Here is a 69,438-nt window from a genome sequence, read left to right on the forward strand (position 1 = left end):
TGCTGTTATTCTGAAGTGTTATTTCCATTAATTCCCTTTAATGCTGCTTTAAAATTACAAAGTGGAAGGGAATGCTGGCCAACAGATCTTTTGGTGGTTTCAAACCAACCACTGTGAATCAGCAAGGAAATGTATTAGCTGTAAGAGTGTCTAAACGGGAAGGTGGCTTCAACCAGGACACATATAACAGTGTGTAGTTGCAGTGACAGTTTAAAAATTAGCTATTGTGAGGCTCCACATAGGGACAGGGGCTTGGTATTAATGATTACCACGAATTAACTAACTGGAAAGGTGTTGAACAGCAAGTGGTAGAGTTCAGCTTGACCTACTGGTGAGCTGACCCTTTTCCCATTCATTTAATGGCCAAATCTCATTTCTGGCCAGAGCAGCTGTCCGACAGCTGAACACAATACTTGGGTGCAGCGGTGGGTGGCCGTGCCAGCCCAGCCAGGCTGCCCGTGGGCTGTGGAGGATGATAAGAGGTTCAGTCCCTGCTCCTTGGGCCGCATCCAGCAGCAAGAGCGGCTCCAGCAGCTGGCGGGGCTCCTGCTGCCGGTGCTGCTCCGTGAAGCCGGTTCACAAGACTTCCCTTCTTGGTTTCTCCCCTTGCTTTCTCCTTTTGTATCCTTCTGGCTGCTGGCTTCTACTGCCTGCTCCTGCCAGCAGCTCTGTGCCCACAGCTCCTGCAAAGTCACTCTTGGTCCACGCGAATCACCGGCATCCCTCTGCAGCACGCGCAGGCTGAGCAAGGCTGGTTGCATCTGCCAGGAGCTTTCTTCTGCCTGCTTCAGTGATGTCCCCCTGCTCCTTTGGCAGCCAAAGATGTAGGACCCAGCTGAGTGTCTCCTTGTGCTGGTGGGGTGGGGTGGCTGTGGCTCACCTCCAGGTGCACCTCGTGCTTCTCCGCTCTTGCTCCCCTCTCACCATGGGGTTTTCTTGACCAGTTCCACCACCGTCTTGCTTCTGTCCCCATCCTGGTGACCTGGGCTCTGTGACTGCAGGGGAACGTCCCCGCTCACACCCCTACTCCCTTCTCCCTGGATTTGTGCACGGGGGGCTCATGTGAGCCACAGCTCCCTCCTCCCCTGGAAATAAGCCACCCTTTCTGCTGTTGTCACCCAGCCACATCCTCTGGGATGGTCCAGCATCTCGTTGTGGGTACATGCCCCTGTGGAAAATCTCTGGCATGTCCCACGGAGCTGGACACAACCATTTTGTGGACAGAAGAGTTGTGCAACTACCTGGTGCGTGCCCTGGCGCAGGACCTGTGGGAGAGGAGCGTGGGTGCTGTGGCCATGCAGGGCAGCTGGCACTCCTGCCACTTCTTTCCCAGCTATCAGTATTTACTGGTTTGTTCCCACAGATCTTTGGAAAATAGACGAGAAGCGGGGGTGAATGTTTCCAGGCTCCAGCCACTGTATTTGCAAGTGTGTCTTCAGCAGGAATTATTAACCCACCGCGTTTTTCTGCCTTCCTTTCCAAAAGCCCTTCAAGAATATCACAACTCGCAAGGTTGCACAGGGTTGCTGGTAATCCTGTCAACCTTTGGGTTAATTAAGCAAACCAGAAACCTTCATTAGGAGGAATAGCACTGATTGCATAGCTGAGAGGGTGAGTTTTGCATGGACCGCTGTCCGGCAGAGCAGAAACCACTGGTGACTTCAGCAAGGGTGCTGGGGAGTTAGTGGTGTCTTGCTTGAGAGAGAAGGTGAAGAAAACCTGTTTCCTCATCGATGCTGGACCCGTTGGTGTTTGCTGGAGGGTGGGGGGATGTGCACGGAGAGGATGTGGGGCAGTGGCACTGTCCTGCAAAGCTGCTGTGCGAAGCAGAAAGAGTCGAACTGCTGGTACCTGGCTGTCGAGGTGACATTAGTTTCTGACCTAAAAATGCAAACCTGTAATGGCATGACATGGTAAGCAGTTCCAGACAAGATGCTGCTGGGCTTAGAGCTCTGAGCTGGGAAGAGCTGCTTAAAATTGACAGAGCGCTCTTTGTTTGCTGTGTGCGGTTTAGAAATTAAGCAATACTTAGAAGCAAATATTGGTTCAAACAACACCAGGTCCCGCTCTCCAGTGGCCAGTTCAGCTCATCCCAGGTAGAAAACAGCATATTGCAACACAGTCAGAACCTGACATCAAGTATTTCTCCTAACCAGCGGGGAAACTGGTTTGTGGCATTTCCTGAAAAACAAACTAACCATAATGACTCTGGAGTTGGAGCACAGCCTCAAAATTGACCCGTAGGTCCAAACAGGGGCTGAAAGAATGTTTCTGGAAAGACTGCCTCAGCTCTCCAGGTATCTGTCAGGCCTTGAGAGCCACAGGGAATGCTGAGCTGGTCCCACTCTGCCGTCGGCCACAGACACACTAGCAGAGCTGGCACTCGCACAGTGTGGCTTACAGCTGCTGCAAGCCCCATGCCGACCTGAGCTCCAGGGGACGAGTGACTCCCTCTTCCAGGAGAGACCCAGCATGGGGCAGGAGGGCTGGGATTTCCCCCAAATGCTTACACTGACCAGGTAAGCCAGCCCTGCAGAAGCCCCCTGATTTCTCCCTGCCCCTCCTGGCTACCTGAACATTGAATCACAGGATGGTTTGGGTCAGAAGGGACCTTTAAAGACCATCTAGGCCACCCTCCCTGCCATGGGCAGGGACGTCTTTCATTAGGTCAGGTTGCTCAAAGCCCCGTCCAACCTGACCTTGAACACTTCCAATGGTGGGGTGTCCACAACTTTTCTGGACAACGTGTTCCAGTGTCTCACCACCTTCATTGTAAATAATTTCTTCCTTATATCTAATCTAAATCTACCCTCTTTCATTTCAGAACCGTTGCCCCTTGTCCTGTCACCACAGGCCCCGGTAAAAGGTAGAGACCCCTGTGTGTATTGAAAGGCCACAGTATGGTCTTCTCGGACCCTTCTCTTCTCCAGGCTGAACAACCCCAACTCTCTCAGCCTCTTTCCATAGCAGAGTTGTTCCAGTCCTCTGACCATCTTTGTGGCCGTCCTTTGGACCGGCTGTAACAGGTCCATGTCTGTCTTCTACTGGGCACCCCAGAACTGGACGCAGTACTGCAGGTCTCACCAGAGCAAAGAGGCAGAATCACCCCCCTCGATCTGCTGGCCATGCTGCTTTGGATGCAGCCCAGGATACGCTTGGCTTTCTGGGCTGCAATTGCACAGTGCCGGCTCACGTCCAATTTGTCACCCACCGGTACCCCCAAGTCTTTCTCCGCAGGGCTGCTCTCCATCCATTCACCGCCCAGCACCATTGTCTCCCATCTCTTGATGGGCACCATTGCCAGTTCAGTGCCAGTCTCAGTCTCATGTCCTACCCTGGGCTATCGACAGAGGAGCAGGGAAGATGGTTCCCATCAGGGTGCTCTTCTTGCCTTCACCTGCTGCGGCATGACCTGTGGGGCCAGGATGGGACAAGTACTTGAGCCCAGCTTTCGTGGTTGACCGCACTGATGTCCTTGTCTGGGCAGGCTCCAGCCTTCTCCAAGCCACAAACTAGAAATTCCCTTTTCTAGAGGGAAACAAGCCAACTCTATAGACAAACCAAAAGTCCTGGTGGGTGTATATTGCCCTCTGCCCTCAGCCCATCCCACCTCAAGGTTCGATTGATTCCTTTTTTTTGTTCTTGCATTTTCAGTGCTTTTTCTCCTTAATATCTCAAGGTGAGCTGGGTCTTCATCACACAATTGCCATCCTGGTGACCCCTGGGAACAGCAGCATTAGCTCCAAAAGCCTCCACTGCTGGACAGGAGCTCCTCTATGGAAATAACTGCTCCAAAGAGTTGGGCGAGATGCCCGTGTTGGTGTGGTGCCTTGATCGCAGCTTTCCCTCTCCCCAGTTAATGTTTTCCCCACACGCACACACAACCAGTGCTCAGCTCCAGCCTCCGTTCACCTGTGTTGGCTCCAGGATGAGCTCTGCCGTGGGGAGCAGCCAGCACCGTGATAAAGCCGAGCCCTCTCCCAGACAGTCATGCCAGCTCTAACTTTATCCCAGCCCAATTACAACAAATGTCCTTTCCTTAGGACACAACCAAAACTCCAGTCCAGCCTTGTCTCAACCACAAACCACAGCGTGGTTTGTAGTAATAAGGGAGATGTAGAAATAAGCAGTATTATTTTACCTTCAATTTTACTGAGCGTGGGGCCAAGCCCTGTTCTTTCCTTGGGGTTCAGATGTGTTTATGCACCGCCAATGACCCGTGGTTGGTCAGAGGGTGTGTTAATTTGTATTTCTTCATCATTCGTGTAATTTTTAGCAGCATCCTTTTTCTGAAAACAGAACAGCCAGGGTCCGTAGTGTTGCAATACAACGAACTTGTGATGTGTAATAATAATTCAGCTCGTTTCATGAAGATGTACACTACAGAAAGCTTGATGCTTTCTGGATAAGAAGGACAAAGTCTGAGAGGCACTGGCTTAGCTCTGTCCTTTCTAGTAAAGCTGCTCCTGCTTGCATGAGCCAGAGCATTAACCTCTTACCTTGAAAGACAACAAGAATTTCCATCATTAGTAAGAATTGGCCCTCGCTGTTCAACCTCAGCTTTGTCAGCCAGATGATAGATGCATTTGGGCACGGGAGGAGCTCTCTTTTTGCACAAAGTTGTGCACCCAGGAAGTGAGGTATGGATCTAACTAGAACTTGTAGAAGCATGTGTGTGTATTTAGTGAGAGAGAGGACCTGCTGTGTGAATAAGCATGCGTTTTCTAAAACAAAATTTGGAAAAGCAGTTGTCTGATAGACATTCAGGGGAAGAATTTGGTTGCACCAAGAAGTTTATCCCTCCTGGACTCGAAAAGGAAGACATTTTGCAGCTGGAGGCCACCTAGAATACTTTGCCTTTTCCATCCAAGGCTTCCCTTGGTGAGATGTAATCCTCAGAAAGAAGCATCTTGGAGGCCTTTTGGGTCCTTTGGAAATCAAGGTCTGAGCCTTCAAGCCCAGGTGGCCTAGAGGACACATCACCAATCTGCTGTGCTTCTGCCATTGGGTACCTCCAAGGCAAGCTGTGTGTTGAAAGAGTTTCTTCTCGCCAGAGCTGCTCTGCGACAGGCTGGAGCAGCGGATCTTGGCCACAGGAGGCAAAGCTGCTGAAGCAGCAGCCACAAGATGGGCGCACACCAGGAGGTGAATGGAAATCCATCGTGGAGAAAGGTAGGATTTGACAGCATCAAAACGAGTTATAGAAGCTGTTCTGTATGGCTGGACATCCGAAAATCCAGGACGTTACTGGTAAGGGCTGGCGGACCAGAGGTAAGCAGCAAAATCTATTGCAGTCCAAGGCTCTTCCTTCACCCCTGGATTTGCCCTGATGCCATCTGGGAGGGCAAGGGAAAGAGGCGTAGAGTGAAAACCACCCATCACATCACAGCCATACCCTCAACACATACAGAGAGTGCATTGGGGATGCAGGTGCAATTTGAGAGGGGTGAGAGGAGCAGGGGGTGGTCCATGTAAAAAAGGCTGGGAACCATGTGCAGAAGGCAAGATAGTATGGTCTTTTCCAGCGACTGTTTCTTGAACAGATCCTTTATGTTTTCCAAACTTTCTTCGGCATCTTCCCCCTTCATTTGTCATGTGGCAAAAATACCTTTATCTGCTCTGGAGAGTGTTGTAACTACTTAGTTTGTGGAGTCAAGATGTCCAAATATTTTCACCATTATTTATGTGCTCAGAGATCTTTGATTTTTCAGTGGCACTGCAATTTCTACGCTCTCTTGGGCTATCGGTTAGAAGAGGCATTTTGGAACAAATCAACAAAAAGCTATGGAACAACTGTGTAGGACAGGTTCCTGTGAGCCCTTGTGCCTCTTCTTCCCATGGATGAGGCTACTCTGAGTGAGGCAAGGATTGGTGAGACCCACGGGGAGCTGGGGATGGATTTCAGTGGCATCTGCATGTCTCAGTGGAGGAAGACTTTGGAGGGCTACAGCTTGCTGGAGTAAATATGGATGGGAGATCTTTTAAAAGGGAAGGAAGGCTTGCGGTGGGAGCAAGTCAGTCCCCCCCCCAGCTGCAGTGTGTTTGGAGATGCTCTGGACACAAGAAGTGCTGCTCTTCTGGGAAAGCAGGGGATGAAGGGATGAGAAGTAGGAACTATCCATGCTGAAGAAACTGCTGAAGATGATGCTGAGATAACCAGCATGGCCATGAGTGCCTCTCACTCAGCCTGCAGGGACCTCCAGCAGCCAGAGTCACAGGTAGGGCAGGCTCACGGTCCCACAGTGGAGGTGGTCATTGCCTGAAGGTCTCCAGCAACCCCCTTCCCTGGGTCACTTCGTAGAGCCGTATCCTTGACCTGACACTGGGCTGCCACCTGCACTGAAACCACTCTGGCCACCACCACGCACCTGCAGGTCGCTGTGCCCTGAGCCTGCTGGGAAGAGGGACAAGAGCCAAGGCAGGGTGCATCCAGCCAACCTCAGCCAGGAGCTTGCTGTGGGCAAGCCCACGGCACTGCTACGTGGAGGGTGCAGGCTATGGGAGAGGAAGGACCTGTGCAGGGGACCTAGAAGATCACAAAGGGAGGCTGGTGCTCTTGAGAGCAAACCTAGGAGCTGGACCTCACCGCTGGGCTTCCTACGGCACTCTTGTAGCTTGTGTCGGGTGGAGACGGTGTGTGGACCAGCTCTAGCAGCTGCTGTCTAGGGATGCTGCCAGAGCTTGTGGGCTAGCTGATGTGGTCCAGGGACTCTCGTTTAGTGTGCATGTGCCAAAGTCAACCTGAAGCTGGTCTTGTAGCCTGCAGCAAGGATTAGGACATTGAGCCTGTCAGACCTTCATAAACCTGGCCATGCCCCACCGGTCCTGGCTGCAGGGAGATAAATCAGGAGTGATACAATTGGATGGAGAGGCTTTGCAGAGGAAGGGGGAGGAGGGTGACTGCTAATCTCAGCATTTTTTTCCCAGGTTCATCCCAAGAACTTAACAAAGGTGCAGCTGTCTGGTCGCTGCCATTGACTTTCTTTGCCTGTGGAAGGAGCTTGCCAGATCATGTGTAAGGAACATTTACTGCCTTTCAACCTCATTGCCATTGCCAAGAGAGCGCAAGGGAGCGGGCAGGCACTCAGCGTGCTGCAAGCCAAAGGGCGATGGGCATGACAGCAGCAGTTACTGGCAAACTTGCAAAACTCAGGGCTGGATCCAGCAGGGACTTGCTGAGATTAGGCTGGGCAAGGCAGGGGGTGGCTAGCACAAAGAAAATAGTCCCTCCTGTGGTGTTTCAACACGCAGGGGAATTCAAATGTCACAACTTGGGAATTTTCCATCTGAAGCCCCTTGTAAAATGAAAAGCACCTTGCCCTGCTCTGACTCCTGCCTGCGGAGGGGTTCAGTAATAAAGTGAAAGGCTTCCTAAAAATGGTCTGATCCAGGGAGGGGGGTGATTTAGGAGCTATTGAGAAACAAGGAAGGACAAACAGTGTTAGGTCATTGCTTCTGCAAACACAGCCAGGGCTGTTCCTCTATAAAAGGGGGAGAAAGCGGTTCCAGAGCCATCACAGACTTGGAGGGGACAGTCTGTGACCAAGGCTGCTGCACCCCCTCCTCGGCAACTGACTCCCAGCTCAAGGATGAAACTCGTACTCTCTGCTGTGCTGTCCGTTGGGATATTGGGTAAGTGTCTGCTGAAGGCAGTTTTGGGGGAAAAGAAGAGTCCAAACCTCCCAGGACCCCAGGCTTTCCCCCTAGACAAGGCTGTTTTAGAGCTGCAGCGTGCACCAGACCCAGGCAGCTGTTAAGTAAAAGCCAGGACGTAAAAGCAAAGGAGCGCCTGCCAGATGCTTGCTTTGGCAGCTGTGGATCTCTGTCAACAAGGATGGTGTTTTGAGCATTAATGACAGCAGCTTTTTCCCTTGGGCCAGCCCATGGAGGCTGGAGGGAGGTCTGCAGCTCCCCACAGCAAGCTGCCGAGCACCCAGCTGGCAAGGAGAAGGGATGCTCAGCACCCACCGCCGGGGAGGGGACTGCTCGGGAGAGGCTTCGCACTCCTGCTGCCGCAGGGCGAAGGGAAGAATCACCCTCCGGCCAACTGCTGTGCCAGGAGGGGAGCAGGGGTTCAGCCGAGGAGCGGGGAGAAACTAGAACAAGACCCCCCTGCCAAGCCTGCATGTGTGTTGGGTTACACCTGAAGGCAGTGACAATAAAATAGAGCTTAAATAATAAAGACTCCGCATGCTCCCTGCTCCACTCCTGCGCTGCTCTGTCCTGCTGCCGCCGCCGCACTTTGCTCGGGCTCCTGTGTATTTTATGCCTAAATTGTGCCACTGCAGAGCTGGCTCTGCTTGAAGCGATTATTTCTCTCCTCTCTCTCTCTCTGCTCACAATTTTGGCAGGCAACGGGCAGGTAGCCATGGCAAAGAGATTGCTGCCGTCCACACCTGACCTGGGGACCACTGCCTGGAAAGGGAAAGAGGGGTCCCCTTCTCGGACTAGGCAGTGGGTCTCTTCCAATCCCCCATAAAGTGTGGTGGTGATTAATGTCCTCTGATAGGAAGTGCTCCCTGTGCCGCTGGTATAGGAAAGTCCTCGAGCACCTTTGCTGAGTACTACCAGCATGTAATGATGTCTTATTAATGGTGAGGACTCCCTCCTCCTCCCCTGCATGGAAGGAGCCAAGCGGTTGCCCAAAAGCTCTGCGGCAGAGGCCATTAGGCTCCCGTTGCCTTCCCAGTGTTCACCAGTGCAGCTGGGCTGACTCCCTGAGGAGGTCCCCATCCAGCTTCTGCCGGGGGCAGGATGTCTGCCAGCACTAGATTAAGGTGACCATGGCTTTGTGCAGCCAAGACTTGAAAACCGTAGATGATGGCGGTAGGAATTAAGGCTAAGGATTCTCCCTGTGGCCAAATTCAGCATCTCCACCGGGAGGAGGGGAGGTGTTTGCTGGCAGGGTTATGGCTCAAACATCAAGTAAGAGAGAATATGTCAGAGGTAAAAGGGAAAATGGAAACAGCACAGGTTAATCTGGAGAAGTTTGAATGAAACGTGCCATCAAGGGTTTGGAGGGAGCAAGCTGTGCATACAGCCTCTCGGTCTGCGCAATCCCGCCAGGAAGGGGCAGAGTTAAGGTGAAGTGTGCAGCACGGGCTGGCCACATACTTCAACTGCAAGTTTCCAATGTTTCTGGTGTTTAGGTTGCTGAAGGAGGTGTGAGTCTGCGTCCACCTGAGGTCTTTGCTTTGCTCCGGTCTCTCAGAGCAGCCAGTCAGCTGCATTTACTGGTTGGGGGACTCTTAGGACAGAGGACGGTGGAGGTAGTATGACATCTCTGTTAGTGAGTGTAGTGAAGGAGGTGAGCTATAAAGAGACAGTTAAATACATCAGATCATCTAGCTGCAAAAGAGGTCATGTGTGGCAATGTATGGAACACAGTCTGGCCGGGTCAGAGCTGCTCTCCCTCTGGGGTTATTCGCAAAGACACTGCTTCAGTGGACCACTTTTTCTCTCTGTTTTTGCAAAGTCTTGACTTTGATTTCTATTGAAGTGTGTGGATTTGTTCTCCTACTCCTGTGGATGTTGCTGTGAGCTCAGGCTGCTTCAATCACGATGCTGTGCAGGACATCCATTAGCCGGGGACAGGAATGATCCTCCCAGATGTTTCTGAAGGTGCACACATCAGGCAAGAAAGAAACAGCCTTCCTGCATGACTTAGGAAATGTGCAAGGGAGATCCTGCACCCAGCCATCACCCCAGGCCAGGATTGCAGGGAACCAGAGATTGTGTATTCACAGAGATGCTTTTTTTCTCCACATTGTACCTTTCTACCTCTCTGAGACTATATATTTCTGGTTCTTTCTACAGCTCTGTGTTTTGCTGCTCCCCCCAAGGCAACCATCAGATGGTGCACAATATCCTCAGCAGAAGAGAACAAATGCAATAGCCTAAGGGACCACATGCAACAAGAAAATGTTGCATTGATTTGCTTGCAGAAAACAACACACTTTGACTGCATAAAAGCCATTTCGGTGAGTGGGCAGCAAATACCTGTGCTGGGCACTGAGGATATTTCAGCAGCTTGTTACAGCTGGAGAAGGTTGGGGTTTCCTTTGAGTCATTGGTTGTTACCTGTGATCCCCCTGTAGAGAAGGACTCACCCACAAGGATCCGGGAGAGACTCCAGGGAAGCGTTTTCCCTCATGCATCCCTGCTCTTTGTTTATTGACTGAAATCTTTTTGTTGCTTAGAATAACGAAGCAGATGCCATTAGCTTGGATGGTGGTCAAGTTTTTGAGGCAGGCCTTGCCCCCTACAAGCTGAAGCCCATTGCTGCTGAGGTCTACGAACAAAGTGGAGGTACATTTTCATGCAATATTTTTAAGCCAAGTGGTGGTAACAAACGGAGAGTGCAAAGGCCATCCTGTCCACGCAGAGTTTCCACAGTATTTCTGTTGGGTGTCTGAGATGTTGCCCCTGGCTTCCAGATCCCAGAGGGGAAGGGGTGGGGGGCAATTACACCAAAATGTGAATCATCACCCATGGCCATAGAGTCACTGGAATGGAAAGGGGCAGAGCCAGTTCCCCATTTCTGATGTTAGCTGTGATGGAAGTCACTGATCCCAAGATGATGCAGTGGCCGTGGAAGGAGAGCACCATAAGCAGAAATCATGGTCATCCCGAAGCATGGCATAAAAATTGTGCTGGTCCCAGAGATTTTCTGCTTTCGGTGACCTTGAACTACATGGGTAAAACACTGAACTAGATAGCACACATAACCTGTGCATCTTCCTGCACAGTCATCAAGACAAAAAAAAGATTGAAGAGGCAACAGCATTGCCATTAGTGGTTGTGGAGGAACACCCAGTTGAGACAACTGAGGCAAGAGGTGCAGCACCACATCCAAAGCTCCCAATCTCTTTTGACCTCTGCCCTGGAGTTCAGGCTATTTGTACACAATATTCAGGATCAAAGCAACATGGCAGTCATTCCCAACATGGTAGCTAAGAAAATACAGACATTAAATGGAATGCTGTGGTCTCTACCACCTCTAAAACTAAGTCACTTTATTAATATGTAGCATGTCGTGTACTAGTTACAATTTTAAAGATTAAATGTGGAATTTCATTCTCGTAAGGCTTACATGTATGCTTCAGTGGGCAACGGCATTTGAGAAAAGTCTTGCCAAAGAAGATTTCCCAAAAAGACTTGTTGAAGCATCCTTACAAAACTACAGGCACGTCTAACATCTGTCCAGCGGAAAAGCATTTTGCCTGTGATGATAGTATTTTCAGGTCACTTACCATTATAAGTTGTAATGCGCAGCCTTGGTTCGATATTGGCAGTGTAGTTCATCCCTAAGAAAATGGGAAAACCATGAGCGTTCAAGCAAAGTTGCTAATTATTTGGAAGTGCGGCACTTTATTCTCTGAAATTGGGGGTTTACAGGATTTGAAATGTTCCTAAGTCAGTCCTGCTTTTTCCTGCACTGCAGGCTCCTCAACCAGCTACTACGCCGTGGCTGTCGTGAAAAAAGGAACAGGCTTCACAATCAATGACTTGCAGGGCAAGACCTCCTGCCACACAGGCCTGGGCAGGTCTGCTGGCTGGAACATCCCCATTGGGACACTCCTCCACCGAGGAGACATCAAGTGGGATGGCAAAGACTCAGCCTCCATCGAGCAAGGTGAGGTGGGAAAAGGCGAGATAAGTGAGCCGATGTTAAGGCAGGGGTGGTGGTACCGTGAAAGCGATGTTGCCCAGTCTTCTGCAGAGGTCCAGAGGTGGCTCGCAGAGCAATTGAGTCACTGACATTCTTTATGCATCCCCTCCCTTCCAGGTCCTGTAAAAGTGAATTTTAGACTAACGATTCCTTCTTTCTCATCCATAGCGGTGGCCAATTTTTTCTCTGCCAGCTGTGTACCTGGTGCCACCACTGAACAAAAACTGTGCCGTCAGTGCAAGGGGGACTCCAAAACCAAATGCTCCCGCACAGGACCTTATTCTGGATATTCTGGAGCTTTTCAGTGAGTGAACGTTATTTTTCTTTTGGAGAAATATTCTAGCCCTGACACATGCAAGTTTTCATTATACCAGGGAGGGCTGTGTTGTAATTAGGGGTCCTGAGGAGACCAAATCTATAGAACAACTGGGAGTGCTGGTAATTAAAGATTCAGTTAGTAATAAGTGGCAGGCAGCTAGCAGGAGTTGAGAGGGGCAGCTGGGTTGTATGGTTTTGCATAGACTTAAGAATACACAGCGTTAGCATTGTGTTAAGCCTAACTGGGCTTCTTGAGCATTACTTCTCTGCCATTGCATTTTCTTCCCTGCCTGCATAGCTTTTTTTTTTTGGAAGACTACTGCTCTATGGTTGCAGTTTGTGCTGAAGTAATTTGCTGAAACAGGAGATGGGGACCCACAACGTCTACTTTTTTAACATGTCTTCTCTTCCTCCCACCTGCAGCTGTCTGAAAGACGGAAAAGGCGACGTGGCTTTTGTGAAACACACAACTGTTCAAGGTAGGCCTGCAAGATCACTTGTTCCTCTCCTTTCCGGTCCAACCTCTCGCTGCCACTCCATCCTGCAACGTCTACACTGTGCAGGCTTTCATTCCTCTTCAGGTTTGCCCCAAACCTCTTCTCCTTTCATCTCTAGAAACATGTTTTGCACACTGTGGACTGACTCATCCTTGTTACTGAAAAATATGATTGTGGTGGGGTCCACTTTTTCTTCTTTGGGCTTCTTCTTTGAAGAAGGAAAAACCTGCTTGATTTACGTTCAGTGGTATTATCGTTGGTGCCATATCTCAGAGCCAGCTGTAACGTTTATCACAGCAAACGCAGGGTGAGCAATTGTGTAGGTGATTACTCTCATCCATCCCTCTGGGAGGGATTTTGGAGGGAACTCAGCCCACAGCAAGAGTTCACTAACTCTGCACCTCTCGGAGATGGAAGATGGCCTGGCATGCCCAGCGAGCTCAGTGAAGGGCCACCAAGATGGTCATGGGTCAGGGACTCTTGTCCTGTGAGGAGATGCTCAGTGGAGGGGATGGTGGGCTTGATCAGCCTGGGGAAGATATGGCTTCGGGGGTTGCCTCAGAGCAGCCTGCCTGTGCCTACAAGGAGGTTAGCAAGAAGGTGGAGCCAAGATAGTTACAGAGGTGAACAGTTTAAAGATGAGAAAAAATAATCATAAACTGAAACAAGAGAGGTCTGGACCAGATCCAAGGAGAATTTTTTTCCCCTTGAGGACAGTCAAGTAGTGGGACAGGTTGCCCAGGACAGCTATGCACTCTCCATACTTGGAGATTTTCAAAATCCACCTGGAGCAATCTGGTCTGCCCCTGCTTTGCGTGGGGGCTTGGACCAGAGATCTTCAGAGGTCCCTTCCCACCTGAATTCTCCTGTATCCCTGTGATCTCTGACCTGGGCTCTGTTTTCAGCCTTGACAACACTGGTCTTCACAGACCATGTGCAGTTCCTGACCTGTTCAATCCATTTGTATGGTGTTTGTAAATCTACTTGTATTTGTATCTACTTGTACACGCCTGGATGTCTAGGCACTACTGGCACATAAATCCTCTCACTGCCAGGTTAGTTATGACAGAGGCAGAGATAATCTCTCTTTCACAGGCACATGCATTCTCCTTTCTGCATTGCCTTCATATAACCACGATGACCCCATTTCCATTGCAAAGGGGGTGTGTGCAACCTGTCTTCTGCAAACAATTCTCCCCTGAGCTTCCGCAGAAATAAATTCATTACAAAGCTGCCCCAGACTGGCTTTTTTGTCTGTTTTCATGGTGATACAACTCATGGTTCCTCCCTTCCTCCAGAAAACGCCCCGGAGGAGAAGGACCAGTACGAGCTGCTGTGTCTGGATGGCAGCCGTCAGCCCGTGGACAACTACAAAGCCTGTCACTGGGCCAGGGTGCCTGCTCATGCTGTTGTGGCTCGAGATGATAGCAAGATTGACGACATCTGGAGCTTTCTCGCAAAAGCACAGGTATCTTTGAGCTCTTCTTTCCTTCCCCTAATATCCCCTCTTCTGTCTCCTGGCTTTACTTGCTCTCTCCAGCTTTCCAAGCACTTTGGTATGGTCATTTTCTGACTATTTTTCCCTCGCGGCAGGAAAAATTTGGTGTGGGCACAAGCAGCACCTTCCAGCTCTTTGGGCCACCTGGCAAGAAGGACCCAAGCCTCAAAGACTTGCTTTTCAAAGACTCTGCTATACAGCTGAAGCGTATCCCACGACTGATGGATTCCCAGCTCTACCTGGGCTTTGAGTATTACAGTGCCATCCAGAGCCTTCAGAAAGGTAGGCAGGACATGAAATACTACTGTCATGTCAGTGTGAGCTGCACTGAAGAGATGGGACCAGCAAATATGTCTGGGGAAAGGAACAGGATATTTTAAACACAGACAGTATTCTCTGAAAAATATTTCCTGTGAAAGGTATTATCATCAAAATCACACAAAATTCACAAACTTCACTTACATCAACAAAAGGCATTTGTTGATGTCAAAGTCAAAATAACATCATCACCACACCGACAAAGGTGGAAAATTTACACACACTCCACCCCTCGTCCCTTCACCACAATTACAACAACAAATACTGCCCACAGTTATTCAGCTGGTGGCAGGGATTAGGCATGGTCAAAACTGCTGTTTAAAAAGGCCATTTTTGGGACGTAAGAGGAAGGAACATCCCAGGACACCAGGTCCAGTACTGGCCACTTGAGGGAAACAGTGTCCTTTATTTCCGTCTAGACTCATCAAGCATTTACTGATATCCTAGCTGGCTTTCTGAGAGTCAAACACCCCACAAATGACCCCCAAAATCCACTTAAAATGTATAGTTGCTCAGAGACCTCTGTGGTAGGCTCAGCCGCTATGGCATTTATGGGAGGGGGTGCATGGACTTCATGTAGCATCAAAACAGATTATTCAAATGCCACTTCACAGAAACATAACTAGGTTGTATTTTTCCAGCTCTTAGTCTCATAGTTGTCTGGGCTGTAAGGTCTGGAGAAATGTGGAATGTATTACAGGCAGCAATACCAAGTACTATTAACGCATGGTGGTTTAGCGGGTGTGATGTTTTACCGCATGAACGGCTTGTGTTATGCAGAAATTCTCCTTCCTGACCTGCAAGTTGATTTTTGAGCATCTTTCAGCTTAAGAATCATCCCTTCCATTCACACCAGCCCAGGGCTTTTTAAACAAGAACCTCTTGCACTGGGCAGCAAGAGGTTGGTGTGTACAGATGGTTTCATGGCTGAGTCCCACACACCCAGAAAGTAGCTTGTTTGTAGCCTTATTGTTCAGCAGGGCTCTAGGCTTACCTTTTTTTTTTTTTCCTCTGCCCGTTTTACAGATCAGTTGAACTCCAACCGCAGAGAAAACAAGACACGGTGGTGTGCGGTAGGCAAGAATGAGAAGAGCAAGTGTGACCTCTGGAGTGTGGTGAGCAATGGGGACGTGGAGTGCACCGTGGCAGACAACACCGAGAGCTGCATTATCAAGATCATGGTATGGCTTATTTTCCTTTTCTTCTCCCTGTGAACCTTTCAGATGGAGAGCAGCGCTGCTTCTTTCAGCCCGGGAATAGATGGGGCGGAGCGGGGGGAGTAGATTTTAAAATAAAATATTGGGAGCTTTGTGAGAAATACCAGTGGGCAGAAACCAATCTCATCCCAGGGAAAAGGCTCGACTAGTTTTTCACCGATTAACATTTTTCAAAAAAATTTATTGGACAGAGTTCTTTTTTGAGGTTTCCTAAACAAAAAGCAATTTTCTGGTGTGAAGTTTAACTTTTTATTTGGAACAGGAAGGCAAAATACAAATTTTGTAAAATGCAGAGAAAAACACTTAGAAGAGGAGTGGTTCCACAGAGTAGACGAGGATGCTGGTGGTAGCTCAGAGGGTTGGGTCAGTACTGTGAAGACAGGACAAAATGCAAATGTGAAAGGACAGATGAGATAAGGAAATCTGTTTGGTAGGGAAGCAGGCTAGGAGAGACACGCGCCTGAGCCTGCGAGTGCCTGGGGAGGAGAGCTGCTGCTGGAGGTGGTTACAAGCACACAGGAGGGATAATTTCAAAACTCCCTCCGTTTACATCAGCGAGACCTTGTCTGTCCGTATGCTAAGGGATGGCTTCTCAGGTCCCCTTAGCCCCAAGCCTTTCTGCCTCACATCGAGCGCTTCTTTTACAATCTGATTTCTGAAAAGCGCTGGTCTGGGGACATAAAACGTCATTTCATCGCTGCGCCATTTTCATTGCAGAAAGGCGAAGCAGATGCTATCAGCTTAGACGGAGGTTTTGTCTACACTGCTGGCGTGTGTGGCTTGGTGCCAGTGATGGGAGAAAGCTATGAGGGTAAGCACAGCCTGGGCTGCCCCTCTGGGTCCAGGTGGTGGGACATGGGCTGGTGCAAAAGCACTGTTTTTATTCTGAAATCTAGAAAGCAGCCTCAGTGCTGCATTCTGCAGAAAACACACAGTGCCCTGAGGCAGCTCTGCTCACCGCTGCACGCCTCGCCTTTCCACGAAGGTGGAACAGCCCTGGGAGAGTGGGCATCGGCAGTCAGGAACACAATGACCTCCAGCTTCTGTTTTCTTTGTTTTAATCATGACATCCCTGTCCCTTAGCACTGGCCTCAGTACAACTAGTTGTTTTAGCTCAGAGGGGCAGATGGAGGCTGTGCTTTGTTCTGTCGATGCACAAGGTGTTACCTGAAATAGTCACTTCTAGAATGAAGTTTCTCCAGAAATTAGTGAGCTCAGTCCTTTTTTGGATTTGCCATATCTTTTATCTAATAACATCTTCTTTTTCCCTCCCTCAGATTACAGTCAATGCAGCAAAGCAGAAGGAGAACCAGGTAATTACTGCCAACAGAGGGACAGAAAATGGTCCTGATGGATATAAGTAGAAAAATATATATGCAGTCAGGAGTGGAGAACAAATGGCCAGTCTCCACACAAAAAGCCACCCTGTCCAACATAGATATTAAAAATCTGGGGGACGAATTTAGCAGTCAGATGGGAAGTGTGGGTCTGCAAGCAGATATCAAGGCAAAGCATACGATAGCGGCAGAGATTTCTGCTTAGTTGCTGCTATCTGGAGCACGGTCACACCGTAACAGTGCCAGGGCTGCAAACACGGAAAGAGGGTCTGGGTTGTAGCATTAGGAAATTGCTCTTTATAGAAATGGGAAGAGGGGGAGGAGGGAAGGTTTTTGTCTTTTGCTAAAGAGGGGATCACATATGTGTTGCTATAGCCTTCTCGCGTACGCAAGTGTCAGAGTTTTGCGGGGCGCAGGAGGAATGTCAGGGATAATAATTTCCCAGGAGCGTGGTGGGAGTAGAGGCATCACATCTGCAAATTCTTCTGCTGTCGCTGAGTAGCAAAGTATTTCTGCTGCGCTGTTCATAGATGCCCTCTCCCAAGCGGAGTCAATGCTCTCCTAAGGGAGCACGCTGGGATCCTCGGGTCAGTCCTTAATTCTCCTTTATTTTATCTTCTGAAAGCATCCTACTTCGCTGTGGCTGTTGTGAAGAAATCCAACGGTGATATCACATGGAACAATCTGCAGGGCAAGAAGTCGTGCCACACCGCTGTCGGGAGAACAGCTGGCTGGAACATCCCCATGGGCTTGATTCACAACAGGACAGGGAACTGCAATTTTGGTGAGTCGAGTTTTGCATCCATTTCTTCGAGCTGGGAATCTGCTTGCAAAAATGTTTTCCCACCCTTCATCGGACCTTCAAAGTTTCTTGTGCCTCAAAGATTCCCATCTGGAGGTGGGAAATGGAGAAGACTCTGTTGTTTAAGGTTTCCCTGAGCAAAGTTTTAGGCTGTTGGAGTAAGATAGGGCACGTCAGCTGCTTTGGGGGGCTTTGCTTTCTTCTCACATTTCTCCCCTTCCCTTTGCAGCACCCCAAAAGGTATTCCCAAAAAGGGAATACAGGTTGCCCCAGGTATAGGGGGCCTGGTGCTTGTGCAGGGTGTGCAGGCTGGATATTAGGAACAATTTCTTTACTGAGAGAGTGGTGAGACACTGGAATAAGCTGCCCAGGGAAGTGGTGGAGTCACCATCACTGGAGGTGTTCAAGGAACGTGTGGACGTGGCACTGTGGGACATGGTTTAGTGGGCATGGTGGGGTTAGCTGATGGTTGGGCTTGATGATCTTACAGGTCTTTTCCAACCTTAGTGATTCTGTGACTCTGTGCGTGGGGGAAAAGGAGGGAGGAGAAGGGCTGAGAACAGGGGACAGAGGCTGGTCTTTTTTCAAGAAATTTAAAGGGCCCTATCTGACTGCCAAGAATAAGGGGGTAAAAGTCTGCGTTGACTCTAAGACTTTAGAGATTGTTCAGAAGATCAACTTCTACATCCAACTTGCAATCGGTGAGAATTACGGTCCAACAAAAATAATCTGGAACTATTATGGACCAAAGCAAATTAAGCATATAATTATTAAAAGGAAATCTCTAACCGCAAGAATATGCTAGTGTTTGTAAGTTTTAGAATCAGCCTCTCCAGCCTCCTGCCTGCCTTTCCCACTGTCCCTTCTTCCCCCAGAGCTCTGGCACTGCTGCCAAACGCAACTCTACTGACCTGTAAAGGCTGAGGAGGCTTGGGCTGGTTCTGTGTGAACTGGCAACGGTTTGCAGCAAAAACATTCTTCTTTTTATGCTAAGCACAACTGACCCTTAGGCTCTGCTTCATTATCAATAATAACAAGTTTCACAGTGAAAACTGGATGCTTGCGATTTGCTGTCCACTGAACCGTGCTCCTTGTCACAGCCTGTTTCCAGCTCCCAGTGACCACTAATACAAATTCAGCATGAGAATGTATTATTAAAAGAAAACCTAATTTTTCAGTGCAGGAAAAGTGAATTTTTCCTATTCTTGCCTTCAGATGAATACTTCAGCGAGGGCTGTGCTCCCGGGTCTCCTCCTAACTCCCGCCTCTGCCAGCTCTGCAAGGGCTCAGGGGGTGTCCCGCCGGAGAAGTGCGTTGCCAACAGCCACGAGAAATACTATGGATACACTGGAGCTTTCCGGTATGTGGTGGAAACACTCAGGCTGCTCTCAAGTACCCTGGGGCTTATCACAGAGGTTACGGGTGGGTCACATACGGAGTACAGCCTCACGTTGATGCTAATATGCTGACCTTCTCTTTTTCTCCATTACACTGCTGAAGGTATATATGTCTGTAATATTATACATATGCTATACGTTTTTTCTTTATGCAGCTTCCTGCAAAATGATGTAAAATGTTCCCGTTCTATAAAGCTAATCTCCTGGTGCCTCCAGGCAAACCTGGAGAGACACAAGCGTTTTGGCCAGACCTCCTACAATGGCAGCAGCGCTACGCTTTTAACACAAATAAGGAGCGTTAAAAGATGGGGACCCGCAAACAATGCTGCCACTAAACACTCCCTGCTAAAAATGCTGCTTGCCTTAGTTAAAATGAGCCGTCCTCTAAAAAGTGCAGAGACCAGAAGTCAGCCCCAGTGCCATCACCTCCGTACCCGCTCAGTATCAGTTCAAGTCTAAGTAATTCATATTGGGTATGAATTTAAGAAGAGAATGAATCTTGTTTTATTTACATGTAACAGCAAAGAGACCGTGCTTCACGGTTTGCACTCCTTTTGGTGCAAGTTAGTGTTTTTACAAAGCTATTTACACGTGCAGGCGGGCGTGGCAGAAAGCAAAGCGAATTCTGAACCTGGCCAAAATGCTTCTTTCTGACAATAAAATAAATTGGCAATTTATCATGTGAGAAGGATGCATGTTTTTTTCCAGAATGTGTTAAAAGACTGTGTTTCAGATATCCTTAAAATATTCATGGCCGGGGTCCTAGACCTGGCTGTCCTCGGAGATTAACTGTACAAAATAAGACATAGGTCAGAATCAAACCTGCGGGAAAAGGCCAGGATTCAAGCACCCACATCACTTGCCCTTCTTTGTACTTCACAGGTGCCTGGTTGAGCGGGGGGATGTGGCCTTTATTAAGCATTCAATCGTCGAGGAAAACACTGATGGTACGTGGTTATTCCGTTGCACGGGACTTGGCAGGGCTGCCTTCCCCGCTCTGCATTATTTTTGTTCCCAGTGCAGAAGGTAACAGCAAGCTTTACCTGCTCATCCTGTCATCTCACCCCTCCCGCAAGAGGAGCAGAATTCAAGCGTCAGCATGTGCTGTCTGCCCAGGGTGGCTCTTCCCAGGTGTTTCTGCAGAGACACTTTCCCACTAACTATAATTTAATTTCAGCTGCACAATTATTCAGGTGGTCCCTTAAGCGCAGACTCCTGCCCTGGCACCTTTGTGCAGCTCTCTAGCTCCCCGCTTGCCTGAAAATTAAAAGTTCAGTTCACATTTCTGAAAGCAGCGGCTGAAGTTTTCCAAGCATTTGGGAAAAAATGCAAGGAAAGAGATGTAACTAAACCTCCCAGCCTGCTCGGAGAGTCTGACTCATCCCATTGACTTTTCCTGAGTTTTCCTTACAGCCTCCTTTGTACATGTCAAGTCTCCAAATGCCAGTGCACATGCAGGCAGGGACAAATGCCTTGCTTAAGTGTTGTGAAGCTGACGTTCTTCTGCTCCACAAGATCTCTGAATCTCCAAACCAATTCTCTTTGAAGGCAAAAATAAAGAAGAATGGGCCAAAAACCTGAAAATGGACCAATTTGAGTTGCTGTGCACTGACGGGCAACGGGCAAATATCATGGCTTACAGGGACTGCCACCTGGCTAAAGTTCCTACCCATGCTGTGATCACGCGTCCTGAGAAAGCAAAAAAAGTCCGTGAGCTGCTGGAGAGACAAGAGGTTAGTAGTACTGACAGCAGAAGAAATGTTCTGGGGTTGTTTTTGTGCGGCATATTTGCATTTTTAGAGCAACGATGCTCTGAGTTCCCCCGAGTCAGCACAATGTAGATTTTAACTTAACCAATATGGGGTGACAGCCTTGTCCCTTAGCCTCCCCCTTCCTCCATCCCTTCCGAACTGCTCTTTCTCCTCTGCCACCTTAGCAAATAGATCTGTAGGTAACAGCTGGATTGTAGCGGTTGCTGTTGTCACGCTATACTTGTATGACATCAGATTACCAACTCCTTCTCAGGCTACGCCTGCTCTGGCAAGTTTCAGAAGCTCCTCTGAGGTGCCTGGTCTCTAACCCAGCTGGGTCAGGCATGAGGCAGGCACCAAGACATCCAGCCCTGGGAAGAGGGCAGCCTCCCTGCACACACACAGTCTTACCGCTACTGGTGTAAAGGTAACCAGGTTAAACCACCTCGGATTGATTTTATACTGAAAACGTTAATATTTGCTCCACCAGCTCAGCTGGGGACTCCCCAGGATGATGGTGAAGAACTAGGACTAAGAGCTAGGCTTGTACGAGCCAAATTTTGCCAGCTTTCTACTTTTTACGTACACTTACCTCTTCATGCCTTTATTTCAGAAACTGTTTGGAACAAAAGGAATCGAGAAAGACAGGTTCAAGATGTTTGAGTCTCAAACCAAGGACCTTCTGTTTAAAGACTTGACCAAGTGTCTGGTCAAACTCCGCGATGGAATAACGTACAAGGAATTCCTCGGAGATCAATACTATGCTTCAGTTGCTAGCCTCAATACCTGCAATCCATCAGGTAATGGTAACAGCCCCAGGGAGAAGTCCGTGAATTGCAGTTCTTAGCCTCGCAGGCACGGACAGTTTCCTCTGTAGCTGTCCATTTAATTTTTTAAAGCAAAATGAGGATAACTCATGAAGATGCCGGTATACTTTTCTCAAAGTTCCTTGGATGAACTGAAAACAGACTTGAAGTCTGCTGCTCTGGCATCAGCAGGAATCAAAGATTTTTACTCACCTTTAGAAAATATGCACTGTAAGAAACAGTGAAAAGAACCCACCCTGTCCCGCCAGTGTGCATTCAGCGCGATCTGCGGTTAACACACATTTTTTGTGGTATGCTGAATATATTTTCCATGTGGTGATGTTGTTGGCATGGCTGGGTGTGTGCTGGTGGGAAAGGAGTGTTTAAAGGCAGGATCTGAACTTCTCCCTGTCCTTTCCCTTTTCAGATCTCCTCCAGGTGTGCACCTTCCTCGAGGAGAAGTAAGGAAATGGAAAGGACCCTTGCTGGAGGAGAAGGAAACTTCAAGCTGTGACTGCTCTCGTGCCCTCAGCACCGAACACCGACCCGCAGAGGGCCCTCTGCCTTCACTACTTTCTCTGCCCTTCCTCATCACTCTGAAAGTGGCTCTTTGAGACTTTATCGTTCTCTGCTGCCATTACAGCAAGAAATAAAATCTCAAATCTAAATGGGTGTCCTGAGATTTTTGAAAACGTTCCTTAAGCCCATTCCTTCCTCAGTACCTCTCGCTGTAGGACAGTGCCAGATACCAACGTGGCTCTTGCCACTTAAGACTATTGCTGCCCATTAGAGAAATTCGTTTCAACATTTGCCAAAGCAAAATGGATTAAATATGCCCTAGAGCCTAATTAACAGTTGTTTTGTACTATCTGTGCTTTTGCTTCACCCAGATTATCCCATTATCTCCCCAGCAGTTGAGAGTTGTCCAGTGTGGTTGGGACACAGGAAGAGAGAGAGTGTTTATGTCAGGGAAGCTGAAGGGTAGAGAAGGAAAAATACCAAACAACCCCAAAAAAATACAGTGGTTGTACGATGGAAAGTGTGAATAGAAATCACTCCATCTCATGTCTCAGCTGGCTGGATCTGAGCCATTTCCACAAGGCAGAACTCTTAAAACACGTAAGTATTTTGATGGGGGAGAGTCCAGGCTTACACCTCCTTTCTGAAAAAAATCTAGGACTTACTTAGAAACATGAGTTTTGGTAGAGTTTTGGTAGTCTGTCTGATGTGCTGCTGACCTGCAAACAAACATGTAGGTTGGCAGCCTGACTCTGATCCACAGTGAAAATAAAAAAGCAAGACAAAAAGGTCTGCTGAGGCTCTCTGCTTCAAAGGAACAGAGACTGGGGTAATCCAGCAGGTCCCAACCCTGTTGGCAAGGCAGGCATGGAAAAGCTGCTGAGGGCAGAAACATTCTAAGAGCTTCTGGCGTTGAGGGAATGGATATTTTGATGGGCTCACAGTGATGATTTTTGGATGCATATGGTATGTGTTGTGAGAAGTCCGCTAGCCTGACTGAAGATCGCCTTGGAAGACAGAAATGTAGAGTGTGATGGGAAGCAATGAAATTTAGTTCCTCACATTGAGGTAGGATGAAGTATACTGGACAGATGGCTTGTTCTTAAAAACTAACAAAGAAAGAGATACAGTGCCTCTAAGAGCCTGCTGCTACAACTAGCTATGGCTACGGTTTGAAAACTTTCCCCAAGAAAAGCTGCATCATCTGTGCTCCGGATCAGGTGTAACCCCTCGTCCCGTAAGTAGAAGGCATGGAAAAAAGGAACCTCGCTAGAGGATCACAGACTAACTCAAGTGGGACGGGACCTCTGGGGGTCTCCAGCCCAACCTCCTGCTCAAAGAAAGGTGTCAACCAGGTTGCTCAGGGCTTGACCCAGTCAGGCACTGAAAACCTCTGGGGATGGAGACTCCATGACCACCCTGGGCAACCTGTCCCACTGCTTGACAGCCCTCAAGGGGAAGAAGTTCCTCTCCCACCCACTGTGAACCTCTCTTGTTTCAATGTATTCCCACCGCTCCTCATCCTGCACTACCGTGAAAAGCCTGGCTCTGTCTTCCTGAAGCCTGGTACAAATGTGGCCACCTCTCCTCCAGGCTCAGCAGGCCCTGGTCCCTCAGCCTCACCCCCCGGGGCGAGACTCCAGCCCCCCCGTCCATCGTGGTGGCTCTGTGCCGAGCGTGCCATCGTTCACGGATGTATGCTTGAACCGGGGACCCAAAACCAGGCGCGGTACCTAGATGTGACCAAACATCTCAAGATGTTTGAGTCTCAAACCAGGGACCTGCTGCTGGGCAGAGAGGGGGCAATCACCTCCCGGCCCTCCATGGCTCTCAGGCCATTGCAGCCGCCCCCAGCACCTTGCCGTGCGTTAACCCCCCCTCATGCGGTAAAGGCAGCGTGTTCCCCCACCTCCAGGGCCAGTCCGAGCCACGGAGCCCAGGGCTGGCCCCAGCCCGCCTCCCCTTTCCCGCCTCCCCCTTCCCTCCTCCTCAGCAGCCGCGGCCGCGGGGACTCCCCCTCCCCGGGAACTACAACTCCCGTCAGCCCCCGCGCCCCCGCCTGCCGGCACCCTTGCGCGCAACGCCCGTCCTTCCCGGCAGGCGGCGGGGCCGGAAGCGGAAGTGAGGGGGTACGGCGACGTGTGCGCGGGGGCAGCTATGGCGGGGAGGCTGGAGCCGCACCTGGAGGCGCTGCGGCGGGAGCTGCGGGCGCCCGACCCCACCGTGCTCTCCGTTCTCCTGGCGCTGCTCGCCGTAGCCATCACGCTCCGTGAGTTGCGGCCCGCGGGGAAACCCACCCCCGCCCGTCGCGCCCTGGGGGCCTGCCGGGGAGCGCCGGTCCCCAGGCCGCGCTCGCTGAGGGGGCGCCGGTGCCGCCAGCGGCGGGCTGAGGTGCTCCCTCCTCTCTCCCGCAGTGATCTGGAGGTTCGTGCAGGGCAGGAGGAGCAGCCGGAAGGCGGTGCTGCTGCTGGGCCTCTGCGACGCGGGGAAGACGCTGCTTTTCGCGCGGGTGAGCGGAGAACCGGGGGGGGGGGGGGGGGTGTCATAGCGGCCGCGAAAGGAGCCGCAGGCGGAGGAGCTGCCCGGCTGCAGCCACCCTGGCAGCCGTCTGGCGTCCTCTCCTACGGAGGTGAAGGTGCTCCGAAGGATTTGCAGGCACACTGTCTTCTTGTTTGAGCAACGTGGAGATTCCGTGTATAAATAGATTTTCTTAATGAGTGTTTTGTTAAAGTCTTTGGGGGAAAAATACCCCTTGAAATTGTTTCACGAGTGTAAGTTGAAATCAGGTGTCTGAAGTCTGTTACCCCTTACAGATCATTTTAGTTTCTGAGTGGATGAAATGTGATGCCAGCGTTCCTCCAGCCTCCTTTTTCTGAAAATGACTTTTTTCCACAGCTGTTAACAGGCAAATACCGCGATACCCAGACTTCGATAACGGACAGCTCCGCAGTTTACCGAGTCAGGAACGACAAGGTGAGCGGGCAGGTTTTCGGCTGTAACTTGTGCGTGGTTGCTGCAGCCAGCTGGTGCCTCTGTTTTTCTGCTCCCTGTGCTAAACCTGGCTTGATGCTTTTTGCGCTGCTCGGTCTTCCCAGCTTGAAATCAGTCCCCAGTTTGGTCTGAGTGTGGGATAGGATTTTTCTAGGCAATGCGTGCTGAGAAAGTAGGAAAATACTGGGAGGTATTAGGGACTCCTCGTCTCCGCAAGTTCTTTTTTCTTTGCTTGTCAAATTGTGAAACCTTTTTGAGTGAAAACCACGTCTGTGTATCGGGTTTTGAAAGCTGGGTAGCGTGTGGTAGTTTTTTTCTATAGAAGAGGAAAAGGAGCTGCTTTTACAAGTGGTGTAAAATACACAGCACCGTGGGGACAGTGGTGTGGTTCGGAGCAGAGCGAGATTTGTGAAGGAACATTGTTCTGTCGTGTTTGGTTTATTTGCTTGGCAGTAATTTCTATGTCTCCCAAGAAAACCTGAATTTAAAAGCTTTAGCAGGCTTAAAAAGAGTCTCCAGCTGAACTTCATATGGTCTCAAAAAGAGGTTTGGTTACTTTCAGTCCTGGGCTGCCACAGACCTACTTATTTTCCATTTATGGTGATCTCTTCAGTTTCAGAAGAGTTTCTTTCTCTTGCTGGGTGCACATGTGGCAGTGAAAGCAGCAAGTGGGCAGCACATTACGTGCTGGTGAATTGTAAAAGCAGAGGATGTTTTTGTGGCTTCTGTTTAGCAATCTTCACTAACAGTGGTGATAATAAGGGGTTAAAAACTTAGTAAAGGGACGTGCAGGGCTGTTTTTTTTTGTATTTGTTTTTCTAAAATTGAGTAGACAGGAGGTATTTGGAGGGGGAGAGGTGCTGGAATGCTGCGATGCAGACTGTTGCTTTTCTTTTTTTAAATTGTAGACGAGGTTTCCGTTAAAATCCAAGAGCAGTGAGTAGGTAGAGTCTTGTGTAGTCTTCTCTCCCCTCTTGAGAACAACGAGCGTTATCTTGAGAATGGTGACGTGGCCCTACTTGGCCACATCTCGATCAGGAGCGTGTGAGAGGCATTCATTCTCTTTAATGTCACTGCTCTCTCTGGACAGCAACCTGTGGAAAGGGAAACGTTTGCAGCGTTCAATTAAAAAAGTCTCTTGCAAGGGCATTTTTGTGTTATCCCCAGCAAAGTTATGCATATTTAGGTGGACCTGCAGTTGGGTAGATTCTGTGTGTGAATAGATACCTTGATTCAGAGACTGTGGGATTAGTATTCTGTATCAGGGACTTGCAGGACAGGAGTTCGTGGTTTTGCTGTGCAGAGATCTACTTGCTGTCAGGCACAGTGTAGATCTGCTGGTGTACCGAGAGAGGTGAGTGACGAAGCTTTGTCACTCGCATTGTGCGTGTGGTAGTTGTAGGGGGGGTACTGTGGATGAGAAACGGGTTGAACATTCTCTTTTCTCTGTGGTTCATGCGCTGTCCTCTCAGCTCTGGTGGGTGTTTTGCTGGTGTTGGCACCCTCCTTACTGAGTCCTGGCCGTGAATGTTGTTCCTCGGCATTTCTTTTGCCTGTCAGAATTGTTTGAGCTGGTGGAGAGGCTGCACCTCGCGGAGAGTTGCGTGCTTCTGCGTGGTATGGGGATTCACTCGCCCACTGCTGCCCCAGCACCAGGCTAGCTGGAATCCACCATCAGACTGGTTTTCCCTGGTCCATGATCACAGGTATCCCAAGATTAGGTGTTGCTAATACCATCTCGCTTCCGTTCCCAGAGCGCTAACGTGACCTTAATCGACCTTCCAGGCCATGAGAGTTTGCGGCTTCAGTTCTTGGAGAGGTTCAAGGCTGCAGCCAGGTAACTTGGAGAGGACTGGCAGGGGAGGAGGGGGCAAGTGATGTTTTGGACAGGGATAAACCAAATGATGGTGCTGGGGATGCTGTGAGCTGGGCTGGATTCAATCTGTGTGGTGGTGCCCTGAGAATCAGAGCTCTGCCATGGGATAGTGGGGGTTGGTTATTGTTCTGCTTTCCTGTGTTCATAGTGCATCAGGAGGCAAAGCAAATGTAGCGGGGAGAGTTTGGGGGACGTGATGTATCCATGGGGCAGAGAGGGAAAGATTTCCTGCTGCACCTGGACACGGGGCATATTTCAGCCAGCACACGCTAACCTGCTCTTGGGTTGGATGAGATCAGTTGTGGAAACAAATGTATTAGCCCAGGCTGGAATACTTGCAGGAGAAGGTGGTTGCAGAGCTTCACGCCCAGCACATGTTCTTTCCTCCAGAGCCATCGTGTTTGTTGTGGACAGTGTGGCCTTCCAGCGGGAGGTAAAAGATGTGGCAGAGTTCCTGTACCAGGTCCTGGTCGATAGCACTGTGCTCAAAAACGCACCTGCGCTGCTGGTCGCTTGCAATAAGCAAGGTATTGTGCACTGCGTTGCGGGCTGGACGTCTGATTCAATCCTTGAGTGATAAGGGTTCATGCCATGGGTGCTGAATTTCTTACGAGTTGGGATTTCAGCAAAATGAAGGCTGGAAATTAGTTGTAACCTGGGAGTACTCAGCAGGAACATTTCTAGCAGCCATTGGAAGAATTCTTAGGTCGGGCATGTCTAATAGCTTTGCAGAGAAGCTTGGGAGAGCTACAGGTTTTTAGAGAGACTTAAGTAAGGCAGGTAGCTTTCTGCTTGTGTAGAACTGTCTTCCTGAATCTGCAGGTGGCAGAAAATAGGGTCAACTTGAGCATAATGAACTATCTCTCCGCACTTGGTAGGTTCAATGTTAAAATCAGACAGCCATTCGGCTGCCAAGATTATATGTTTTCTCTTGATTGGACTAGCAGGAACATCCAGCTACTGGAAAGGGCTAGATTTTCAGATCCCTACAACTTTTACAGTGAAGGACTGGATCCTTGTAGAACAATCTGAAGCTTTTGGCTAGTATCAGGTTGGTTTTCTTATTTCGTGCAGTGCTTTAGGAGCTGCCTGAGGCCTTCATGGCTCCATGTGCCATAGGTTCAAAAGTGCTGTGCTGAGCTCTGTAAAGCTGGGACAGGTGAGAGTGTTGGGCCTTGTGGGTGGGATGTCAAACCCCATCCTCTGAAGCAACTTACTGCCCAGCAAGAAGAAATTTGTTCCCTGTATTATATCAGACTTCTGGGTTGCTTCCATTCATGCCTGCAAACCCAAAGCTCCAGCATCCCTTATCCAGTGCAGACACTGCCGTCTTTGTCCCGGTAGCTCTTACGACTGCGCAGTATGAGCAGGCCTTGCTGTACCTTTAGCAGGGGGAACCAGGTTCTGAATTCTGACATAAAACCAGAGAGCTGATTTCCTTTTCTTTTCTCTCCCTAGATGTCACAATGGCAAAATCAGCAAAACTTATTCAACAGCAGCTGGAGAAAGAGCTGTAAGTATGAAATTGTATCTGAAACCCTCTGTGCTTCTCTCTTCTCCTTTCTATCTCTTACCTCAGTGCGCTCCCTTAAGCCACGTTTGTAAGCTCATTGTAGAAAAAGAGCAGTCTGTTTTGTCTGTGTAGGTGTAACCAGGATGAGAGAAGATTGTTCCTTGCTGAAGCACGCAAAAAAGCAGTAGGCACGGACAGTGTATTGCCTCCTGGAACCTGTGTGTTGGAGAAAAAACATCCTAATCCTTTCTTAAAATCTCTCATCCCTAGGCTGAGCGGTACCTTCCATAGCCCAGGGTGCCATCCTCTCTGAGGTACAGGCAGGGTTGGCTTCCAAATGTCAGACTTTCTGTGAGTGGTGTGAAGATCTCGGTAGCTCTGCTTGGTTGTACTGGCGCGGGGTTTTTTTTGTGGGGCTGCTCTGATGCAAAAGGGCTTGGTGTGCAAAGCTTGAGAGCTGGCGAGAGAATGTCTGTTTGTCCTGGTCTTCTAAGAGGCATTATAGGATCTTGTTTGGGACCCTGTGTTGGCTCTGTATTCCCTCTAGGAAGGACATTCACCTGGAAAGACAAATGATGTATGATCTGTTGCTAATTTTAAATTGTAAGAGGAAGTGGAAGGAGGCGAAAGTGGCTTGTAGACTGTGCTACGTTGTAAGCTGCCAGCTGAATGAGCTGCAGTGTCAACGGCTGGCAAGTCCATCTGGGGAGGAGGCAAATAGAAGATGTTTTTTTTAAAGCTATATTTAATCGTTGTGCATGAAGAGTCTGCCTGTGAGTCCCGTAATTGTAGTTGAGTCAAATCTGCCTTGGGACAGATCTGTGCAGCTCTTGAGCTGTGGTGGACTTTTCCACCAGCATCTAGTAGAGATTTTCCTTCCCCATGCACGCTCAGAACTGGATATTTTGCCTTCCTGTTCCCTGTGGGTCCTGTTTGCTGGGTTGCAGTTAGCAGCAAGAGGGTCTTGGGGGCAGGAGGAGGAGTGTAGCTCTTTGGTCTCCAAACAAATGTATGTTTGTGGGATATGGCCATCTTGTTGCCAAGTGGCGGACTTGGCATTGTTAGGTTTACGGTTGGACTCGATGATCTTAAGGGTCTTTTCCAACTTAAATGGTTCTGTGATTCTATAATATCTTTGGCCAGTAGACGGCAGCAGGGTTATTTGTGCCGGTGCCTCTTCCAGGCTGAATACCTGACCTTCCTGTTTTTAAGGGAGGAATTAGTTGTCACATGTTCAAGCTCTCCAGGAAAATAAGCATTCCTTGGTTCTGATGTTGGGCATTTGCCAGTTATCTGTGTGTAGAAGTTGGATTTCTAGGTAGGTTATATGTGCCCTGTTAGGCTGTGTTATTCCTGCAGGCTGGCAGATTGCTGCCATCCTCTCCCTCCAGTGCTGTACTTGGATGTCCTTGTGTGGAGAACCTGAGGAAGTGTCTGCTCTCTTATTCCTGAACTCGCATCTCTGGGTGCTGTTGTTTTTTCCCTGTGCCCCATTAGTTTAGCTCCATTCTGTGAATAAGGAGTAGCTGGGGTTGACTGAGAGCAGGCACTGCCAGGCTGCTGTGTCTCTGGAAGGGATGCAGCAGTCCAGCCGTGAGGCTCTACTAAGGCAGTCAAAGACCTGGGGAGAGACTGCTGTTTGCGTCTGTCCCTGCTGCAGCCCCTTGACTTCCCTAGCCTCACTTTTTGGGACCTCAGAGGCAGTCAGACTTCAGTGCCTCTGCGTCTGCTGGGCTGTTCCATCTCCCTGTGCTGCCTCTGCCTTGGATACCTGGTGAGTGTGGACAAGGAGGTCCATCCTTCCCCCCTACACGTGGCAGGGAGTTGAGGTACTGCAGCAAGCTTGAAGGGCAGGAGCAGCAGTGACATTGCAGCCTGGTCCTTGGGCAGGCATTGCTCACGGGGGCAGTGGGGAGACTTTATCCCCCTCTCAGTCCCCAAAGGTATTTGGCACGCTCACATGGCAGTGGGGTGAGCCCCTGCATGATCCCATGTATCGCAGGTGCCTCTCTCTTCCCAGTTAACCTGTTAAAACTAGTGCAGATCTTGAGCACTATGGGCTAAACCATGTAGAATTCCTGGCGAGTGGTGTCTGCCAGGAGGATATTGGGGAAATCCAGATGAGGACATCATCACCTGACTCTTGCTGTTTATTACAGAACAAAACCTCTTTAAGCACCCTCTCCTTGAGTGGCCTCCTGTCCGTCTTGCTCTCTTGAGCCTTTCTGCAGTTGTGCTTTCCAGCGAATATTTAGGAGAAGTGGCCAAAGTGCCTGCCCCTGCCTGTGCAGAGCCATGGCACCTTCTATCCTTGGTGTAGCTGGCATCCTGCTGACAGAGCTGGGTCCAGAACATCTCAGCAGCTGTGGTGTAACGTTCCCCTGGTTCACAGTTCTTGACTCTTTCCCTTCTCTGTCTGCAGCAACACCTTGCGAGTGACCCGCTCTGCAGCCCCCACCAGTCTGGATGCCTCAGCCACTGGGGGCCCTGCCCAGCTGGGGAAGAAGGGCAAGGACTTTGACTTCTCCCAGCTACCCATGAAGGTGGAATTCGTGGAGTGCAGTGCTCGGGGCAGCAAGGGAGAGGAGGGAGATGCTGACTTCGAGGGCCTTGAGAAATGGCTGGCCAAGATCGCCTGAACGGAGAAGGGCAGGGCTGGAGGGAGAGACTTGGGGAGACGGGGGGCGGGGTGGGGGGCAGGACGCTTGGAGACTGAAAGGAAAAAGATGGTCTGAAACACTCAAATCTCATCTTGCTGTAGAAGAAACTTCAGCTGGAAACCAGCATTGTGGTGTCCTCCTCTGCTGCGCATGGGCTTTGGAGCAACATGACACAATTGCTAGTGAGATTTCCTCTGACTGTCTCTTCGCACTGCAACATTTTTTTTCCTCTCCCCTCTTCCTTTGTCTTCCTCTGGGATGCTGACCCTTTGAACTTCTGTGTTTCCTTAATCTCTAGGCTTTTCATTTGGTAGTTGCCAAGCAAATTAGGAAGGAGTGCACTGCCAGGTGAGTTTTAGAGATTGGAGTCTGCGTATTGTCTTCTGCCTTGGTTTAGCATTGCAACCCTGTTACCTCTCGGAGCTACTGATCACCTCCTGATTCGGACTTCTTTCCCCCCAGCCTCTCGCTGCTCGGGAGTGCTGTGCACATCACCTATGCTGCGCCGGCAAAGCGCACAGGCTCTCACAGTTGGGCAGTCATTGAGGAGAGTGTAAAAAGCTGTTTTCCTCTGTGTCTCCTACCTTCCTGTGCAGTCCCATTTCTGTGGGACTGGAGTGGTCTATTAAATGCCGAAACCAGGCTGGCTGCTCTGCCTTTGTCACTGTGCACTGCCTGTGTCCTTTGCTGTGGCTTTGGGTGATTTCCACTGTTGGACAGTTCTTGGGAGCTTTTCCTTTAATGCAGGGCTACGTCCTGAAAGCTTGTTTCACTCTGCTTCTCCTTCCCATACTTCAGGCTCTTCTCCCACAGACGTGTATGCACACTCTCGGAGTGGCAGAGTTATAGTAGGGTCTTAGCTTGAAACGGTGAGGCAGGCATGTTTTTAAAGTCATACCTACATCATGTGTGAGATCTGGCATGAGGGGTGTTTGCTGTGCGGTCCCCTGCCTGTGTGTGATCTCAGCTGTTCATTTTGCCGGGAAGATTCAGGGAATGCCTGTCGCTGTAGCTATCGCAGTGGCTCAGCAGGCTGCTGGGAGGCTTGGAGTGTTGGAGGGCTCTGATTCAGCATGCTTCTGAACTGTCCAAAGGACATTGCTCTCCTCCTTCCTGTGCTCTGGCCAGGAGCATTGGTTACCGAAGGGAGATATTCCAGCAGCATTGGTGTCCGTTAGGTGGGAAACAAGATCCTGATGCGTTCAGTTTCCCCTTCCTGAACAGCCTTAAAACAGTTCGCCTCCCAGCAGCTTCGTATAGCTTTGTGCTCTGATGGGGTACTGTTTCTTTGCAGCACCTACATGAGGGTGATTGCTCTGCAGGAGATGCTACGCTGTGAACTGTGAGGTTCTGTGGCATTGAAATGTTTCCTTTGTTGTTTCCCCTTTTCTTTTGGGGTAGGAGGGAGTGGCTAGCTCCTGGTAGACCTTTTCTGTCCTTTGCAAGATCCTCTCCTCTCTGCTCTGATGATTCCTTCATCACTCAACTGATCTGTTGTGGTCTTTTCCTTTCTGTCTGGGGCATCCTCTGCCTCCCTGTGGCATTGCCAAGCATTAGTAGCATTGGGAAGAGCAAGAGCAGTCTTCAGAAAAGAACTGGCTCGTCATGGAGCCGGACCTTGCATTTCTAGTCTTGTGAACCCGGTGGCTCTTCTACTATCCGTGCAGGAGGTGGGGAGGGTTATATTTACAAAGTTCTTCTATTTCCTGCAGCCAGAGCATTGTTGGAACATGTTTGTCATGCTTTGAACTCCCTTAGCTGGAGCTCCTTCCCAGGCTGCCTGCTTTGAATCCATAATGCTGAAGTGAGAATATTGCGATTTCTTTGGGTGGTTATTCTGCTTGCAAAGACATGTCGCCTTGGAAGGCAAAGGCCAGGCACCAGCCTCTGCTGGGGTAAGGTAGCATGAGGCCATAGTTGGGTTTAAGTTATTCTTATTAAAAGTATTCCATAAATAAAAATTTTTTGCTTAAATGTTTGTTCTCAAGTCTTGGTTCAGTCTGTCTGTATTGGCCTCTTCCCAGTGGTGTCAACTCTGCATGGACTGGGGCTTTGCTTCTGCTCAACATGATGCTGGAGATCAACCAACCTTCCTGCTTGGTGGCCAGGTCTGTCTTGTCAAAAACTAACACCTCCTCCACACACGGGGCTTTGGGGGTTTTTTTGGGGGGTGTATTTACTCCTAAGTCTCAATGTTAGAGGCTTGATAATCACGTAGCAAAAAAACCCAAACCACCAACCAAAAAACTTCACAAAAAAGGCGCTTTGCTCAAACGCACGGGAAAACTCAAGCTAGCTGCAGTGCGCCGTGCACAGCTGTTGTGGTTTAAGTCACGGAGCGCTTGCCCTGCTCTCCGTGGTGGAGGTGGCTATGGCACCCTGCAGCTTTACAGCTGGATGGAGAAACCTCAGCGTTCCCTGCCTGAGCAGGGCTGGGGGGTGACTGTACGGCAGCGGGGCTGAGCTGGGGCTGCGCCCACTGCCGCTCATGCCGGAGGAGGGAGCATGCATTGGGCTGTTGCAGCGCTGCGTGTGTTTTTTGGGCTGCGCTCCGTGACTTGCCTGTTAAATATTTGGGGCTGTTTTTCCCCAGTGGCTGAGGGAAAAGGGCAGAACTGGAAACTCTGAATGTTGTTTTTCTTTTCTTTTCTTTTTTTTTTTTTCCCCCCAGTCAGCTTTGTGCTTTGTGTTTTGCTCTTACGTATAAACCTTGCTCCCAGCCTGTGGCTTTGTGCCGGCTGGGCAAGTTGCTCCTCAGGCTGCAGCTTGGCAGCCAGTGTGTTTAGATGGCTTTGGCAAGACAGCAGCATGGGATAAAACTCAGTCCCTTCTGCTCCAGCTGCCTGACCCAGAGTCAGTCACCCCACTGCTTTTACACATCTGCAGGGATTCAGGCTTTTGCTGTACTTTAAAGCTCTTTTGATTGATGTTTTTCACTATGGGTTGTGCTTTGCCTGCAAATTGTTCCCCTGGAAGGGAAGGGTGCTTTTGGAGGAGATCGACAAGCATGGTGAGATCCAGCATAGCAGAAACCACATGAAAGTGGAGGAGAGATTGCTGAAAGGCAAAGAAAAGCAAAAATAGCATGATGTCTGAACATTGGCATCCCAGTGGTGGTGCTTTCCAAGGCTCCCAAAACCAGGTGTTGCAGCTGTGACCTTTCCTGTGCATGGAGCTGTTGGCCAGCCACCTTGGACACCTTTGGGGCCAGGAGCTTCCGTGCTCGCCCTGTTTGGGCCACTTCATATGCTTTCATAGAATCATAGAATCATTTAGGTTGGAAAAGACCTTTAAGATCATCAAGTCCAACCATAAACCTAGCGCTGCCACGTCCACCACTAAACCATGTCCCTAAGAGCGTCATCCACATGTCTTTTAAATACCTCCAGGGATGGTGACTCCACCATCTCCCTGGGCAGCCCGTTCCAGTGTCTGACAACCTTTTCGGTGAAGAAGTTTTTCCTAATATCCAGTCTAAACCTCCCCTGGCGCAACTTGAGGCCATTTCCTCTTGTCCTATCGGTTGTTACTTGGGAAATGAGACTGACACCCACCTCACCACAACCCCCTTTCAGGTAATTGTAGAGAGCAATGAGGTCTCCCCTCAGCCTCCTCTTCTCCAGACTGAACAACCCCAGTTCCCTCAGCCGCTCCTCATCAGACTTGTGCTCCAGACCCCTCACCAGCTCCGTCACCCTTCTCCGGACACGCTCCAGCACCTCAATGTCCTTCTTGTAGCGAGGGGCCCAAAACTGAACACAGGATTTTGCTGGCTGGCACCTCCTGGGGCTTGTCCAGCTTGATGTTACCACTGATGGGATGAAGGTGGAGAAAGCGGAGTTAAGGAATGTCATGTGGGTGTTAAGGGAACACCTGCCAGGTAGAGGGGGAAGGGGAATAGGAACAGCATGGACAGACCTCATTTTTGTAAAGACTTGCTGCCCCGTGGACCCTGCCGCCAGTCCCCCCTGCCCACGGCCCCATGCCTGTAGCCCCTGCTCCCTGCCTACACCCACTGCACCCTGTTTGCAACCTCCCTGCCCACTGCCTGCAGCCCCAAGCACCCTGCCTGCAGCCCTATTCCTGTAGCCCCATGCCTGCAGCTCTATTCCTGCAGCTCTTTGCACCCTGCCTGCAGACTCCGCATGCTGCCTGCAATCCTCTGCCTGCATCCCCATGCCTGATGACCACTCCATCCCACCCGCAGCCCCATGCCTTCAGCCACCTGCACCCTGCCTAGACCACCGTGCCTAAGCCCTTTGCCCACTGCCCCATGCCTGCAGTGCCCTACAGCCCTGCCTGCAGAACTCTGCCCACAAAACCTTCCTCTGCCTGCAGCCCCATGCCTGCAAGCCCCATGAAGCCTCCCTGCAGGCCCCTGCCCACAGACCCTGCCTGCTGCCCCGTGGACCCTGCCGCCAGCCCCCCCTGCCCACAGCCCCATGCCTGTAGCCCCTGCTCCCTGCCTACACCCACTGCACCCTGTTTGCACCCTCCCTGCCCACTGCCTGCAGCCCCAAGCACCCTGCCTGCAGCCCTATTCCTGCAGCCCCAAGCACCCTGCCTGCAGACCCCTGCCCACAGCCCCCCGCCTGCAGACCCCGCATGCTGCCTGCAGTCCTCTGCCTGCATCCTGATGACCACCCCACCCGCAGCCCGCTGCCATCAGCCCCATGCCTGCAGCAGCATGCCTGCAGCCCCCCGGGTCATGCTTCCAGCCCCATGCCTGCCACCCCATGAACCCTCCCTGCCTGAAACCCCCTGCCCACATCCCGACGCCTGCAGCCCCCCAGCCCCTGCCTGCAGGCTCCTGCTTGCTTTGCCTTCGCTCCTGGGTTTCATGGGGCCGCAGGCAGGCACCGTTGCCCCCCGGGCTGCCTGGCCAGCCAGCCGGCACAGCCTGCCCATTCTGCGCAGCCCCTCGCAGACCGTCATGGCTGGGGGAGCCGCAGGGAGAGCACGAGTCCTGTCTGCCACCTTTTCTTCACCTTTGCCAGCGAGGGATGCACTCAGCACCTGCCAGGATGTGACCTGCAGGCATCCCCACCGCCTTGTTGGTGGGGACAGCTCTCAGGGGGAGACCAGCAAAGCACCGCAGTTGGAAAAGTGACCTTTATTTTAAAAAAACAAACAAACAAAAAAAGAGCAACAAACCCCCAAAATATTCTGCAATAATCCCCTAGTGATAACTTTTCACAACACGTGTGTGGTGTCCATGCTGACCTCTGCAAGGGGTGTAGGCTGAGGGGGGACACAGGGCAGCCCCATGGGGTTGGCAGCTGTCTCCCCTGCTCCTGTCCCAGCCAGGAGGGCATTACCCGGCTGGAAATGTCACGCCGGAGAGGGGGACCATCACCGACAGCAGGCACTTCTCTGGCTATATGTGATGGGGCTGCACTCCAGCCCCCATCTGCCTCCTGCTCCAGCTGGAGGGGAGGCTGCCCGCTCCCCAAAGCGATGGGCAAGGTGCAGCTGGAGATCCTGGGAGAAGCCGGTCCCAGGATGGGGCTGGCATGAAGCATCCCTCGCCGGGAGCACGGTGGTGCCATGGGCTGCGGGAGAGGAGCTCAGAGCTGCTAAGGTGAAGTCGCTCCCTTAGAAGGAAAAACAAACCCAAAAAAGACAAAGTACTGGCAGTGGGTAATGGGGGGGTGCAGAGCCAGTCCTTGGGTGGGCTATACCAGCCCCGCTGCCTTCTCCTGCACGTTGTACTCCTTGCTCCTCTTCACCTTCCAGCCGATGATGGCAAGGAGAATGGTGCCCACCACCTTGTAGCCCACCTGCAGCCCCAGGTATCTGTCGGGAGACGAGCAGGGAGATGCCGTGTCCGGAGGTGGCACCTCCAGCTGGCACCAGGCTGAGCTGGGGACCATCCCCGTGGCCATCGCCGCCGGGGGGGAATGGAGGGAAACACACGGCAGAGGTACCTGTTGCGGAGGAAGTCGTTGTTGTAGTAGGCGCAGAACCGGCGCTGGGTGCAGTGCTTCTGCCAGTAGACGCAGGAGGAGTCGATGAGGGCACCGAACATGGCCGGAGCCGGCAGCCAGGCTTTGGAGAGGAGAGGATGGAGTCAGGCTGCCTGCCCTGCCGTGCCTGCATGCTTTGCCTGCCTCAAGGAGGTTCAACACCTCCCGGGGCTCAAGCAAGCCTCTGAGCACCCTGCTGCCTCCCCCCAGCCTCATTAGGAGATGCAAACTCACCCAGCAGCCTCATTAATAAGAACTGGACTCCGATGGCAAACGACTTCTCGTCCTGGTTCACCACCCTGCAGGGGAGAAGCCATGGGAGGTCAGAGCTGCCGTAGCAGCTCTGTATTTGGCCAAGCGTCTTGGCCTGGTTGCACGTTTAAGAGGCCCCGTTGATCTCAGCACGGGGAACCCATCATGTCACGCTTCCCCCTGGGCCTTGCAAACCCCCCCCACCGCCCATTGCTCACCGTAAAACCATCATGTAGAGGGGGTTGTGGGACAGGCAGGCTACCAGGGCAGCAAAGGAGATGAGGAATATGGCAGGAAGAAGCATGTGGGAGCAGCTGAGCGGACAGGAGCCCATCTTGGCGGAGGACAGCCCGTTCCCAGCAGGGATCAGGGAACAGTTCTTGTAGATCTGTTGAAAATATTTGGAAAAAAACCCAAACGTAAAACTCCCAAAGCCCAGAGCAGGGTTTTTAGCGACACACCAGACCACATCACTTTGCAGAAGACTGACAAGAGTGTCAGCTCCAATTTTAGGGCACGGCCATGGCATCCTGCAATGGGCTGTGCTGCCATCCCCATTTCTCCACCAGCCTCCCGGGGCGTTACAGCAATTCTCCATTGCACCTTCTCATGACTTCAGCTCCTCTGGTAGACCTCCCTGCTCCCGGTCTCGAAAAGGATCTACCACGTTATTGCATTTGTCAGGTTCCTACAGCATCGCTGCATCCTGCACCATCGCCAGCAAGCAAGGCGGACTCTGCTTTGCAAACCACTCGTTCTACTCACCACTTGTTTGGGAGAGGAAGAATTAGCGGTGCTGTTCGTGCAGCCAGCAAAGCAGGGGGAGATGTACTCCACGTTGTTTTCTCCACACACTGGGTGAAAGATGTGCTCAGAGCAGTGGCACCCACTCGGTGTCTTAACCTGCTGCTGGGAACTCAATGTACTGCCAAAAAGGAGTAAAAAAAATTTTTTAAAAAATTAAGAAATAGGACAGGAGGAAGAAAAATTCCTCTTACTAGTTAACCAGTTTCCCCATTCCTATTTGTGCTGGGACACTGCCAGCAGCAGGCTGGCCTTCTGCCAGACCCTGATCCCCTGCAGGTACCTCTGCAAGTGTACAGTGAACTTAGCAGTAATTATGTTATGTCTGCAAACAAGTACTCACACGCTTACTTTGCCCCCCCAGCTGAAAACTAATCAGCCAAATGCCTGGAGAAATGTATCTGGGCTTCATCCAGAACTGCACAAACAGATGTGTGAACAGCCCAAGCTGGAAACACCATTCAGACAGAAACTGGAAGCAGGCTCGCTTCCAAACAAGCCTGACAACAGCGTGAAAGTCAAGAGGACAAATCGAATTATCTGTCCTGTCTTGCCTTACTACCTAAGGGAGTTCATCTGCTGGAGCGGCACGGTCCGTCTCCTGCGGGAAGCCGGCAGCAGGGACCTGCCCTTGGGCATGGTGGGATGGGGCTGCTCCATCTCCTGCGGGAAGCTGGCACCAGGGACCTACCCTTGGGCATGGTGGGATGGGGCATTGCTCATGTTCACCCATCCATGTAGCCCACAACTACCTGGGGATCCAGGCAAAAGGCTCTTAGGCACTGCTGCCGTTGCAAGGGAGGAGGTTTCCAAAGCAATACAAGGCAACAGCCTCCTTTTCCATGCAAGTTCCTCCAGCAGCTCCCAGTTACATCGGCAAAGCCCATCAGGACTGGTGTGTCGCAGAAAACGGAGACAGGCAGGCAACCTGACGCCGGCAGCGAGAGGTGAACGTTGTGAGGCCAAGGTGCCCTCCAAAATTTACCCCTTGCAGCACCTGATCTCGAGCTGAGGGATCTCCTTACATTTGAAGCCTTGCTCTCACGCAGAAAGCTTGAGACGCCAGCGCCTCAGAGGACTTCCGTACGCTCCCGAATTCACGGCGCGTGCCGTGCAAATCTCAGAGCAAACAACAAACACGTTGCCCATACATGAGTTTGCAGAGTGCCATTGCTTTCCTTCATGGTTGTTTAAGTGGCTTTTGAGCAGGAGAAACGCACGGACTGCCCTGTCCCTCACGCCTCCGCCGTACCCCCGGGACAGGAGGCTTATTGCTGGCAAAGGGAAACATTTGTACAAAAGCCTGTTGCTGGGAAATGAGCACAACACACTTGCAAGCATGCCTTGGGGGGAGTCTAAATGTCATTTTTATCTTAAAAAGACACAGTAAGAGCCAGGTGAGGAGAAAGATGATGTGCAGCTGGAACGAAGAGAATGCGTGAGGTGCCCGTGTGTGGGGTTGATGTGGACACAGGCACCAATACTACTAATTTTCCCCTAGAAATCCATAATGAAAAGTGCATCCTGCTTGTTTGGTACGGAAGAGCAGGAATAAATGCGCTCCCAAGCTTTCTGTGCTGTGTAGCGCTTAGATCTCCTCCAGGCAGTGGGATCAAGGAGCAAACAGTAGCATGGTGATGTCTACTGCCTCTTCCCCTCCACCTGCATGTATCCCACCCCATGAATAATCCGGTCAAGAGCTGGAGGAATAAAGAACTGGAAACAACCCAAGCGCCTGTGTTACCTGGGGGGGTAGATCCCATCGATGCGCCCTGTGGAGCAGCCCATGAAGAAAATGGGCAGACAGATGAGGATGGAGAAAACGAGCACCACCACAGCAAACCGAGGGATGGCCCGGAGGGAGAAGGCAAAGCGTTTCATGATGATTCCTCCTAAGAGCATCCCGAGTGCTGCTGCCGGCAGGTTCACAGCTCCTGCAGAGAAACGAAGGCATTAGCTGGGGTTCTGGCCTGCCAAGGGGGTGGAGGTAGTGGCTTTGTGGACCTCGTGGTGGTTGGGAGAACCCACAGACCCCACCGTTACCCAAGAAGACCAATACCCAAGGCAGTCAGCACCTATGAGAAACCTCAGCCTCGGGAGCGTGGCTTAGAGGTGCAAGATCAAGCTTGGTGGGTAATTGCTTGCTCTTGCCAACTTCTTTTAAGCATCCAAGTGACCCAGCCCTGCTTCACCCATGTGGTGGGGCGGCACCTTTTCAACGAGAGTGGTTGCTGGCCCGCAAGAGCGAGCAAACAGATGTAGTCAACCTCCGAGAGGCTGCAAGACAGGTCAGGAAAGTCATCAACCATCTCGAGGTGATCCCTAGGTCTCATCTGAAAATGCGTTTCCAATTACTTCCTCCCATGGGATTAAAAAGCCTGGGGCATACAGGCAGGTGACTCCCTGCTGATGGATATTTTTCACCCTACGGCTGCTGTGCTCACCTATGAGAAAGTTGGCATATGAGGAGGAGGCACCGTACTGCTTCTCCAGGAACTTGTTGAGGAAGGTGGCGAGTCCCGCAATGACTGAGGAGAAGCTGCACTGAGCCAGCACCAGGAGGATGAAGAGGGGGTTGAGGAGCAGCCTGAGGAAGATCTTTGGGAATCCTACAGGGAAATGGCAGGAACAATGTGTTTTGGCCACGTCAGCAATTCATACTGTGAAAAAAACCCTCCCTTAGACTGTTCCCAGTGAGTTAATACAAGGGATGTTTAAGGCCATGGGAAAATGGGAGGGGAGACACCCTAATTTGGCCCAGCATCTGTCAGGACGGGGGCCAAAGTGCCCTGAGAAGCAAGGTGGAGGGCCAGCTCTGCCCACCACCCTCCCTCCCATGCCTTCCAAACTCACAAGCCTCCGGAGGACTTAGCAGCCACAACGCATTTGTTTTTCTGGAGCAGGGGCCATACCCTCAGGTGGTGCGAATGAACAAAGCCGCAGGGGTTTTGGCAGAGCCCCGCCGGCTGCGCGCGGCCAGGGTCTGCCTCCCGCAGCTGTTGAACACAGCGTTATTTTCCTGGTGGGACATCATGTCCCCCTGCCCAGCCAGGACAGCCTTTCAGCAGATGCAGACTGTCTCCAGGCTCCTCAGGAGCAGCTCTGTTTATTTGGTCTCTAATTAGCTTTTCCCTCCTAGCAGAGAGTGCCGCGGAGACCCAGTGTCGCTCATCAAAGCCCAATGAGATAGAGAAGAAAGGGCTGACAGCCGCAGGATATGACTGCGGTGGATGGAGAGGGAAGGTGGGGGGGCTTTAGCTGGAAAAAAGTCATCACGGAGCTAAAAAAAGCAATTGAACTGCTCTCTCTCATCAGTGACATCCCTACTCAAGCCCGTTTCAGCTACGCATAAACAAACTGGTGTAAGCTGCAGTACGGTGACCTTCTCAAAGCGGTGGCTGGTGGCGCCGGCAGCCCCATGCCCTCTCCCGGAGCCGTGGCGTAAACCACCCAGCTAGTGTTTTCCAGCGTGCTCATGTCATTTAAGATCCTCAAACCAATTTTGAGGGATGATTCAGGCTCCACAGACCTCAACACTGCCATTTTATAGCAAGAGGGGGGCTGTGTCCGTCTTCCCATGGTCCTTAGGAAAGGGTGCGCTACAGCCCTTGAGGTGCCTGAGTATCTCCACGCAACGTGGTGGAGAGACTCAAAGGCCCCCAACAAGCACCCTTGGCTTGAAAACGCCGGCGTGGTGGTCTCCACCCACCCAGCATGGCCCGGCACCCCCGATCACCCTCGCCTTTAAGTGTCAGCCTTTTACTTTTTATAAACTCCAGCAGGGAGGTTTCTTCAGCCACCCCCTTCTCCATCTTCCTGAGCATGCCAGCCTCCACGTTCGGGTCCTGGGGAGGGAGAGAAGAGCAGCCTGCGGTGAGAGGGGAGCACCCATGCGTGGCTGGCACCATCCCGGCGCGCAGCAAGGCTTGGGAGGAGCAGGATCTGCCCCAGATGCCTTTGCCCCCCTGCCAAGCCTGATGGGTTTTCCTGCCCGTCACAGCAAGAGGGTGAATTATCTCAAAAATCACTGCAGCCCTTGAGCAGAGCTGCATGACAAAAGCTTGTCCTGCTTGGAGAGGTTTTAAGAGCTTGGAAAGCTTTCCTCTCCTGAACCCTGACAAGGTACCTCTTTTTTAATTCTGCAAAAATTCTGAAAATGAAAGTTGGAGACAGGTCAGCTCAAGTCTGGTGAGTCCTCTAGCTATAATAATGAAATACTTTGGGTTTGATTTTGACCTTTAAAGAATCGATGACTAAAAAATTTCAAAAGAAAACAAAACTATTTTTGAAACTCAACCAGTGGGGCTTGGCTTTGAAAACACTGAAATGAAATATTTTGGTACTTTTGCATCTTTTAAAATTCATTTTAATGGGAAACCTGTCTCTTTTCTGCAATTTTTTCCCAAAGGAAAAGCCTATTTATCAAACCAGCTTTATCCCAGTGCTGCTCCCATGGATGCCACATTTGAGGATGCTCTGCTCCGAGCATGGGCTGTCACTGATGAAGACGCTGCTGGCGTCAGGGGAGCGTCACCTTGCAGAGGGTTAAGATACAGCCATCACCAGCAGGACCAGGTCAGACATCCCAAGAGGGTCGAGTCCCCACAGACAGACCCCTGCCAAGGAGGACTGCATGCGGGAACCCCAAGAAGCCACCCAGCCATTGCCCTGCCCCAGGGAAGGTGCAGGTCTGCCCCAAAACCTTCCCAACAGATGCTGTCGATGCAGCTAGCGGGGAGGGCACAAGGTCTGGTTTTGGTCTGCTGAGTGGGGTGGTTCTGGCTTTCCAGCTAATGGTGAGGAAGTGAAGGGTCTGGTCCTTCACGTGTTAGAGGCACAGAGCTTGTTTGGAAGACTTTTCACGCATGAGAAGTTGTAACCACATCTGAGAAGGGTTGCTGGGCTCCCTTCCTCCCTCCCACCTCTCTCCTCCGGGCACAGGTATTCCCTCCCTGAGCGCAGCCCTGGCACCAGGATGTTCTGGGCCTCCAGAGATGAGGTCTCACCTCTCCTTTCAGCATGTACCGAGGAAAAAAGAAATAAGGAATGGACGTGAGCACCAAGCAGCCTGAGGAAATCAGCAGTCCCAGCCACCAGGCTCCAACCCACTGCTGGTCCCTCGGCGTCAGGGCCACTGTAGCTGCAAGACACAAGGACCCATCGTAAGAGCTCTGCTCCTGCACGTCTAAGGGTGAAAGGGGCAAACGTCCATGCAAATATGGACCGGTGGAGCACGAAGGGTCCGTGGGGCGCAGTTCAAGGGTCTCTCCGCTGGCATGGAAGAGCAGATGGATGGAGATGGGAGCTTCCACCAGTGTTGGTAGCAAGACCAGCCCTGGTGGTGTTTGACCTCCTTTCCCCTGGCCAGGATCCTGCACCGCCGCTCCCCATCCAAACTGTGCTGAGCCTCCCAAATGACTGTAGGATGGATTTAGTCAGCATCGAAGTATGCTGATGGCATAGGTTCAACTCTTCCCTGCCGAGCCAGCCAGCGAGGCGGCGATTACGGGGGCCCGACTCCAACCTCCTCTGCCTGGGGCGTATGGTGGGTTTGGACCGCTCCACCTGCCAGGGATGCCGAGCCGAGACAGGGACCAGGAAAGGGCACAGCTGCTTTCCTGGAAAAAACTGCTCTCCCATTGTTCCAGGCTTGGTCACTCTCTGCTTCCAGAGACCAAGGGAAGGAACCGTGCCGGCAGAAGAGCGCTGTTAATGAGCCTGGTTTCCGAGTGGATGAAACTCTGGGCGCCTTCTCCGGAAAAAGGAGGAGAAGGTGAGAGCCGCTCCGTCTCCAGCGCAGACATCCTTCGGCTGGGCCAAGCGATGCTCACGGGAGGCTGACAGATTGCTTGGCTTGGCATGAGGACTGCATCTCCCCATCGCCGGGATGTTGCAGCTGGGAAAGGAACCAGCAGCAGCCTCCGGGTGGGAGCCCCGTGCCGGGGTGCGGCAGGAGAGGAGCCCACGCCCCACCGAAACAATCACCCCACTTCCCCAAACAGGACCACTCCACTCCGGAGCTTGGACGTCATCACGGAGCGACCGGGCAGAGGCTGCTAAATCCGTCTGCCACTGTGGGGAGCGAGCCAAGGCTTTTTGCCGTTTCCTGCCCCAGGTTCATTTATTATTCTTATCAGGCACCGGACAAAAATGTCAGGCGAGCTCTGATCTCTCTAAGGAAAGACAGGAAAAGCCACATTAATGATGGAGCTGGGGAGAATTCTTTAGTGATTAAGTTACCAGAAATAATAAGCACGCACCGCAGATAAAGAAAATAAGCCCTGCGGTGACGTTGGCTTGGACCCTCTCTCTGCAGATGCTGGTGAAGGGTGGTGGGGAGGAGGACGAGTAGACTCGAGCCTTCCCGTGCACCCACAGGGCAATGGCTGCCCTGTGGTTGTCTTCTCCACCCCTGGATGCTTCAGATGTCCCTGCTCCTCTCCACCACCGTGCTGGGGTAGTGTGGTACTTCCTCTGTGTGCTGGCAGTGGGCAGAACCCAGCAATGACCACCAGTTCTTCAGTGCAGCACCATGAGTAGGACATTGAAATGTCCCTACCACAGGGCTCTGCTTCAGTGATGGCTTCAGGACCATCTGTAGCCTTCCTCACGGGGAGATGGAGCGGAGAAGTGTGCTGGGGATGCTATTCCAGGTCAGGTATTTCCAGGGGAGCGGGTTTTGTGAGTCACAGGACTAGTGGCTTCCACCACCCGTCATCTCAGAGTAACCTTCTGACTCACAGAAGGCTTTTAGGAGGACCATGGCTACTTGAGAAGCACTCACCAATGTCAACTCTTCCGATATCCACGAAGAGCCGCAGCACCACGGATCCCAGCAAGTATCCAAAAGCAGGGCCGAACACGGCGATGGCAAAGAGGATGGCTGAAAAAAAGGGAGCAAAGAGAGCCAGTGTGAGCAGGGAACTGTAGCTTCAATGCAGATATGGCTTTTGTCTTCCCACACGAGGCAGGAATGGTGTTGCAACATGCAGAGGGGAGAAACCATCTTTTATCAAGCAGCAGATGATGAGAAGATCCCCATTGCTCAGATACTGAACATGGTGTTTATCTAACAGGATTAGGAGGAGGGCAGGCAGCTGCCTGCAGAAAAAGTCCCTCTGCTCTGCTGCAATCAAGGCTTTGCCGATGAGCTAAAAGCTGTCAGCTACACTGTGAATATCCGTGATTCACTGTGACAAAGTGGGGAACCCCAGAGAGCAGCAGGACGGTGTCATCCTGGGCTCCCGCAGGTGATGGAGACCTTTATCTCCTACAGGAGGCCAAGGAAACAAAGCCATCCCAGCCCTTAGATCCAAGCAAAAATATTTGGTGCAAACTTCAGGGGAGGTGAAAGATGCTGAGAGCAAAAAGGCCAGCAGATCACCCTCAGTTCAGCTGAACTATCCTGTTCAAAAAAATAGATAACTGGAACCTAACCCTTAAGGTCAAAATGTTTCCTCTTGATTTCTTTGGAATGAAAGGATTCAAGTTTCCTCCCTGAAAGAAATTCTTTGCACAACCTTCTTAAGACGTTCAAAAGGAGACAGTTTGCTTGAACTGCATTGACCATTTCTGTGCATTTTCCTGGTCTGGAGCCTTTGAGCATACTGGGTGTGAAAGCGCCTGATTCCACTGCTATGCTGTGCACCTATTTTAAAAGCTTTTTTTTCCCAATTAGGCATGGCAGTGCTTCTGTTTCCACGACATAAACCTAAGTATTGAAGGGCAGGGTCTTCAGAGAAGGAGTATTTAACCTCATACATAGACAGTAATGTTCCCTTTCATAGGAAGATGCTGAGATCTAAAACGAAACAAGACTCAAAGGGCAATGGTATTTACGTTGTACTGAGGCAATTCAGACTCACAGTAGCCATACCCACTGACACGGACATTGCCACGGCTCTAAAGTGACAGCCTCTATTATAAAGAGCAAGCCGGTCCCATTTTCCTTCATCCTCAGGACCTGCAGGTTTGGGAATCCAAAGGGTACTCAGAAGTCCCAGGAACAGTGACCTCTCGCCACAAGGGGAAGACAAGGATGCTCTGTCCCTCCTTTTGCCAGCCCAGACTACTACATTTGAGCTGAGAGGAGCAAGTACTACCTGCACGGGAGACTTTCTGCAGAGCTCTTAGGTGGTGCAGCAGCCCTTTCCAGCAGGAGCCTGGAGCAAATCTCACTTGGGTGGGTCCGGAGACCCTGCCAAGCATTCCAATGCTTGTCCAAAGCCTGTCCTTGGGATTCAGTTAGACTCAATTAGGCTTTTCTTCTCATTTAGTGCTTACCCTATTTTGGAACATCCGCTTTTGACTCCTAAATCACTCTGACACCCTTGGCTGCTTTAAAGACATTGTTCGGCACCAGGAGGAATGGGGTTTTTAAATAACTTGTGGACTGAGCCCAAAGCTCACGTAGGCAGGCCGGCACCAGATGGGTTTTGCCATTCACAGGGAAAAAAATGCAGTTTAACATGGAAGCCAGGACCTGTCTCTTTGCAATCAAGAAGTTCTCCCGAGCCTGGGAGCCCCCACTGAGCAGGGACCAATTCCACAGCCAAAATGTTGATTTTTGAACCCTTGATGCAAAAACCTGTGTAACTGGCTCCTGCAGACTGTCGTACCTCTGGTTAAACCATGATCAACCAATGCTCAATAACAGCAGGAGATGACCTCTGAGGTTTCCTTACTACTCTTTCCCCCTAAGTTCTCACAGACGCAAGGGAGAAGCCCCAGCTCATCCATCTCATCTCTTTGCCCTGATTCTTTGGCTTCCTAACACCCACACCACAAATATAACCCTACAGAGAACAGCTGACTGCCAAGGGGAGAGACAGCACAGCCTTTTAAAGGGAGAACATCTCATCTGAGTCCCACTGGCTGCTCAACCCACGTCCGCAGGTTCCTCTACAGATGAGCACCTCTACATCTCACCTCTAAGGTCTGGAGGAAACAAAACTACACACTGCAATGGTCCCACTTACCGACGTACAGCGGGGAATTGTTTGCTTCTGCAAAGTCGTCTACGTAGGATATGCCAAAGGGCTGGATGGGAACCGTCCCTATTCCGGCCAGCAGCTGGGCGATGACCATCATTGCCCATATGCTGCTGGCCTCCTTCTGGGGATCTTGGGTGGTGTTCGGGCACACAAACGTATTCTCTGCATAGCAGAGTTCAGCCTGGACCTGGCTTTTGTTACCTGAAAGGGAGAAGAATGAGCATTACAACACTGAGCACGTCCCCTGTCTCCTCCCACACTAAATCCCTAGATACTGGGAATCTCCCAGATTTTCTGAGTAGGCACACGCTGTTGGATTTCGGATGGATTGCTCAGTTTATTTAGCAGTTCTCATCCACTTTCCCTTCCTTTGGGGTATTATACCGAGGTCAGCGTAGCAAACAACCAGGCTGTGATTTTTATCAAACTTTTAAAGACAGGCTGATCAGAGAAGACGGAAGCAAATTAATTTCTCCCACGAAGGGTCAGCCCTGCAGCCCAGCTCCAGCGAGCTGCATTTGACCTGTCAGCAGAGGATAAAAATCTCCCCATCAAAGCTGCAGCAACGCCGGCCCCAGCCAACTGACAAAAGCCTTTGGACAGACGGTGTCAAAGCCAGTGGAAAAGCCTAAATACTCATGGCTGGAAAAACCTGTTTTTCATGCAAAATGAAGGCGTTACGGAGCAAACAGGGTAAGTCCTGGTCTTTTGATGCTAGCTCTTCCCACTCTGGCTTTTCTTTTTTCCTTTTTTTTTTTATATTTGTAATTAGTTCAACATTCCTATCACATCTTTCTCAATAATGTAATAACTGTGGATTTTCTACACTTCTGAGCAAACAGACACAAAACAAAACCAAATATTTGTCAGGTAATTAGGGGTTTTCACTGGCAGCACATTCCAAATAATAGGTCACCACAAAAATCCCTGTGTAAGTCCATTTGAAGCTGCACTGCCTAAAGTGTCCACGTTGCCAGACAGAAGGAGCCTCCCTTTCTAATAAAGATTTTACCGCAGCAAAAGCGAGAGCCACAGAAGCCTCTCATGCCCGATTGCATGCTGTGGAGCGGGGCCGCTCTCGGTTTAATGAGGGCAAACCTAACCCATGGCTGGCTTTTTGTTATCAATGGCCTTTGCTCCCTTGTGTTACCCGGGCAGGACCAGGGAGCAATGCTCTCTGGGACGACCTGGCTGCCCTGAGCAGGACACCCTGTCCCTGAATCTCCGTTGCCCTCATGGCTCAGGAGCAGCCCACCTCCTTCCAAAGCAAGGACCTTACTTCTGAGGTTGTTCAGTCTGGAGAAGAGGAGGCTGAGGGAAGACCTCATCGCTGTCTACAAATACCTGAAAGGGGGTTGCAGAGAGGTGGGTGTTGGTCTCTTCTCCCAAGTGACGAGTGACAGGACAAGAGGGAATGGCCTCAAGTTGCGCCAGGGGAGGTTCAGGCTGGATATTAGGAAAAACTGGATATTAGGAAAAATTTCTTTCCTGAGAGAGTGGTGACACACTGGAATAAACTGCCCAGGGAAGTGGTGGAGTCATCATCACTGGAGGTGTTCAAGGAATGTGTGGACGTGGCATCGTGGGACATGGTTTAATGGGCATGGTGGTGTTTTTTGTTTTTGGTTGATGGTTGGACTTGATGATCTTACAGGTCTTTTGCAACCTTAGTGATTCTGTGATTCTGTGATTCTTCATACTGTCTGGACACGAGCAGGTCTTCACTCTGTTCAGGACTGCCATGCAAACTCCAACTGGGACTGGAGCATCTTCATGGGCTGTAAATACCCGGCCAAGACACGTACGGCTCCGGCTGGGGAGCAGGATGATACCTGCTCCTTCGACTTGTTCCCTTCGCAGTAAGAGCAGCCCCTGTCCCGAATCCTGACCGGTTCATAGCCTGATGCATGAATGTAAGCTGTCAGAAAACTTGACGCCTGATGCCTGATCCACTCTCCAAACCGGCCGACTCGATAAAACACGGAGACATTCGAGGCTGCATAGCAGGGAGGCAGCTGTGAGCCAGCAGAATGCTGGTCTTCATATTTCTGCGTGAGCGCTGGCACACTCTCAGCCCCACACCAGGCCATCATTTCTAATAATGTTTCATAGGATTTGGGCTTGCAGATCAGCCATGGCAGCGCCAGATTTCCCAGAGCTGATGTGGGAGAGCAAAGCCAGAGGAACTCTAACCCTTTGGTGGGAGCAGAGATTGTCAGGCACGTGGGAGCAGCTCTGTCCTCACTGTGCTTTGCTCCGCATCTGGGGTTTGCGTCCTGTTGAGCTGCAGCAAAGTCAGGACCTAACTAAAGGGAGCAACTTGCCTAAGGCCACCCAGCAGCTCCCCGGCACAGCCAAAGCTCCCTGAGCCCAGAGGGTCGGGCTAGGATGCAAAGCACGAAGCTCAAAGCCTTTCCAGGAGAAAGCATCTTCTAATTAGAGGTGGAAGGCTTTCCCTGGCTGGCACTGCTGCGACCGCTGCCATCCCCCTCGGTGGCACAGGCGCGATGGGAGCAACTTGGCACAGAGCCGAGGTGACTTAGGGTTTTCGGATGTGGCAGTCCCCAAGGAGGCTAAGGCTCATTGGCATCCCAAGGATTTATGGGCCAAAGTCACTTTGGGAAGAAGACCAAAGCCAGCCTTGTGGCATGTGATGCAGGCTTTTCTGTGTATGGCATTCTGCACGGAAACTGGAGCTGTCGTCGTACTCGCTAGCTTGTTCCCACAGCCTGCCCAGTTAAACCAGTAGCCCTCCTTAGTATGGATCATAAGGCTTACTGGCGAGAGCAGAACAGGCCCTGGGGACAGGAGATCTTAACTTTGCTCTATCACCCACATGCTGCTCAGCAGCAGGGAGACAACCTCACTTCTCATGCTACAATACCTCTGTGACTCCAGTAAAGATAATGTTCCTTTCCTTTCCAAAATGCTTTGGGCTACAGGCGAAACTTCAGCTGCATTTGCCTTCAGCCTGGGCTCTCAGCAGGGCTGCAGGGAAGCCGGGCTGCAGCAGGAGCGTTTGCTCCTCTCCCTTGTGCTGCCACCGCTCTCAGCTGCCTGCGGCGAGACCACTGAGGGCACTGTCCTTTGTCAAGCACAAAACCCAGGAGAAATCATAGAATCACTAAGGTTGGAAAAGACCTGTAAGATCATCAAGTCCAACCATCAACCACCACCACGATGCCCATTAAACCATGTCCCGCAGTGCCACGTCCACATGTTCCTTGAACACCTCCAGCGATGGTGACTCCACCACCTCCCTGGGCAGCCTCTTCCAATGCTTCACCACTCTCTCAGGAAAGAAATTTTTCCTAATATCCAGCCTGAACCTCCCCTGGTGCAACTTGAGGCCATTCCCTCTTGTCCTGTCACTCGTCACTTGGGAGAAGAGACCAACACCCACCTCACCACAACCCCCTTTCAGGTAGTTGGAGAGAGCGATGAGGTCTCCCCTCAGCCTCCTCTTCTCCAGACTGAACAACCCCAGCTCCCTCAGCCACTCCTCATCAGACTTGTGCTCCAGACCCCTCACCAGCTCCGTCGCCCTCCTCTGGACACGCTCCAGCACCTCAATGTCCTTCTTGCAGTGAGGGGCCCAAAACTGAACACAGCATTCGAGGTGCGGCCTCACCAGCGCCGAGTACAGGGGCACAATCACCTCCCTACTCCTGATGGCCACACTGTTTCTGATACAGGCCAGGATGCCGTTGGCCTTCTTGGCCACCTGGGCACACTGCTGGCTCATCTTCAGCCGGCTGTCGACCAGCACCCGCAGGTCGGAGAAGAAGGTGAAAGCCTAGCTGGTGCCACAAGACATAGGCACACATCAAGATGGCACTTTCAAGCCTTCTTATCAGCTTTGCCCCCAGAGCATGTGGAGACTGACCTACAGTGCCACAGCTACTAACTTGAGCAGATAAGGGCCATCCAAATGAGACTGATATGGCATGAATTGTTCTGGGATGAATCCAGCTCAGCATTCAGAAAACCATGAAGCCGCAGTGGCAAGGTACTCCAGAGCCTTTGAGACCCCTCAGGAAATGCACCAGTGCCCCAAAAAAGCCAGAATTGAAGTGATTTGTCCACAGTCACACAGGACATCAGCAGCAGAACCAGCATCTCCTGCATCCCAGGGCTTCTGCCCCAAATCTGCAGCCCCCTCAGCAGCTCTCTCTGCTCACAGTTGGTTTCACACTCTCTCCCTGGCTGGCTTTTTGGATAGCTAAATGACATGTCATCGTTAATAACCAATGCTGTCATCACTAGGCAGAGACGCAGCTTTAGAGGTGCAGCTGGGGCTCTTCTGGTGCCACAGAAAGCAACCTTCTTTCCAGGATGCTCAGGAGCAGGTTGGAAGGACCCGCACCACCCATGCGGAAAGCAGGGACACGGTGGGTGGGCACAGCCAGGAGAGACGCGTATTAAAAATAACACATTAAGCTAGTTAAACAATGAATTTTCAAGCATATTTTATAGTATCCATGTGGAAGGATATGCTCTCTCACTGAATGTGGAACCTCCTTACAAATATTCCTGGGGTGGCACGTCTGTGTGGGATGACAGCTATCTCAAGGGTCTCAGCCCTACAGCAAGCTCCTTGGGCACTGATGGGAGGGAGAGGTGTCTTGGCAGCCTGGAGAGAGAGCTCCTGCCTGCTCAACTTGGAACACAGACTGCTCCGGAGGCCTTCAGGAGCATCTATGGGGAATTTAGGTACCTCACCACAACCACAGCACTCGGCACCCGAAACTGTGGCTCGAACGGCATGTGCGGAAGAGTCGGAAGGGATGCCATATGTAATTACTGCATTCGGAAGGTGTTGCAAAACTATCCTGAAGTCAGGCTTAAAATAGAAAATCTCTCCCTTAAGTCTTTCCCTCCAAACACTGTGTTTAAATCATATGCCCACTGGATACAACCCCTCTTTTTGGGCAGGCAGGGGTAACCCAGCCCAGAGCAACGGGAGATGGATTTGTGCTGGGACTGCTCACGGCGATAAGGGCGAAGGCACTTACCGGTGCTAAGCGTGGTGTATTCGTAAGGGTCTGATAGGAAGTGGGGCAGCGTAACCAGGAATGCTCCCAGCGCCAGCAGCAGCCCCCCCACGCCGATCACCCGCGGGCGGTGAACTCGGCTGCCGAAGTAGCTGACGAAGATGATGAGGACCACGTTGCCGATCTGGAAAGGGCACAGCGAAACGGGGAGAATGTTAGAAGATGTCACGGAGGAAGTCAAGACTCATAACTGGTCCCCCGTGACTGTGTCCGGGTGGGGGAAGAGCTCTCTTATCAGTTGGTGTTTGAGCCCCACATGAGCAGGAGGGGACAGCCCCTCACCCTGCACATTCACAGCAAGTCAGTGCTTCCTTCTCATCCAAAGCCAGTGGGCCAACTCCTTGGTTTCTGTCACCTGTGCGCATCCTTTGTTGTCATGGATGGCTTCACAACCTCCCTGTGGTCTGGCTGGGGCTTTTTTCAGCACCCACACATGCTCCCCACCCCATAGGATGGAGCATAAACTAATGATTCCCCCAAAACCAGCAAGAAATTAAGCATATTGCCTCCATTCCCATGACTCTAAGCAGGCACGAGCCCAGCTATGAAGTCCAGCTCATTGCAAATGTTTGTGACTCCGGCGGTTTGCAACTGCAGATATGATCAGCTAAAAAGATATGAAAACAGGCAGCTGACTCAGACAGGGGGGTGAAGACCATAAAATTACCATTACATGGGCTTTGTCAGCTTGGGACAAGCTAAACATTATTTTAACCTCCGTATGTATGGCTAGGAGTACTTTTTCTTTATGTTTACACGGGCTCCCTTGTTTGTCTCTTTGTGGTTTTTGTTCTCGGAATTGCTCCAGCCATCAATGTGAAAAGAACGTGGTCCTGGACAGGCAGGGGAGCTCACACAGAGCTGGAGTAAAGCACAGAAATCCCTCTCATAAAGCAGAGAAATAAAGATATATCAGTTGCCTGAAAGCTGTTATTCTTTAACAGCATGGCATGTGCCCTATTCCACTCCTTTTCCCTTTATATCCTGGCAGTAACCGACTGCCCTGCATGATGTTTGCTTTGGTATTACTTTTTCAGTCATTAAATCTCACATGTATAAGTAATTTTTCTAGTGGATGAGGTGCACATGGGTTACAGATGTATCACTGCTGTGGGTGGTGGGATACTCTGCGGGGCTTAATTATGCCCGTTCAGGATTACCAACGTTACAATGGTCCATACCGGGTCTCTTTCTTTGCATGGTTTGGACCTAGTCACAATCAATGTGAAGTCCTTCGTTGGTCTCAATAGGCTTTGAACCAGTCTTTTTAATCTCGGATGTAGGTGCTGGTTGAGGTAAGACCTGGACATCTGCTTCCCCACGGACCCGGGAGGATTCCCAGTGCTCAGCCTCTTGGCAGAGGATCCCATGCGAGAAGGCCAACTGTATGCAAGGTGGGCTGCCACCAAGCACTTCTTTGTCTGTGTCATCAAAAGAAAGTCTCTCACAGCAGGTCTTTTTCTAGTTGGCCTTGAAGAGCTACCAAAAAGGATACCATTCATGACAATGATGTGAACCAGAAAACTTACTCCAGAGGAGTAAGCGATTGGAAAGTGTCCATGGAAAAATCTTTGGCCAGCTCAGTGATATGATGCCAGTGAAAGCTGGTCCTTTGCCACAGGGCCATCAGGAGCTGGGACCACTGGAGAAAGGCGGTAGTTCTCGGAGAGGCTGCTGGCTAGGGTTTCCTTTCAGAGAAAGCTGGGAATGACTCAGGCCAGGGTCATTCCTAAAGCCGATGAGACACCTATGAAAACAGATACTTTTACTGGAACTTGCTCACGGAGCTGTAGTTGTGTGGGTACCACTTGTAATAAAATGCTCGTCTTCACAAAAGCTGTAAGAACTGTGACCAAAGGAGAAGAATCACGTTGCGTGTCTCCCAGTCATGTCTCTGCTGGAGATGTATGGCTTTCTGCTGCTGCCCTCCAAGGCCACGTCCTCACCACCTAACCCTACCTTCAACCTCCTGGCATATGATACAGCAGGAGTGAAGTGTGAAGAAGTGTCCAAGCGTACAGCAACATCTGCTTCATCCAGCACTTGTAGGCATGGCTGAGGAAGCACTGAGTGTGAACAGCCCTGAGACCCTATTTGGGGATGGTCCCCCCATGTTCTGGCCACACCTGGGGGCCCCTGCACAAGCGTCTCACCCAGTTACCTCGTGCAAGCTGGAGATGAAGCCCGAAGAGAGACTGGAGAGCCCAAAGCGCTTCTCAATGGTGGTGAGGCTGCTCTTGAAGTTGGCGCTGTAGAGGAGCTGAGAGAGCTGGAGAAGCCCATGGCACAGCACAAACACCTGCGGGCAAAAAAAATGTGCCATCCCAGTTAGTACCCAGTTAGTGTCCTGCTGGTGTGTAACTGCTGGAGACCGTGCCCCATGTGAGGGATTTGAGAGAGCACATGGACTCAAGCTGCCAACGTGGCTGCGTCTCTGACATGCAACAGATCTACTGAAGGGCTCAGTCCCGGATCCCTAATTAATTTAGCTTTGCAAAATGAGTGACGCAGTGTTCAGAAGAGAAGGCGAGGAGCCCTGTTTTTATCTTTCCTCTGCTTTACCATTATTAATATTCATTATTATTCGCCCTGTGGCAACCCTTGTGCAGCCCTCAAGAGCAACCCTCCAGCCCTAGGAGGACCTGTTGCACTGGGAGTCGTACAACGATAAATCAACGAGACCGGCTTGACTTTGCATAGACTTGGTGGGTGCTCCTGAGACCGTGTTAGAGCCAACCCTGCAGCTGCCGTGCCGCAGCTGAAAGGGAGCCGTGCTGGTTTAGATTACCTGAGATCCAGTATTTCCAGTCGGCCCCATAGATTTGCTCCGCCATAAAGCCAATTAACAGAACCTGCTCCAAGGGGTGTTGCAAGAAAAAGTTGAAAAAGGGCTTTAAAAGCCCCAGAGGGAAAGAATGAAATATGCACAACATAGTCTCACTACTGGAAGACCTCTGTAGTATTCTAAAAACAGCATCTTTCCCTCGAGCCAGGCTGTCAGCCGAGCCAGAAACCAAGCTGAATGGAGGCAGAGCTTGCCTGGAGCAGAGGAGGGAATACAGAGAATTTACGGGGCAGGGCAGAAGCGTGGTCGAAAGAGCCCGGGTGGCCTGGGAGAGGAAAGCGCTCTCAGCCAGGGATGCAAGAGGCAGCTCACAAGTGTCTTTTGATCTATATTTAGTCAGAACAGTTTTCCTTTATTTTTCTTGGAATGGAACGCATCCACACGGTGCCAAAAGTATTTTAAAATAATTAAAAAAAAAAAAAAAAAGGGGGGGAAAGGTCTTTTTATTTAAATTCACAGGAAATCAAATATTTGCTGAATACCGGAAAGGTGTCCCACAAAGATAACAGCGGGAAGCCCAAGATGATGAATGAGGGATCAAAGGTACTGCAGGGCTGACAAATTCCTTATGTCCTTGGCTGGGAGAGCAGCAATACTCATTATTAGTATTTATTTGAAATGGCGGTAGCGCCCAGAAGCCCTGACCCATTGTGTGAAAAAAAAAATACCAGAAAAAGAACAAAATTGTCCACCCAACAGGGAGGATGCAAATGCCGTGGGTGGGTGGAGTGGCTTTTTGGGGAGCAGAGGAGGACGCGGAGCCCTGGGGATCTACCTAGGGCTTCTCAGGCAACTGGAAAAGAATTTGGATAGGAGAAGATGGGCAAGAAGATGGCTTCTTGGGAAACTTCCGCAAGGGAGGATAGCACCAGCCAGAAGACACAGCTGAGTATCTAAAAGCACAGAGATGAGAGAGATGCTGACAGACAGTGGGAGAGAAGAGGACAGAGATGAAGGGGAAGGAGAAAACGGAGCTCTGACAGCATGAGGGCAGGCTGCGAACAACCTGGAGACCATGGAAAAGCAGGAGAAAGACAGAAAAAGAGGGAAGAAGGGTCACGGGGACAAGCTGCCGTCATGAATGCCCCGGCCACATCTTGGAGGGGTGTCAGCAGACGGGCTAACATCGGGCAGGCATCTGCCACCGCAGTAGCCAAGCGGGAGAGGACGAAGTCCCAGGCTGGGACTTTGCCCCGACAAGAAGCTGCAGGGCTACGACATGGGGTGTAACGTGGGAAACCCTCCCAGACTGGGAGAAAGTGGAAGTGAAACATCTGAAAGTAAACTCTTGAAGCAGAATGACCTCTACACCCGCCAGCTATCAACCCTTACGTTCAAAAACCCATCCCAGCACACAGTCCTGCGGGTGACAGCTGGATCCACCACCTTCACCTTCCCCAAGCCTGACCTGGGATCACCGTGTAATTAGTCCAGCCCAGCTGGTGTGGAGCAGAGAGGTGACTCCTGCGAGTATGAGAAATGGAGGGGGGGACCTTGTTGCCAGAGAACATGAATTTTTGTTCCTGCAGCTCTGGCCAGACCCTACTGAAGTCATTCGAATAAGGAAGCGCTGGCTAAAGAGCGAAGGGCTGGGACCGCCTGAGATGCAGAGCAGCTGGAGGGAGAGCTCTCCCCGTGCGAGGCGTTAGCTGGAGAAGCAAAGCTGTTTACCAACGGAGAGGGAAGAGGGTGGATCACCAAGGCTGAACTTAGCGCAGCAAATGTCAGCCTAATCCCAGGGCAGACGGGGAGATGAGAAGTGTTGGGGGGAGAGAGAGAGAGAGGATGCTGGCGGGGAGGGAGGATGAGGAGGAGAGGCAGCCTGACTCCCCAAAATGCTGGGGTTGGCAGGGGATGGGGAGAAGGTAGCGGCATGGAAGGACCATGGGGAACCGGCACTGGCGGTGCTTCACGGGAGGATGGAGGGCAGGAGATGAGAGGGACAAGCTGTGGTCAGAGAGGGCAGGCAGGAAAAGGCAGAGCTGGCAGGAGGTGGCTTGAGATGGGTTTATGCATTGGTGGTAACTTGGGGCTGGACAAAAAGGGGTCCTGCATCCCAAGATGCCTGGGAGCAAGCTGGGGCTGCCTGCCATGAGGGAAGGCAAGGTGGGAGAGATGCAGCTGGAGAGCACCGACAAGGGGAGACAAAGACTTTGGGTTGCGACTGCTTCCCCCTTGCCCAGGAGTCCTAATTCATCTCCTGCGAGCAGGGTTAGCAGGAAAGGCAGAAGAGCAGGAGGGATGCTCAGGGGACCCGATCCCGCCCCACGCTGCTGCTGGCACTGAGACCACACAGCAGGTTCAGCCCTTGGATGCGGAGAGCCCGGAGGATGGGAGGGGAAGGGCAGAGGAGGGTTTTTTTTTGCTTGGGAAGAAGCTGCTACCCAAAACAGTTGGAGCAAAGCAAAACAGCCTTTGCTCCAGGACTTGTGCAGCTGGAGCTTGGCTTTTCCAGACACACTTCGACTGTCTGGAGGTGAAAGATGTGCCTGATTTAAGACTTCCCCTGCATTCAGCAGACTCAGTTCTAATTAAAATGATGGCCCAAACCTTGAAGGCTCTGAGTGCAAATAGCTGGGAGTGGGGCTTACTTGGAGGGCTCCCCAAAAAGAGCCTGTGCACCGCCTGACCTCGGCACTGGCTGAGATGCTCCAGCTGGGAAGAGCAGATCTCTGAGGCTGCTGGATATGAAGGGCGCCACCATCCCCTGTCCCCTCGCAGGTCCCCACAGGTCTCTCCCATCCCTGTCCCTCTCCCGGTGCGTTCCCATCCCCACATGTTCATGCTGACCACCCACAACCTGCTGGTCCATGGAAGCCAGCACTGGCCTGGTCCCTTCCAGCTGCAGAGAGCACCAGATGTGCTGTGCCGGCCCCACGCACCCGCCATGCAACCCCAGGAGGGGATGGAGCTGCTATCATCCATCTTCCATAACACTTAACGAAGAAGAGGTTTTCTTAAAGAAGAGCCAAACTCATTTGAAGGGAGGTTGTGCTGATACAAAGCCGACACGACGGCACTGAAGGCGAACGCATGGTGGGAGGTGAAGGAGTCGGGGACGCTCCCACGAATATGAAGTGCTGACCCTCTGGAGCAGATGCTCCCATCAGAGCCTGGTGTATTTTTGGAGCTGCAGGCAAGCAGCAATCACAGGCAGCCAGGGAGCAGCACAGAGAGGCCAAAGGCGTGCACCCACATGCACCCCACACACACACACAAAATCCCCTCTTAATCATCCCTACATTTCCTTCAGACCGCCTGAGCGATCCTGACTCCAGGCTGTTTATACAAGACACTTGACTCCTTTCCAAGATGTACTTCATTTAAAAAGGAAGCAAACGCCTGGGGGAAGGTCCCTCGCGGACACGCTGTTTCCCCCCACCTCCCAACGCTTTTTGGTAAGGAAGAGAAACCCACCCTGTTGCAGGGAGGAGAGGGGACTGGTTCCTCCATGCTCTGGACAACACTTCTCTGGTTCAAAGCAGAGAGTTGGTAGCTATTTGGTCAAGCCCAACCCAAACCTCCTTCAGAGGAGGAGTGTTCAACAAATACTTGACCCGGGGGGCTGGTGGGGCTGAAGCGGGGGTAGGCTGGGCTGCAGGCAGCCCCCAGGCAGGAGGATGAAGCAGCAAGGCTGAGATCCTATACTGGCACCAAGACATCCCAGTGGGATGCTAGGTATGGCCATGGTGGCTGGTGCACTCCTGGGAGATGGCTGAGATGGCGTTTCAGCCCTTGCAGCCACCTCAGAAGACCCACTTGCACCCTTTCCACTTCCCTGAAGCTCACAGGGAATAAAATAAGGCTCTGGGAGGAGATAGGGGGGTCTCCCAGCCTCGTGCTGAACACATAAAGCAGCCAAGGATGAGGAAGCCAGAGCCAGAGGGTAAACCTGTCCTTGAGGTGGGTGTTATTGGGGTCAGAAGCTTTTGGGGTCAGAGGGAGAATGCTGCTCCCGGGGCTGGACGTGTGCACTGGGAGCAGGCACCATTGCGGGCAGTGCTGGTAGGCAGCAGGCGCTTGCACTGCCCCACGTCACATACTGGGTCCGCTAAGCTGTATTCCCTTATCTCGTGTCTCTCTCTTTCCATATTGCTTATGTAAGCTAGTGCACTGTCACCACTGTCACTGGCCTTAACAAACAGGTACATGGAGACTGGACTTTAGAAAAGCCTATTATGAAAGGTGGACTGTTTCATAAGAGGTTTTTTAGGGGGCAGGCTGGGGGAGCACCCCTTGGTCACCAAGGCAGCCATTAAAATGCTTGGCAAGTTGGGTTAAATAAGAAAAAAACCCAAACATGAAGTGCTTGATAACCCCAGCGTGCATGTGTTGGACATGGGTCAGAGTCAAGGCCAGGTAAAAAAATTCCAGTTTCTTTTTATTTCAAAGGAGTGAAGTGCTTCTATGGAGCCTCCAGCAGCCAGAAGACTTCTCTAGGATCCAGGAGACTCCTCCAGGATCCAGGAGACTCCTCCAGGTTGGAGCCTGGTTCTGCTCTGCAGGGACCAGGGGTTTGGGAAGATGCTGCTACGTGCGGCACGGCCACTGCCCCTTCCTCTCTACCACCTGTAGGATTGAGTTAAGGGTTAATTCCTTGCTCCCCTTCTACAGCTTCATGCTGTGGTAGTGGCACTCATGTCCAAAGTCATCCCTCAACTTATTTTCCAGTGTCTCTGCCTTGGCAGCCCTGCCTGGAGATAGAGAAGGTGGAAATGTTGAGGGTGCCGCTCAGCCTGTGAGGGGAGAGCATTGGCAGCTCACGGCTCCGGCTCTCACGTGCACGCACCGGTGCTGACCTCCATGCCCAACAGCCTTCCCACGGCAGCGCTGCTAGCAGCGTGGATGGGAAGAGCCAGGGCTTAATTCGTTAGGGGGACGCAAGAGCTGCCTGGGGAGCTGTAAAGAGGAGTGGAGACCCTCGCAGAACCTATCAAACTGCTCCCAGCTGACTGAAGGCACCGAGGTAGGACATGGCCAAGAGTAGTCCTTGCAGGAAGGTGCAAAATTAATCTGGCTGGAGTAAATGTTTGGAAAGGACTAGGAGTAAGGATGCTCTGTTAGCTCTTTCCCTCCGCACGGTATTATTAGAGTTGCATTTTGGGCTCTGGAGGGCCAGAGCAAAATTGTTTGACCTTAGTGGAAAGTCATGGCCCAAAGCAGGAGACTCCGACCTGCCCACCTCCGAAGGCTTCTTCCACTTTACTCTCCTGAGCTTCCAAGGGGAAAAAAGAAAGGGGAGGGGGGAGCTTTAGGAAGCAATAAGAATGTCCCCAAAATTATAATAGTCAGGGCGAAGACAGGCTGTTTGTTTTAGAGCTTGTATATGATCAACACTCACTACACTAAGAGATCCTCCTCCAGTAGGACGGCTGAGATCACTCCATCCCAAAGAAATGTATCATCTGGAAATGAAAAGTATATGGACATGCATGGGGAAACACATCCCTCCTTGGTATCTCCTTCTTACATGCAGCTGCCTAGATTTATAGATCCAAAAGCACCATGAAAGATGAAAAAAAACAAAAAACAAAACAACATTTCCTCAGAAGGAACCAAATACCCTGCCACACAGCTCTTCCCTTAGCGCAAAACCTCTGAGCCCGAAGCGTGGTCCAATGGCAGAAGTTGGCCCCTAAATTTTATTTCTACTGCAAAAAATAAACTAATAAAAAAGTTTAAATGGTTAGGGATTGCCTGAAGCACGCTGCTGCCCAGATTAGTCGTTGCAATGATGACTGTCTACTGCCAAGTAATCCACGCTTTACAACTCCCAGTTGTCAAGTGCAAAGACAATGTTTGCTCTTTTTGCAATGAATGTACACATGGGATTTCCCTGCACCGTATCCCGATGCCCTTGCAAGGTCCGTGCAAGCCCTGCTTTGCTCGGTTGCGGTAGAGGGAGCGCTCCAGGGGACATAAAAACATGTCCCTGCCTTAACGTGCAGGTGCGCATCGCAGATGTCAGAAAGAAAGGAGGATTTTGGCTGCGGAGGATTGCTGAGTCCAGACCTTCAGCATATAAGGTGTGAGGGTTTGCTGCTTCCCAAGCTGCTGCCGAGAAAATATTTCGGCTTGCAAAATACGATGCATATCATTAAGCAGCCTTCTTTCTTCCTGCAACCAGACTGAGCGTGCAGGTACATTGTGTGGTTGGGTCTTTGCTCTTTCATTTTTTCTGAAGGTCTCTTTTCTTTACGGTGCATCAGGATCCGATCATGATTTCCTTGAAGGTAGCTTCAGCTTGGCTTTGTTTTCCCTGACCCGCAAGCGTATGTAAACACTCCTCTCGCACGCCCACAGCCCTGGCCATGCCTTGGGCTCCCTATCAGCGACACTCCTCTCCCATTTTGCTTGTGATAATCTTATCTACGCTGACCACTCCTTGGTTGTGTTTGGGCACTGAACCACCTCGCCCCTCATAAAATTATCTTGTTTCATGTCTCCTAGACCTTGATCCCACTAAACTTTCCAACCCGTTTTACCATCTGGCTCTTCCCCATCTTTTTCCTTATCCTGCTGCTGGTGTTGCTGGTGAAGGCCAGGCAGTTCTTCCCTTTGAAACCTGATCCCACCAAAACGAGACACAACCACAGTGTCGGATCCATCCAAACCCAACCTTTGCTTTCTGATGCCAGCACCATCACCACGAATGCTGGATGACCCCAGTCACAGTGGGTCCTTCTCCCCATGCCACCCAATTTGTCCTTAAGGACCCTGCTTGCTTCTTTGCTACAAACGCTCATCCAGCTTGCCATCTCTCCTTGCATGGTGCCCAGTACTGGAAATACCCTTTGATTTTCTTGCTTAAACCAATGGCCCTAATCAACAATGACTGTCTCCTCTCAGTGCTTCCCTTTCCAAACCTACAGCCAACGACTTGATGAATCTCCTATTCTTGCTAACAGCTAAATAAAGCAATTCATAATCTTTTCCAACAGGATATGAGAGCACAACTGTTACATCTCCAGGCTTCTGAAATACACTCCTCTCAGCAAATTCCTTTAGTCCCTTTAAAGGAAGGGACAAAAAACTTGCCCTGATGCTGTTGGGACCTCAGGCCCCAAGGCAAGGCTCCCATTTCTTCTGCAGAAGACACCCACCCTCCCCAGGGAGGGGAGAGCTCCCCGCTCCTGGCCATTGCACCCCTCGTGCTTCCAACATCTTCACCCTGGGATGCTTTAAAGCCTTTGAGAGCCCACAGTCTCCTCCTGACCTTGCTGTCCCCTCTCCCACACTCTTCCATAACACCCCTCTCCCTGCCCCAGTATAGCACCCGACTTAAATCTGCCCCTAAGGCTTTTAAATCTTCCCCTGGACTCCCTCCAGCTGACATAAGTGACAATAACTCTCTCTTATCCTCCTGCTTCCTTTTCCACGCCAGGAGGTCTGCAGGGTAAAAGCCTCCCCTGCCTGCACTCCCAACCATTTCACGCTGCTCCCCTGCACTCTCCAGCTAACCAGCTTCCAGCTGAAACCAGTCCAACTCAGCTAAGTAACAAGATATTTATAAAGCTCTCCTCCTTGTCATGTTTCTGGGGATCCAGAACAAGCAATTAGCTATCAATTAACATAGCACAAAACCGCAAAAGAGACAATAAAGGTGAAGAAGCCAGAACATTTGAGGCATTGCAAAGAGATAACACCTTTGAAATAATCCTTTTTCAGTGGCTGCCTGGAAGGGCAAGACGGGCATGGACATGATGATTGGAGACAATGGTTAGGACTTTGGTCCGGGCGACATCGATGGGGTCCGTGGCCATGCCCGGGTATCAAAAAGACCAACCATCCACTTCTCCTCCACCTTTCAAACCTGTTTTGTTCCTTTGCAGTGAGGTCCTCGGTGTTCCCGGTGCCACCGGGTGCTGGCATCCCCCTGAAGGCTGGCTTCATCCTGCATTTGCCAAGCAGAGCACCTACACCCTCCCGGTGCCAGTCAGCACAACCCTGGAAGCTCTGGTGAACTTCAAAGTAGGGGGCTATCCTTGCTCATCACCCATCTCTGCCACCGCTGTGGGATCACCGAGGTGCTCTAGGCTTCTCGTAGGGGACAGTGCTCAGCAGCAACCTCCCAGCCCCACAGACTGAAGGCCTTTTGCACCTCTTCGAGGTGATTCAAGACAAACAGCCGACTTCTGGAGGGGTTCAAGCAACCCTGCCACATCTGAGAGGGCACTCAAAAACATAAGCACAATGACTAGCTTTATTCCAGCTACGAGATACGGCGCAGACAGCAAACAAACTGTCAGCTGAGCCAGGCGGTGCCCTTAAATATCAGTGTAGACACAGACTCGGTGCCGGTGGGTGTAATTGTAGTATGAGCTACAGTCGTTAATACCCACGTATAACCGGGAGTAACTTCCACAGCAGCAACAAGGAACTGTCACCAACCACGTTCCCGTAGGGTACAGAGATCAGCTGTAAATGCCTGCTGTGTCAGAGCACGGATATGAGCCAGCGACCACATCCACGGGGCAGTGCCTCCCAAGCGCCGGCTTCTGCACCGGTCCTCCTGCAAACCCAGCAGCACCTCCATACCATCCATCCCCAGAGCTGCCGTCCCATCCCGCTCTTCAGATCCCCGCAGAACCATTGAAACTACTGCCTTCCACCAGGACCTTTCCCTTCCAATGCCCATCCCCAACACCATCTGAACATCACTTCCCACCTCTGAACATCAGCGGTAATGGGGCCAGTGCCAAAAACCACCCCGAGAGCGATGGGAACCGGTGCAGGGAGGCGGCGGTCCCCGTTGCAGAGAACATGGAGGAGAAAGATGGTTTGCATGGAAAAATAATTTGTTATTTCTGGCCCCAGCCCTGGAAAAGGCACTCTGAAAATGATCCTGGCAAGTGAGCCTTAGGAAATAAATATCGTGATTAATAATTCATGATGAGGACTTGGAGCCTGCTACAACTGGGGGATGTTGTTGTGTTGGAAATACTGTCCTGGTCAGAAACTGCCATTGCTTATAAGAGGACGCTGCGTCTCATTAATTTAAACCCCTTTATAGTACCTGTCTCTGCGGGGGATGATGCCAGCAGCTTCCCACACAATTAGGTGCTGGATGAAATCTTTATATAACACGTTATTCGCAGCACCAAGGGCTTCTCGTACAAACAAGAGCTATAAGGCCATATAAACGGAGATCCTTACTGTACGCCTTGCCCTCTGACGACCTGTTCACGAAAAAACCAACTTCCCAAACCTGCGAATTGTGACACTTTGATTTTCTACTCATTTTTGGGACTGAGAAGATTAACAGCTGTGCACAGGCTACTGCTTTCCTACCTTCAAGCAGTTATTTTTTTAATGTATATCTATTTTTAACACAAATGTCACAGCGCAGGAAGAGTGAACAGGTCAGGAGAGGGTGGGGGATGTCTTCGCCTGTCAATTTATATACATCTGCTCTTAAAAGCAAGAACTTTTCTCCGAGGGATGGGTGTCCTGACTCCCCACCATCCCAGATGGCATGTATCACCCATCTGATGCCAACAAGCATGTTTTGATAGAGCCCAAACAGCTCCTTAACGTGCTTGCACGGTGCCAGCGTCAGGCTGTGCCGTTCCTCCTCGTTTAAGCAAAAACCTGCTAACTTTTTAAAACAAAAGCGCTTCTTTTCAGGTGCTGGTTTTCCCTTAGTGCGGCTGTATTTGCACCAGCCATGGCAGGTGGGAGGTGGGGGTCTCTGGTGGCATCTCCTGCTCGGGGCGGGGGTCACTCCCTGTACGTTCCCAGGCACGGTTGCCACACCGGGTGCTGCAGCACCACCTCTCCCTCCGAAACCACCTCCGAGGACCCCCCAGATGGGCTCAGTGGTGGGTGCCTGGCTGGTCTGGGGAGCTCCAAGCTTCTTGCTCATTTTGAAGTTAAGGCTTGAGCCCTCCAGCTGGCACCAGACGCTGGGTGATTTGAGCTGGAGCTGATGGGTGCAGGCAGCCGGCCAGGCACCTCCCGGTGCAGCCAGAGCTCCTGCCACTGGCCAAGTGACACCCCTGTGTCATCCGCCCTCGGCCGAACGTCCCTAGGAGGTCCTGGACACAGCCCCTGACCAAGTGCCCTGGGGCGTGTGGGGTGCTGAGCACCCAGCCCCACCCCTGCGGCTGCCTACGGGATGCAGAAATGGATTAACATTTGTTGGGGTTTTTTTTTAACCCTAAAGTTTTACATCCTGAAAAAAGGCATCGAGTTTGGCAATGTTTTTTCAGTTCCAGGATATTTTTGCATCCTCCCCTGTAAGCACACAGCTGAAGGGAGCTGTGCGTATTTCCAGGAAAGAGCACTGGCTGCAAGAAGGGCTCTGTTTTTGGGCAACTTTACTCACGCTGAGCCGTGGTCATTACTGGAGCAGCCCGGAGGGGGTTAGGGCCATCTTTTGCACCTCTGCCAGAGGAGGGGTCAGGTCACCAGTCCCCTCCAGAGGCATGTCAGAGTAGCCCAGAAGCAGCCCTAAACTACCCAGGGTAATCTTGAGCTCTTCCTCCTGGAGCTCGCAGCCAGAAAGGGCCATCAGGTCACCTGCTGGCATAGCCCAGCCCGGGCAGTGGGGACCTTCAGGGATGTAGGACAGGAAGACATCATCCGAAATGATGTCCCCAGCCCTGGGAGACCCCACCGTATCACCCGTTGACCCCAGCGAGCCCAAAGCTTTGCTGCTCGCCCCACTGTGCTGCTCGGAGGAGCAGCCTGTTGGGAACAGCCCCGTGGTACCCCACAGCATTCCCACAGCACCCCGACGGAGATGCTGGGGCCCCATGATTCAGTGAAACTTTTGCTGCCCAGAAACCAACCCCAAGCAAGCACAGCCCAAAGAAGGGGGGCAGTGCCATCCTCCATGCAAGGTGAGGAAAGATGGGTGGCAAGTAAAACCCAAACCCATCCCAGACCCTGATGCCCTACCCACGGCTGCACACTCCCGAAAAGACGCCTAGCTGGGAAGTGTTGATGAACCCTTCCCCGCAGCAAACACACGCTCATATTCAATGACACTAGTGGGAAATCGCACCCCAGCCCCGGGCACGACCGGCAGCACCAGCACAAGGGTGTCCTGCCAGCTGGTGGCCCCTCTCACGTACCTAAAGGTGCTCTGCCCATGGGCTGCCGTTCCCCGAAACACCACCCGGCTGCTTTGGGTGCCGATGTGCGGAGGTGCTGCCACGCGAGGCACAAAAATCCCCCCCACCCAGGAAAATCCTGGCGAAAGCAGGCGGATATCCCGGGGACAGGAACCAGCATGTGCAGCAGCCTCGATACCCGTCCAAAAATGGGCCAAACTGTGCCGCATGGGGAAAAAAAAGACGGGGCGAGGAGCGGTGTAAAAGCGTGATGGTTAGCAGGATTTAAAACGTGAGAGGTGGCCAGAGTGGCTGGTGCTTTCTCACGCAGGCAGTGAGCTCAAGAGCCTGAAGCTCAGGCAGGGACCGGCTTTAAGATGACAGCTCTCGCCTTGCTAATAGGGGCAGGTGAGTAACTGGGCAGCAAACACTAGAAAACCCACTTCAACCCGCTGAGATTTTGCTTCTGTCACTCAAAATGCCCTTCTCACCAAGGTTTTTAAAGCAAGTCAGTGTTATTATAGGGCAGTGTTTTCTTTTCGCACCAGGATGTGGTTAATCATTCCCTAAGCAGCAGCACACTGCGTACCGGACACCGTGGGTAAGCTCCGCAGCCCACGCAGAGCTGCCCACGCTGCTTCCACAGGGAGTAACACCCACGTGCCATGGAGGGTACCCCTCCGAAACCCACCGAGCCCCCCAGCTCTTCCCATGGGCCAAGCGGGACAGACCTCAGCGGCGTTATCCAGGATTGCCTGAGGACTTGACTTTCAAATTCTGCATCTTAGCAAACACCCTTCATTTTACTGGTGGTTTGTACCGGGGATGCGGGGACCCGTGGGATGGGTTGGGGTCACTCTCCGCACAAGCATCCTCCTCCCTCCCCAGTGGGAAAGCGGCGCATCCCTGCCAGGCACCGCTCCTTACCTTGATGTTGCAGAAGATACTCCGGGAGCAGGTGCCGGATCTTTTGGAGACGTCGACTGGGGACTTGCCGGCTTCGGGGTGGACTCCCATCGTGGGGGCTTCCTGGGGAGCCCCGAATAGCTGAGTTGCACGTGGGCTCCCGTCCCTCTCTGACCTGTCCCGCCGCTGGCAGCACACACAGTCCGCGCTGAAAGCCCTCCAAGCCCGCGAGTGAGGCAGGCAGCGTGAGCGCAAAGTTTTTATAAGTCTGCTCTCGGGAGCGATGATGAAACCCTTTCTCCTCCCTCTTTTGCTTTGTGCGCTGAGGGAACTTTAAAGTCGCAGGAAGCTAACGCCAGCGCGCAGGGAGCAGGTGGGAGCGAGGGCTCGCCGAGCCCCGGCCGGTTTGGCGATGGGGACGACGGCGGTGTGACGATGCTTGCCCACCCATGGGGGACACCCAGCGCCCCGACCTGCCGCTCACCCCTGCAGCAGCTCCCCTCCGCTGCGCTCACATCCGAGGCTGCAAGACGTGGCTGGACGAGGCACCGGCAGTGCAGCCTTCCCGCAGGGAAAGCGACGGGGGTTTTAATTCGCGTCCCCCTGAAGGGGCGAGAGGAAGGGGAGGCACCTTTCAGCACACCGAGATTCAGATCCTAAGTGGTGGGAGGGGGGAAACTGGGTGGCCAGACGGAGAAATCCCTCCCTGGGTTAAGGGGTTATGGAGAAAAAAAAACAACTTCTGCTTTTCTCTTGTAGAAAAAACTGGATTTGTGAAACTCCTGAGCACTGTTTTTTTACCAGTACCTCTCTGGGGCTTTGTTTATGCAAAGCACTGATTTATTTTGCAGGCTCTTCACAGGGAAGAAAAGTGTCAGAGGGAGAAGGGCAGGTTGATCCCGGCTAAGGGGAAGGCAGCTTCAAGCATTTTGTCAGAATTATTGCTTTTCCCCGCATAAAGCAGGGTGGGGAGAGAGGTGAGGGGAGCCCGTGGGAAACGGTGGAGCCCGCCTCGGGGTGTCCTGAGCCTGGAGAAACCAAATCCCAGCTCCCTGAATGGTTTCCCCATGGGAGGGCTGGTGGGTCCCTACATATGCCCTGGTATGATGCCAAGGAGCCGAGCCCCGCTCGGCGGGCACCCACCGACACCCAGGCTCTGCCCAGGCACCCGCCGTGGCCGCTCGCCACGAGAGGGTGCATCGCACCCATGGGAGAAGCTTCCCGGGCGCTCCCTTCCTCCTGCCTCGCCCAAGCCCTCCTGCGAGAGGACCCCCAGGTCAGGCTCTTCGGGGGTCCAGCACTGGTCTGACCAGGCATAGGGCTTGAAAGCAATGTGAAAATTAGTGTTGCTAAGATAAAAAGAGCTTCTTTTGGCTGCCAGCTTCCCGATTTCCTAACCCTGTCCCACGAGCACCGTTTGCAGGGACAGGTGGGTAGCACTGGCCTGTGGGTGGCAAAAAAAAGGCATCCCATTTTTCCCACGTCTCTTTTTGTGCTCCCATCCCCAAAATTTGCTAGATCTGGGGTCAGGATGCAACGTGGAGAGACCCCTTTCCCCCCATCGGAGGGGAGGTGGGGGTGAATCGTGTTAGCCCAGCCCTTTTATCCACCACTCAATCACAAGCGATGGAGAGTTTCAACGTCACCGATAGAAAAGCTCAAGCAAGCCAGCATCTCCTCTGCTCGTCTTCCATCCTCCCCGTGAGCCCGACGTGCCGCTGAGCTCATTTTTCAGGCAATGCCTGACCCGCTCGCTAACAAGCCTGTCTTTTCAGTTTATTCTGCAGAGACCCGTGACACTTGCTTTGTTATAACAACCACCTCCACGCAGCAGCTGTTTCGGCCACTAACTTCAGCTTTTCTCTACGAATTTGTCTCCATGCCGCAAAACGTACCGGGGAAGAAGCGTGATGCCCGACAAACCTGTGCCCTGCCTGGCAGCAGGCAGGATGGGCAGCGGGCAGAAACGCCCCAGCCTTGATGCCGCCTCCCATGGATGGGGTTGGAAACCCCATGCCAGTGGGGTTGATGACCCTTACAAGGGGATGCAAAAGGCTGCGGTGAGTCAAAAGGGAATCAGGGCTCTCTGCACGCAGCTTCTGGTAAACACCCCCATGGGCTGGACGTTGCTGCCCCACGGGGATGCGGGTCCTTGGTGGGAATTGACCTCACGTCCCGGCTGGCCGAGGAAGGGACAGAGGCTGGGGCAGCCTCTGACGTGCTCTGAATCAAAGGACCCGGGTCCCCAGGCAGCACTGTGCTCCCCAGGTCCGGCCACCCTCCCTGCAACCCCCTACCAGATCTTGGAAACGGAGGGATGCCCCAGCAGGGCTGATTTGCTGGAGGGCAGGAAGAAATCATGCTAGCAACCCACGCTGCCGTTGTATTTC

The 69,438-nt window shown here is 51.6% G+C and overlaps 2 protein-coding genes across 2 annotated transcripts; one reads left to right on the forward strand and one right to left on the reverse strand.

Annotated features, from left to right (window-relative positions):
* Nucleotides 1-7,571: 7,571 nt before the first annotated feature.
* Nucleotides 7,572-31,166, forward strand: LOC104263884 (ovotransferrin). The gene is made up of 25 exons (XM_059822832.1): nucleotides 7,572-7,632; nucleotides 9,817-9,980; nucleotides 10,200-10,308; nucleotides 11,444-11,635; nucleotides 11,840-11,975; nucleotides 12,413-12,468; nucleotides 13,785-13,954; nucleotides 14,080-14,266; nucleotides 15,329-15,483; nucleotides 16,237-16,330; nucleotides 16,797-16,832; nucleotides 17,482-17,640; nucleotides 18,874-19,018; nucleotides 19,938-20,002; nucleotides 20,604-20,788; nucleotides 21,420-21,606; nucleotides 22,040-22,073; nucleotides 23,579-23,870; nucleotides 24,307-24,400; nucleotides 24,546-24,640; nucleotides 25,027-25,104; nucleotides 26,877-26,959; nucleotides 27,389-27,525; nucleotides 28,457-28,511; nucleotides 30,934-31,166. The coding sequence occupies exons 1-25, from the start codon at nucleotides 7,590-7,592 to the stop codon at nucleotides 31,148-31,150; spliced, it is 3,168 nt and encodes a 1,055-aa protein (XP_059678815.1). The 5' UTR covers nucleotides 7,572-7,589; the 3' UTR covers nucleotides 31,151-31,166.
* A 5,657-nt stretch (nucleotides 31,167-36,823) lies between these two features.
* On the reverse strand, nucleotides 36,824-67,159 carry SLCO2A1 (solute carrier organic anion transporter family member 2A1). Its single transcript, XM_059822783.1, has 14 exons — nucleotides 67,070-67,159; nucleotides 54,402-54,539; nucleotides 52,202-52,364; nucleotides 47,172-47,387; nucleotides 44,978-45,076; nucleotides 43,200-43,333; nucleotides 41,957-42,038; nucleotides 40,638-40,802; nucleotides 39,938-40,127; nucleotides 38,155-38,314; nucleotides 37,608-37,777; nucleotides 37,372-37,436; nucleotides 37,099-37,219; nucleotides 36,824-36,967 (listed from the first exon to the last, which is right to left on the reverse strand). Exons 1-14 carry the CDS (start codon nucleotides 67,157-67,159, stop codon nucleotides 36,847-36,849), a joined length of 1,914 nt encoding a protein of 637 aa, XP_059678766.1. The 3' UTR covers nucleotides 36,824-36,846.
* Nucleotides 67,160-69,438: the final 2,279 nt, after the last annotated feature.

This window comes from Gavia stellata, chromosome 11 (assembly GCF_030936135.1).
Source record: "Gavia stellata isolate bGavSte3 chromosome 11, bGavSte3.hap2, whole genome shotgun sequence".
NCBI classification, from domain to species: Eukaryota; Metazoa; Chordata; class Aves; order Gaviiformes; family Gaviidae; genus Gavia; species Gavia stellata.

Bases quoted from the DNA above. Each gene is read 5' to 3' on its own strand.
- SLCO2A1 (XM_059822783.1), bottom strand. From the start codon at position 67,159: ATGGGAGTCCACCCCGAAGCCGGCAAGTCCCCAGTCGACGTCTCCAAA. The intron at 52,365-54,401 runs GTAACTGGGTGA...TGCCCTTTCCAG, and splicing joins TCATCTCCAGCTTGCACGAG to ATCGGCAACGTGGTCCTCAT. The intron at 42,039-43,199 runs GTGAGACCTCAT...CTCCCTCCCCAG, and splicing joins GGTACATGCTGAAAGGAGAG to GACCCGAACGTGGAGGCTGG.
- LOC104263884 (XM_059822832.1), top strand. From the start codon at position 7,590: ATGAAACTCGTACTCTCTGCTGTGCTGTCCGTTGGGATATTGG. The intron at 10,309-11,443 runs GTACATTTTCAT...CCTGCACTGCAG, and splicing joins GGTCTACGAACAAAGTGGAG to GCTCCTCAACCAGCTACTAC. The intron at 15,484-16,236 runs GTATGGCTTATT...TTTTCATTGCAG, and splicing joins GCTGCATTATCAAGATCATG to AAAGGCGAAGCAGATGCTAT.